This window comes from Canis lupus, chromosome 11 (assembly GCF_003254725.2).
Source record: "Canis lupus dingo isolate Sandy chromosome 11, ASM325472v2, whole genome shotgun sequence".
Classification (NCBI taxonomy): Eukaryota; Metazoa; Chordata; class Mammalia; order Carnivora; family Canidae; genus Canis; species Canis lupus.
Window position 1 is genome coordinate 13,738,399 of NC_064253.1, and position 72,089 is coordinate 13,810,487.

Below are 72,089 nucleotides of genomic sequence, written 5' to 3' on the forward strand. Positions count from 1 at the left end.
GGAAAAAGGAAACGGTTTTTTTTTGTGGGGAATGGGAAATAGATATTAAGAGGAAACTGATACAGATAGATACACTAATGTTGCTACCAAATATTTTTATTTACCCTGTGCAATTGTATGTACTTTTGTAAATGTGAAATTATTTTTAAAAGAATGTGGGATTCTGAATGAATAAATGAAGTCTCTTTAGAACATTTAAAGGAAGCACCTGTGTGGCTCAGTCACTTGAGTGTCTGCCTTCAGGTCGTGATCCTGGGGTCCTGGGATTGAGCCCCACACAGGGATCCCTGTTCAATAGGGAATCTGGTTCTCCCTCTCCCTCTACCCCTCCTTCTGCTTGTGCTGTCTCTCTCTCATAAATAAAATCTTTAAAAAAAAAAAAAGAATTTTTTAAGTTACTTTATTGGAAATAAAACAGGGATTCAGGAACTTTTGTAATATTCCCTAAAAGAAAAAATTTTTGGTAAATCAATTATATCAATATATTGGGATTCCTTTGCAGCTACCTCAGAATTTGCCAGTAAGGTAAGTGCACAATTTTGATTGGTGTATACACTAAAGAGATTTATTTTATATTTATTTCTGGGTGTTTTGTTTTGTTTTTTTGAGATAGGGTGAGTGTGTGTGTGTATGTGTGAGCAGGGTGGGGGGGTGGTGAGGGAGGGACAGAGGGGAGAAGGAGAGAGAGAATATCTCAAGCAGACTCCCCACTAAGCACAGAGCCCAATGTGGGGCTCCATCAAAGGATCCTGAGGTCATGACCTGAGCCAAAATCAAGTCAGACACTTAACCAACAGAACCTCCCAGGAGCCCCACATTAAAGAGGTTTAAATGTTAACATGCTTTCTTCCACAGACTTCTGTTCCCATACCTATGAAGACACCTTTCCATCTGCTTTACAATTAGTCATTCTTAGGTTGTTTTTTCCACCAGACTGAACTCCTGGTGGGATCACAATGTCCTCAGTGCCTGCAAGAGTCCCTAAAAGGGAAGACAGCCAGTAGACCCTATCTGGGATTAATATTAAATAATACAATATAACTAATGTGCAGGATAGTTACAAGGATTAAATAGAGTAACAGAAAAATCTAACATAGATCTGAATCGCAATGGAAACTCAACATGTTAGTTCTCCACTCCCTCCTTTGAATGAAAGGGAAAAAATCTTTAATTTTTAAAGTAGTATAGAATACAATATATCAGCTTTCATTTGATTAAAAAATATGTATTTTGTATAACTTGTTTTGCTCTTAAGAATTATCACATTTGGTGTATTTAGACATTCAAGGCCTAGGTGGATGGGTAAGAACAGAAAAAAATGAGAACCAGAAAATTTGGCTTCCTTCCTATCAACAATTCATGGCGAGAGTAGTCTTATGAAAATGTTGGTTTCCTTTCTTCTACCTTCTCTTATCAGTTCCTAGAACTAATCTGAATCTTTTGTCCGTTGTGGGTGTTCACCCAGGCCTGAGGTGCAGAGTAACTGTAATCAAAATTGGTGGGAAATGTGGCACCAACAGCTCAGATCCATGTTTCCCCAGACTGAGTCACTCACTGTACTGCACACATTTCGCGGTATATGGTATGCCTAGAGACTTGTCAGGCAATGTATATGCAGGTTAAAAAATATCCTGCATAAAGCAAAGGGGAAAAGGAATAATTGCTCCGTCCACAAATGGTCTGGCCTATTCTTGTGAAGATGACCATTTGGCTCTACTGAATTTGCTCTGTGGGGGATTTCTATCAGACCATAACTAGCGACAAAAGAGGAATAAAGCATGGTCCTTTCCAAAAACAATGTCTACCATTTTAATGACTTGTAAGTACATCTCCTCCACCAAACTTCTGATATCTTCAAATTGCCAGTGAGAAGGGCTTTAAAATATCCAGTTAGTGATCCCTGCTTCTTCAGGTTGTAATTCAAAGAGAAGCAGTGCCTCGGATCAATTTAGAAGAGACTCTGGGAAGAGCACTTACAGTGAGATCCTCTTACTCTGGTCTCTGTGTGTCATTGAGACAAACGTGTCCATGGGCCAGTGGGAACAGCACAGAGCTCATTCTACCTACAAGCGATTCCTCTGCTTTACCCTTTCAAAAGCAAGCTGGACAGGCTTCAGGGGAACTCCCCTATTCTGTGTCTGCCAACAAAAATCTCTGGCCATCTACATTTTTTCATTTCAAGAAATGGGCCGTATTTGACATTTTGTGGTCTATGCAGAAACCAGAAAAGAAATGAGTCCAAGAATTTGAGTCAGGTGTGAGGGCTGACCTAATAAGGCAATATGTTCCCCCTGTGACTCCGGGGGAGGAAAATGGGTTCTCAATACTTTTGGCTTCTAGAGTATCCAATGCAAAGCTTAATATTTGACCATATACATGAATAGTTATCAGCTCTGGGTACACGTTAGAAACCCTGGAAGCATTAAAAAAAAAAAAAAAAAAAGGTAAGAGAAGGATAGAGAGAGGAACACAATCATATATACATTTAAAAAAGTTCAAGCCATGTAAGACAAAATATACAGTGAAATGTACAGTCCTCATCTCATACCTACTGAATCAGTATCTCTGGCAGGTGATCCTAAGGGATCCTATTGCTTGGTTAGGTTAAGAACCCCTGATCTGGACGAGGGGACCAAACTCCCGGAACCCCTGACTACATGATACACAGGCTCATCAGTGGAGTAGAGAGGACTTTAGAATTGGAAATCCCTACTGTTTGCACTTGTGAGGGAGAGGGGGTTTTGCACTACATGTTTGAGAGACAGTGTAACATAGTTAAAACGAAACCACACAACAATAAAGCAAATGTACTGCCTAGGACTTAAGAAAAATGTCCAGATCTGACTTTGCCAGTAATTCCATGTGACACTGTCACCCTCCTCCCCAGCCCCAACTCCAAGAGGAAAGAAAAACTGTCAGAAATTTGTAAATTTTACTTCTCTAATCTTCTGCAGTATAAAAGGCTGGTGGCCCACCCTGGACCCCTTTATACTTTCTTCTTCCCAATACATTCCAGTGTTATTGAAGTATCTGAGCCACCTGACACAGCCCACATTCCTCAAGGGAAGCTGACCCCCCACGTGGCCAAGGGGATAGCCCCAGTGGAGGAGGGTGAGTCCCTATCTCTACAGAAATGAGTATGGGACCCAAATCCGGTTCATATATAGATTTTTTTTTAAAGATTTTATTTATTTATTCATGAGAGAGAGGCAGAGACACAGACAGAGGGAGAAACAGGTCCCATGCAGGGAGCCCAACGTGGGACTTGATCTGGGGACTCCAGGATCACACCCTGAGCCAAAGGCAGAGGCTTAACCGCTGAGCCATCCAGGCATCCCTAAAGTAGAGATAGATTTTTTGGGAGGTGAGTGAACTTCAAGAAGCCTGGTCCCCTCTTCTACCAAATGGGATCAAGCACAAGCCACAGCTGTGATGGGGGCTGTGGCCACCGGGTGCAGGGAGCCCTGGCATGGAGCAGACACTCATCTGGCACAGAAGAGACTAAAATAATCCATGTCAAAAAAAAAAAAAAAAAGAAAAAAAAAAAGAAAAAGAAAAACACGTCAATATGCTGAACCACAGCCTCCAACAGGTTGGAGCCCTAGCTGGATCTGGACTTCCTCATGCATGAGCCAGTAAACCCATTGTTTTCACAATTTTTTTAAAAAAAGATTTTATTATTTGAGAGAGAAAGAGAGAGAGAGAGAGAGAGAGAACAAGCAGGGGAGTGGCAGGCAGAGGGAGAGCAAATGCCCTGTGGGGCTCAATCCCAGGACCATCATCATGACCTGAGCTGAAGGCAGATGCTTAACCCACTGACCAACCCAGGAGCCCCTATTGCCACCATTTTAGGCTGAGTTTTTGGTTACCCAGAGCCAACGTCTTCCCAAGCCATCCAGCTTCTTGAAGTCTGAATCTTTCCCTGGAGGCCCCAAGTTTCTCCCTGCTCTCGGGTGGTGCACACTTCTTCGGGGCCCTGTGCCTTATCTTTCTATCTCTTTCAGCTCTATGACCCCCAGATAACTTAGTGACTCTTGCTTTGCCACTTTTATTGCTTCTTTTCTGTGGATACCTGGTCCATCACAAATTAGTGTTGAGAACAATCGAAGGGTACACATATATCTATATCCATATCTATCTCTGGCTCGTTCTCATTCACAGTAAGGGGATGGCTTACCCCATTACAAGTGCAGAGGGAGCTTACGTTCAGATGGTCCCCAACTTTGGAAATCTAGGGGTGCCTGCAAGAGATATCCCCTCTAGTTTTACTAAGAAATGGACTATCTGAATCTCAATGTTTAACAAGTAAGAGATTGTTTTATATGGAATGTGAAAGTTCTTTCTTTATCTTGGGAAAGTGACTTTATAGGAACTCGGGGAAGGAGAGGAAAGAAGGAAGCAAGGACGGAAATTTTTTTTTTTTTTTTTTTTTTTTACTAATCTTATGTCCCAGGGAGCTTTCATATATAACTTCAGTCACCTCTTACGACAAGCCTGCAAGGTAGGGTATTTTTATCTCCGGTTTACATTTGGGTCAAGTGAAGCTCAGAGAAGTAATTTTCAGGGCCACTTCAAGTGCATGCCAAAGCCAGATTCACACCAAGGGCTGTCTGACTCCAAAGGCATATATTTTCTATACCTGGAATATTTTATCACTTTATCCATCCCCCCGGCAAGGTTTTGGAACTTTTGCAATCCCCTCAGATGATCTCTTTGCTGAGCAAGTAGCTGGCATCACGCCGGCAGCCTTCTGGTGCCTGTCTTTGGGGACTTGTTGTGTTCCCCCTCGTGCCCTCAGAAGCTAGCAGTGCCCCCCACCCCCTCCGCTGCTGCTCCTGTGCCAGGTGATGGTGGGGAAACTCAAGGTTGCTGCATAAACGGCTGATAATGAGGTCACATATCTCCCTGACCTGATTCCTCTACAATACCTTCGTGGTCTGTTCTCGTCTTGTGGTCACCACGTGTGAAAATTATAGCCTGGCTACAGCCACCAACCTGGTCTTGAGGATCACTGCGGTTTATTGAATTATTCACAAATACCTACTACCTTGTTTCTAGGCTGCACATTTTCTGCCCTCTATGAGGCAGTCAGCCCCAGCTCTTACTGAATCGGCCACAGAAATGTTTCGTTCGCAGTACTCCCGGACAGATCGAGCTTAGAGTTTGGTGAATCATCCTGAGCAGGTGGGGGCTGCTCCCTTTCTAAGATCATCCCTCCTCGTGAAGTCGGAGCAGCATAAGGAGATGGAGAGAGACTGGTTGGGGGACCATCGGCACAGGCTAAATGGACAGAACTGCTGATACGATTGTTACCAATTCTGTCTACACAGAGGGTTGCTCTAGTTCAGTGATGTCAATATTAACTATAAAACCACTATGACAATGAAACTATACTGAGGCTCAGACAAATTTGAGTAATGTTGCCTACAATCACTAATAGTTGATACATAGAGACTTGAACCTGGTTGGTAGCAGACCCTCCACGTGTATTATCTCACGTAATCTATACCACACTTTCAGGAGGTGGGGGCTGTCCTCTCATAGTTCTTCTAGAGACCCGAAGCCCAAACTTAAGGTGTCAGCAGCGTCGTGCTCCCTTCAAGGGCTCTAAGGGAGAACCCTTCCCTGCCTTTGCCAGTTTCTGGTGGTTCCTGGTGTCCCTTGGCTTGTGACAGCATCGCTCCCATCTCCCCTTCAGTCTTCTTCCTTATGTGTCTATGTCCCTGTAAGGACACTCCCTTGGATTTAGGAGCCACCTTCGTCCAGTACCATCTTCTCTGGATCCTCACTTTAACCATATCTGCAAAAATCCCATTTCCAAATAAGACTGCATCCTGAGATTCTGGATGAACAGGGATTTCTGAGGGACACTGCTCAACCCACTATAGTAGGTCCAGGAATGGTATGTGTAAGGTCACACAACTATGTGGGCCGATGATCTAACTACCAACGGTATTTATTTCATAGTAAGTCTTGTTTATAAGAACTTCAGAGACAAGTCTCAGCGGTTCCCAGAGTTAAATGGTAGGCTTTGCATGGGGTCTTAGGATTTGTAATAGCGGGTAGAAAGGGAAATACTTCGTGACAATGTGGCTCTGTGTGAGGGCACCCACCTCATAGGCACGGTGGTGTAGAGAGGCGAAGACCTACAGGGGCATTTTTGGTGGAGCAGCTAGAGTAGAATCAGATCTTAAGAAGCTCTGTGAGAAAAAAAAAAAAAAAAAAAAAAAAAAAAGAAGCTCTGTGAGGAAGGGTTAATGTGTTAAGAGCACGTCGTCGCAAGGGACAACAAATAGTAAGAAGATGGAGTGAATGACAAAGATGACAATGATAAGACACTATGATGACAGCTTAATGATGGGACAATGAAGAGAGAGGCTCCCAAGGGTTTACAGGCTTAGCAAATATAGACAGAAACAGGAGACTTTAAGTGAATTAATGAAAACTACATTCTTGGATGTTTAGAGCGAGCAGGACATCAATAACAATCAGAAAGTTACTTTTTAGCCTGAGTTTCTTTAGTTGAGATACATCTCTAAAACTGGTCCAAGTTTCAGTCACAATTTGATCAGTATTATATCCGGATGACACAGACATTAGTGGAAAATTCAGGTCATTCTGTTGGAAGTTTTCTATCTTCTTTCCAAGTATTATCCAAATCTTGGGAAGAAGAGGCTTGGTTCAAATCTCAGGAGGTGAAGGGATCAAGGAAAGTTCAGGCGTGGGGGAAGAGGAGGGCATCCAACCAATCTAGCTAATGAGAAGCAAGCACCAGAAATCTGATAACATGAAAATCAGATTTACAATGGTGAATTAAGTCAAAAATTCAAAAGCAGTCTTTAGACTGTCTTGCGAAACGTTGTCTTTGACTTCCTTAGAAACTTCCTCCTGCCAAGCAGCCACAGCACTGGCATTACACACTGGGTAAACACGACATTTGAGGCGCCCATTTCTAAGTGAGTTAGGGAAATCTAACAAAAGGAATGTGTGGTGGTGCCGTTGCAATCAGAAAAAGAAGAGAATTCCTTGCCGAATGTTCGCAACCAATCAAGTTAGGTTAATGAACTTAGATTACCTAAGGAAGTCCCAGATTGTATTTATGAAGCCCTAAAGACGCTTTCCCCAAAAGTCCTCCCGAGAGACACCATAAGCATCCATCTCTTATTAATATGCTTCTTTCAAAGGAAGAGGAAGAGGGCGTTGGGTATGTGAGGCTAAGAGGGAAAGTGTGTTTTTCCTCAAGACTGCATGCCATTTCAGCCATGGAGACAGCAGAATATCACATAAAAGTCTGATTTCATCTAAGCAGCAATATGCATGAGAATTTATTTCGTCCCTTTTTGCATTTTGTATTACAGCCCAACAGTTTGCTGGAGGCTTTAGAGAAACTTGAAACATGCTTTGTGTTTTGAGAACGGTGCTGAATTGTTTCCTTTGCAACAGATTTAACAAGTGAAATATGGAGGGTTTTTTTTTTTTTCCCTCATTTTCAGACACAATCTTGGCAGAATGTTTAAAAGAAAGATAAACAAAGTGTCAGGGACACTTACCAAAGAACACTAATGTGGAGAGGCAAGGGGAGGTGGGGAACAGAGTGAAAGCATCGAGTCACAAGGATGGTGGCCACTGCTAGAGTGGCCAACGCCAAGATGTGACTTTTCTCCTTTGGGATGATGGACACTGTGCTCATTCCAAGTAGCCCTGACAAAGCAGAAGTGCAGAGGAAGCTGTCGTCCTTTTCTTCTCTGCCCCGTGGGGTAAGTCATAAAGTCCTTCTCGGTACCAGCGTCATCTATTTGCAGAGAGGTTAAGAGTCTGAGTGCGAGAATAAATGCTCAGCTTCCCAGATTACCTTGTTCCCTGGGAGGCTTTGTCAAAACCTAACAGAATTGGTATGGATGCTCCGAATCTGTCCGCTCTCAGCACCCACAGATGTTTTCCCTTGGCAGAGACAATAAGCATCGAGGATGAAACGTTACTATTTAATAATTAATACCATTCAAACTCTCCCTCCCTTCTGTTGAAAGTTGGTCCTTCGGCATAACTGCTGATGTGCTGACATTCTGGAACCCCCGACGTGCTGACTTCCATGCTATTGTAACATTATATTCAGGATAAAAGTGCTTTCATTTCCCAAGATGTACTAATTGTAGTTTTCACAAACCGGGCCATATGCTGGAATCTGTTCCTATACCTGTAGTTAGTTACATTTATGTAGAAAAATTGGGCAAATGATTTCTTTCAAAGAAATTACGAATGTGGATTCTCTCAACATTCCCCTGAACATTTTAATTGTGAAACCCCTATGTTTTTATCATCTGTATAGCATACTATCTGTAGCACACTGTCACAGAATTATATAAGACAAATGCCTGTTTCTGAATGTAGATACCTTCCATTTCCTTTAAATCGCACTACACGGGATGCCTGGGTGGCTCAGTGGTTGAGCATCTGCCTTTGGCTCAAGGCATGATCCCAGGGTCCTGGGATTGAGTCCTGCATTGGGCTCCCCATAGGGAGCCTGCTTCTCCCTCTGCCAATGTCTCTGCCTCTCTCTATGTCTCTCATGAATAAATAAGCAAAATCTTTTAAAAAAAATAATAAATAAATCACACCACACATCTATAAAATATAGCCTTTGGGGAATCTGAGTGAGAGGTTTCCAGGTAGCCTTTGTATTACCCTCCCAACTCTTCTGTGACTCTGAAATTATGGTAACATGAAACATTTAAAAAAAAAATCTGAACCGTACTTGAACTCACTTGATACACTCTCTTCAAATAAGCTGAATCTTCTGTTTTATCTCCAAAAGCAGTAACGGAAGTAAATCCAACATCTGTATGCAGAAAACATTTAGATTAAAGGTTCTACCAAACTACCTATAGAAACATAAAGTAGCAGATATGTTTGTTGTGTGACTAACAAGGTCACAGGCTGTTCAGCAGCTGGAGCAAACTCGATTAAGACCGTGATAATCTTTTGAAAGACTGTAATTTATCTCCATTTGAAGGGCATTATCTTAGTTCTTCAGCTATCTTGGGGAGCAAGGTTAACAAATATTCAGTGATGAATTTTTGAAAGCTGTAGTCAGATCTTGTTCTCCTGCACCCTGCTAAAGGGCCGTCAAAAGGCAGTGAAATAAAAATTGTCAAATTTGTACACAGACTTACTTAGTGGCTGTTATCTGAGAAAGCGGTTTATGATTCATACAGTCACTACCTTTACTTAAGCAATTTCTCGTTTGGTTTAGATGGGAAGACAATCTGTTCCCATTGCTCACGTGGGAGAGATTACCACAAAAGGCTCTTGTTTACTTGAAATAAGAAGCTATGAGACACAAAATCCACCCAGAGGGGATCTGTACTTTTAAAAGAGTCTCATACTTTTGCTAAGGGTCAGCATTCTTGACTGTCTTCTTACTAAGCAGATTTGATTTCAATGTGGGGTTATGGGTCTATAAATAGCCGTGACTATTTCAAGTGGGTTTTGATACTAATTTTTAAGGAGGAATGATGGGACTTCTTCCATGTGCTAGGAGTTCTGCTTAGTAAGCAAGTTATTCTCACTGAATTTTCCCAACAGCCACATAAGACGCGCATTAGTTATATCCTACAGATGAGCACCTCTAAGTGTGGAAAGATGAACTAAGTATGCACCACCAATTCACAGTGTGAGTCACTGGGAAGTGAACTGGAAGTAGATTCACCCAAAGATTGTATCTTTCCATTACTACCTGTGCTGGCAACTCTGTCCAATGTCTTTGCATAATTTTTCCTGGTCATTTGCCCAAGTGACTGATTTTTTTTTTTCCACTTTACACTGGGATCAGTTTTTTTTTTTGAGGTGCAGTATGTCTATGAGATAGATATAGAGAAGACCAGAAAAATCTCAATAATATGTGCTAACATGGCTTTACTTGTTTTCAAGGAGGGTAAGTGGGAATGGGCAAGTGAAGGGGAGGAGAAACTGTAAAGTCATTCCGTGTCTCATATATTAAGGTTCCCAGAAGCTCTAACTTTCTAATATTATTTTATGAAACTTAACCTCTTGCCACTGGTATACTGGCGGTGCTGACCAGAGCAGTGGGGTAAAGGAGAAAGAGCAAGAGAAATCCAATTCAGTGTTTTGCCAAAAAAAAGTCTTGTGTGCGTATGCTTTGCTTTTCCATTTTTTTAAAGCAGTTTTTCAGTATTTTTAGGTCCTTAGTAGCTCCCACCTGATTATGCCAAATCCTCTCAGCATAGGAAATACCGGGAATTCCTGGCTTTGTTGATACCCGGGGTATAATTAAAAGAATGAAGCACGGCCCCACTGGCTTAAAAAAATATATAGTATATTTAGAGACTTACATTGCACAAATTTAATGTTTCTACCTGCAAAATAGTAAATGCAGATCATATTTTTGCTACTCATAAGATAATTGCAAGATTAAAGATATTTTCATTCACTGTAACACTATGCAAGCTTAAAGAAGTGTGATGATAGGAGTCACACATACTTGAATGCATTTGTAAAAATTCATCAAATGTACACTTAAAAAGAATGATTTTTTAAAATATAAACATTTTATCTAAAAAAAAATAAAAATAAAAAAAAAAACAACAAAAAAAACATTTTATCTCAATAAACCTGACTGAAAAAAAGGTAATCATCCTGTCAGTACATTCTTTTGACTATATATGACCTTATTTGAAGATGTCATTAAAATCTTATGTTTGAGTCCTTTCAAGAATGTTACACCAGGCAGGGTCTGGCTACAGAAAAGTGGTACTCATCTGGCTTTTTCAGAATAGAAACCCAGCGCCTAGCAGAGTATCAGGCACAGGCCAGGGAACGTTTGTTCCTGTTGATGGACGACATGAAGATCCTCAATGATCCACTGGGTCACCCCCTACATGACCCTGTTAGCTCTGTGTCGTTCTTGAACCAAAGACACCCAGTAAGTGTCACCACTTTTTAAGGTCCTAAAGATCTTTGTAGATATTGGTGGCAGTGGCCATGTATTGATCTAGATGGAATCTTCTGGGTATTTTAGATCCTCTTTCATCTAGAGAGCAGTCACTGAGATGCTCTTAAAGCACATCTCCTTGGGGGTAAAGGATTGGGACATAACTTTCACCAAACACGAGAACTTTTACGTCTTGAACCTAGCATGGAAAAAATGAGGAGCAAAGTTGATCTACCTGGAAAAGTATATTTGTTCCATCATTATCCCTTCTGCTTAGATAGTGATGGATAATTACTTTTGGGATTCATTTTGCTTTACTTGCATAGACATAATTTAGAAGCTAATTATTTTTCCAATAAAGCTCAGATCTAGAAATAAGAAAATCTTACTATCCCTAAAGTCTTTGTTTTGACAAAGTGGTATATATATACATAAATCTCCGTTAGACTAGAGAAGTATTTATAGCAACTCCTTCCTAGTTATGAATTTTATTATATGAAATTCATTTGAGGAATAAGTTGAACAGAAGCAATAGAATATCACAAACATTGCGGATGTCTTTAGCTATTTATGTTTCGGTATGTAGATGTAACAATATTACAACAAAATCCTTGCATGGTAAACATAAATACATCTGGGTTAAGCTATATCATCACTTTTCTCCAGGAAATTGGCTGAATTCTGTTTTCACCAGTCAATTAAGAGGAAGATGTACAATTATGTGGAAATGCTGCTTTCTTCTATGAAATTTAGCCAATGTTAGAAATACTTTCATAAATGTTAACTACCCACCAAATTTCTAAAATCCTCCAAAATCTTACCTCAATGACTTTGGTGCTTCTTCATCTCTGAAAAGTATGCCCTGCCCTTTTTATATATCACAGAGATCTGCTCTGAGTTTGCTCCTTTTTTTTTTTTTTTTTTGTACTAGCCAGATGATGGGGTTGGCCCAAACCAGCTCATTCAACAGTAATTCCTCCAGTGGGAGAAATCTGCAGATCCACTACAGAGGCCGGGAGCTTTCCAACTGGTAGAACCGATGGTTTCTAAGAACTGATTGTTCAGTTTTCAGGATTTTGGTGAGCTGGCTATTAAACACAGCCATTCTTAAGAGTACATTAAAAAAGTATATTAAAAATCAAAGGTAACACACCACAACTTAGCACTTGCTAGTCATTTGCTACTACTTATCCTTTTCAGGCTATTTACGTTGATGATATCTGTAGGATGGAAATGGAAATAATGATTTGCTACTCCATGTCTTCCCAACTCCATGTTCAACAACATTGTATTGGTAGCCTGAAATTGGCTATTGTTGGAAATCAGCAAAGAACTCAGGGCTGCCTGCCCACTTACTCCCCCAAACACTCATCCTCTCTTGCCCCCAGGAGTTGTTAAGCATTCACCAGCACATTTAACAGCTTTCTATTTGAAGTTAATTGGACAACAAAACAAAACAAAACAAAAAAGATGGAAGCCTCGTGACTGTAACTGTTCCTATACATACCACAGATACTATCATTACACAACTATACTTACAGAAATTATCTACCCATCCCTTCATTCAATATTTACCCAGTGCTGTTATGCACAAAGCACTATGCTAAGCATCGTTGTAATTGGAGTAAATAGACACTACACAACTCAACAAAGAAATGTCGAGTAATGAAAAGGACATGTGCTTTGCATTCAAAAAGGATCTGGAGTCTGAACCCAGCTATGCAGGGTGACCCACCTTCCTGGTTCTCCTAGGATTGTACTAGTTTTAGCAATAAAACCCCTATATTTTAGGGAATCCTACTGCCCTGGACAAAGCCAAACAATTGGTCATGCTGCAACTGACACTTAATGATGCTGAAAACCTGGGCTGGTTACTTTGTTTATGAACCTCAGTTCATATATGAAAGGAGGGGAAGAAAACCAATTTTTCAGGGCTGATATAAAGATCAGTGTTATATGAAACCCTATATACGAGAGTGTACAGACACTTAGGACAAAGCTGCACATATGCAAAGTGCTTAGTGAATGAGGGTATTTATTATTCATAATAAAATACAGAATCAAATTGGTAAAGAACGCTTGTAGGAGTTGAGATGCAACTGTATATTCTAATAGGAAGTTTTAGAAAGATACCATAAAAGACGTAGCATTTGATTTTGACCCATTAGAATAGAAATGGCCTTTAACCCATTATCGAACTATATCTCACTTTCTGATGCCACTATATTGTTTTTCAGTTTTTGACACCCTGATTTTCAGACCCTTGCCAACCTTAGCGGGAAACCCAAGTTATGACTTTCACTTTCCCTCTGACTGGCACAGGCCTAGTCTTCTCGAATGGTTGCAGCTAGGCAAAATGAAGCAGGTATGTAAATTCTGGTCTCTGAAAACCTTCAATAAAATGATGTGTTCAGCTTGCATATTAGTGGGATAAAATTAACTGGGAAAAAGGAAACCAAGATGTGATTTTCAGTGAGACTTAAAAGCTATGAAACTTCCTAAACATTAGGTGCTCACAAAATGCTATTCATAGTTCAAGTTCCTATTTCCACTTTAGTTCAGTTGCTTTCCAAAGCCTACAGAGCTGATGAAATACTCACAGGGGTCATTTAAAACCATAAATGGAACCTAAAAGCAACACTGTTGTTTGGAAACCCTTTGCACAGGGAAAGCTAGAATTTTGAATAGATATTAAGGTCAGACACATATGCAAACATTGACCTCACTGTTGAGGAAGTGGCTTCAGAAAAAGCCTTATATTGTTCACCTTCCTCTTCTTCAGGGGAAATTACTCTTACTATTCTTATTTTGTGTTTTAGGACTATATAATTGTGAAAACAGATGCCAAAGGATCACTTTTTTGGGGGGAGAAATGTGAGAAAATGAGTGGATACTGGGAGAAGACATTTGCTGACAAGGTTGCTGGTCTGGTGTCTTAGCCAGGCTCAAAGAGAACCTCCACTGATCTTGACCTTGTGGTAGCATGTCCTAATGCAGTCCCCTCCTACACTGAACCAGAGCTGTTCTACGTGGCCAAAAAAAGTATCATACAAATGATAGCATATGATTTCTGAACCTAGCTCATAAAAGATAAAATACAGTATGCCCAGTTAATTTTGAGTTTCACATCATCAACCAAAACCTTTTTAGTGTAAATACATACCAAATATTACATGTGCCATATTAACACCAAAAAATTATTTATGGCCTATTTGAAATTTAAGTTAACTGGGTGTCCTATATTTTTATTTGCTAAATCTGACAACCAGATGAAGAGCGCTTTGGCTTTCGCCTTTGTGGCTTTCACCACGTTGTGTAGACAGATGCTCAAGTGGCCTTGTGGAGAGTCCCATGTGAAGAAATGAGGTCTTCAATCACTGGCCAGTAACAGAATTTACCCCATGCTTATCATTTGCTTGATTATGTCCTTAGTGGCTACTGTAGACAGTGGATTCCATTTGAAGAGTCATATATGTTTTTACTTATTATTGTGTCCAAGTGCCCAATACAGCCCAGTGCCAGGCACTTGAGCAGTTTTGGCTTTGTTAAATGGCATAAAACAGTGCTCTGAACATCACTTCTGACATCTATAAAATGGGATAAGAATGAAATCCACCGTATATCTATATAAAAATCCCATTTACAATTGCATCAAAAGGAATAAAATACTTAGGAATACATTTAATCAAGGAGGTGAAAGACAGCACTCTGAAAACCAAGACATTGGTGAAAGAAATTGAAAATGACACAAATAAATGTAAAGGTATAGTGCGATCATGGGAGGAAGAATTAGTATCGTTAAAATGTTCATATTACTCAAAACAATCTGCAGACTTAGTGCAATCCCTACCAAAATACCAACAGCATTCAGAACCACAAAAGACCTTGAAAAAAACATTGCAATCTTAAGAAAGAATAGTAAAACTGGAGATTTCAAGCTCCCAAATTTCACACTATACTACAAGGCTACAATAATCAAAACAATATGGTATTTGCACAAAAACAAACACATAGATCAATGGAACAGAAGAGAGAGCCAGAAGTAACCCACGATTATATGGTCAATAAATCTATGACAAAAGAGGCAAAAATATGCAACTGGAAAAAGTCTTTTCAATAAATGGTTTTGAGAAAAGTGGATAGCCAGACTCAAAAGAATAAAATTGGACCACTTTCTTAAACTATATACACAAATAAACACAAAATGAATTAAAGAGCTAAATACAGAATGTGAAACCATAAAACTTCTAAAGGAAAACACAGGTAGTAAACTCTTTCACATCAGTATCAGCAAGTTTTGTAGATCTGTCTCCTTGGGCAAGGGCAACAAAAGGAAAAATAAGCAATTGTGATGACATCAAACTAAAAAGCTTTCACACTGGGATCCCTGGGTGGCGAAGCGGTTTGGCGCCTGCCTTTGGCCCAGGGCGTGATCCTGGAGACCCGGGATCGAATCCCACATCGGGCTCCCGGTGCATGGAGCCTGCTTCTCCCTCTGCCTGTCTCTGCCTCTCTCTCCTTCTCTCTCTGTGACTATCATAAATAAATAAAAATTTAAAAAAAAAAAAAAAATTAAAAAGCTTTCACACTAAAGGAAACCATCAACAAAACACAAAGGCAACCTATTGAATGGCAGAGGTTATTTGCAAGTGATAAATCTAATAAGGGGTTAGTGTCCAAAATATAGAAGGAACTTACACAATTCCACACCAAAAAGCAAACAATCTGATTTAAAAATGGGCAGAGGACCTGAAAAGACATTTTTCCAGAGAAGGCATACTGATGACCAACAAACACATGAAAAGATGCTCAGCATCACTCATCGTCAGGGAAATGTAAATGGAAACAACAATGAGCTATCACTCATACCTGTCAGAATGTCTAGTAAAAAACAGATGAGAAACAACAAGCATTGGCAAGAATGTGGAGGAAAAGGAGCCCTCACACACTCTTGGTGGGAATACAAAGGGGGCAGCCACTATGGAAAACAGTATGGAGCTTCCTCAAAAAGTTAAAAATAGAAATATCATATGATCCAGCAATTCCACTTCTGGGCATTTATTCAAAGAAAACAAAAACACAAATATGAAAATATATATGCCCCCCTATGTTCATTGCAGCATTATTTACAATAGCCAAAATACAGCTGTGTATGCATACGGGCACGCACACACATGCTATACATACATACAGTGGAATATTACTTAGCTGTATAAAAAATGACATTTTGCCATTTGCAACAACACGGAAGGATTCAGACATATTATGCTATGTGAAATAAGTCAAAGACAAGTAACTGTATCATTTTACTTATGTGAGGAATTTGAAAAAAATAAACACAAAAACCAGAAACGGACTCATAAATAGGGAAAACAAACTGGTGGTTGCCAGAGTAGTGGGAGTTGGGGTGGGGGTGAAATTGAGAAGGTTTTTTTTTTTTTTTCTTTTTGAGAAGGGGGTTTTAAGAGGTACAGACTTCCAGCTATAAAATACCTAAGTCATGCGTGTGCAAGCACAGTACAGGGAATAGACTTAATATTATTATAATAAACTTGTATGGTGACAGATGAAAACTACACTTAACTGTGGCGATCATTCTATAATGTATATAAATGTCAAATCACTATGTTCTACACCTGAAACTAATATAATATCATGTGTCAACTATACTTAAAAATATAGATATTTAACACCCCCCTCCCCGATATCCTCCCTATAGCATTCCTGTGAAGATTAAACAAATTAATAGACTTAAAAATGTGTCAGGTGCACAAGAAGTGCTGAACACACACAGGAAGAGTGTTCCTTTATCTTAGTGATGAGCTTGCATTAGAATCACATGAAGGGCTGTTAAGATTCTGGTTATCGGCATACCTTGTTTTATTGCACTTTGCTTTACTGCTCTTTGCAGATAGGGCATTTTTTAGAAATTGAAGGTTTGTAGCAACCCTGCATTGACCAGGTCTTTCAGGGCCGTTTTTCTTTTCTTTTCTTTCTTTCTTCTTTCTTTCTTTCTTTCTTTCTTTCTTTCTTTCTTTCTTTCTTTCTTTCTTTCTTTCTTTCTTCTTTCTTTCTTTCTTTCTTTCTTTCTTTCTTTCTTTCTTTCTTTCTTTCTTTCTTTTCTTTCTTCTTTCTTCTTTTTTTTTTAAAGATTTTATTTATTTATTAATGAGAAACATAGAGAGAGAGGCAGAGACAGGCAGAGGGAGAAGCAGGCTCCTTGCAGGGAGGCCCGATGTGAGACTCGATCCCAGGTCTCCAGGATCACACCCCGGGCAGAAGGTGACACTAAACCACTGAGCCACCCGAGCTGCCCGAGGGCCATTTTTCTGATAGCGTTTGCTCACTTCATGTCTCTGTGTCACAGTAATTGGTCTGGCAATTCTCAAAATATACCAAACTTCCTCATTATAATTGTATTGTTAAGGCGAGCTGTGATCAATGAACTTCGATGTTACACTTGGATCTTGGGGTCCCATGAACCACACCTATATAAGGCCATGAACCTAATGGATAAATGTTGTGTGAGTTCTGACTGCTCCATAGACTGGCCATTCCCCCATCATGCTCCTTCTCCTTGGGCCCCCCTATTCTCTGAGATAAAACAGTATTGAAATTAGCCCAGTCACTAACCCTACAGTGGTCTCAAAATGTTCAAGTGAAAGCAAGAGTCACATATCTCTCACGTTAAACAAAATTAGAAATGATTAAGCTTAGTGATGAAGGCCTGTCAAAAACCAAGACAGGCTGAAAGCTGGACTTCTTGTGCCAAACAGCCAATTGTGAATGCAAAGGAAATGTTCTTGAAGGACATTAAAAGCGCTACTCGTGAGTGATAGGAAAGCAAAATAGCCTTATTGCTGATATAAAGAAGTTTTAGTGGTCTAGATAGATCAAACAAGCCACAACATTTCCTCAAGCCAAAGTCTAATCCTGAGGAAGGCCCTATCTCTCTTCAAATCTGTGATGGCTGAGAGAGGTGGGGGAGCTGCACAGGGAAGTCTGAAGCTGGCTGAAGTTGGCTCATGAGGTTCAAGGAAAGTAGTGATCTCTCTAACATAAAAATACAAGGTGAAGTAAATGCTGATGTAGAAGCTGCATCAAGTTACCCAGAAGATCTGGCTAAAATAATTCATGATAGTGGCTACACTACAACAGATTGTCAGTGTAGACAAAACAGCCTTCTAGTGGAAGAAGATGTCATCTAGGGCTTTCACAGCTGGAAAGGACAAATCAATGTCTGGCTTCAAAGCTTCAGAGAGTCAATGCCTGTTTTCAAACACTCTCTTGATAGGGGCTAATGCAGCTGGTGACTTTGAATTCATGTTAAGGCTCAATTACCATTCTGAAAATCCTAGGGCCCCTAAAAATTATGCAAAGTTAATGACCAGTGTATTTTGATTTAAAAAGTAAAAAGTTTAAAAATAAAAGTAAAGGTAAAAAAAAAATATATATGCAAAATCTGCTCTGCCTGTAAAGGAAACAACAAACCCCGGATGACAGTACTTTTTAAAAAAGATTTATTCATTTGAGAGAGAGTGGGGGGAAGGAGAATCTCAAGCAAACTGTCCACTGAGCACAGAGCCTGACACGGGGCTAGATCTCACAACCCTTGAGATCATGACCTGAGCTGAAATCAAAACTTGGATGCTCAACTAACAAAACCACTTAGGTCCCCACCATCCTTTTTAAAAAAGATTTGTTTAGCCAGCACATCTTTTTACAGCATGGTTACTGAATATTTTAAGCCCATTGTTGAGAACCAATGCTCAGAAAAGAAAGATTTCTTTAAAAATGTTACATCAATTAGAGAAAGGAAAAATATATATATAACCATTTCAATAGATGTAGAAAAAGCATTTGGCAAACTATAACATCCATTCATGATAAAAACTCCCCACAAAGTAGGTTTAGAGGGAATATACCACAACATAATAAAGGCCATGTATGAAAAACTCATTGCTAACTTCATGCTCAATAGTAAAAAACTGAGAGCTTTTCCTCTAAAAACAGGAATGAGACAGAAATGTCCACTCTCACCACTTTTATTCAACACAGTACTGGAAATCTTAGGAAATCTTAGCCACAGCAATCAGACAAAAAAAAAAAAAAAAAAAAAGGAATGAAAGGCATCCATCCAAACTGATAAGGAAGAAGTAAAGCTTTCACTATTTGCAGATGACACTACATATAGAAAAGCCTAAAGACGCCATAAAAAAACTACTATAACTGATAAATGAATTCAGTAAGGTCACATTATACCAAATCAATATTCAGAGATCGGTTGCATTTCTATACATTAATAATGAAGAACTGGAAAGAGAAATTAAGAAAAAAGTTCCATTCATAGTCACACCAAAAGTAACAAAATACCCAGGGATAGACTTAACTAAGGAGCTGAAAGACCTGTACTCCAAAAACTATAAAATAATGATGAAAAAATTGAAGATGACACAAATGGAAAGATATTCCATGCTCTTGGACTGGGAAAACAAATATTGCTAAAATGTCCATACTACCCAAAGAAATCTACATGTTAATGCAACTCATATTAAAATACCAACAGCATTTTCCACAGAACTAGAACAAATTATTCTAAAATTTGTAGGGAACCAGAAAAGACCTCAAATAGCCAAAGCAATCTTGAAAAAGAACATCACTAGAAGTATCATAATCCCAGATTTCAAGGTATATTATAAAGCTCTAGTAATCAAAACATTATAGTACTGGCACAAAAACACATAGATCAATGGGACAGAATGGAGAACCTAGAAATAAATCCATAATTCTTTAATCAATTAATGGTCAACAAAGAAGGCAAGAATGTGTAATGGAGAACGACAATCTCTTCAACAAATGGTGATGGGAAAACTGGACAGCTACATGCAGAAGGATGAAACTAGACCTTTCTCATACCACACACAAGAATAAACTCAAAATGGATTAAAGACCTAAATGTGAGACCTGAAATCATAAAAGTCCAAGAAGGGAGACAGGGCAGTAATTTGACATCAGCTATAGCAACATTTTTTTTTTTTACATATGACTCCTGAGGCAAGGGAAACAACAGCAAAAATAAACTATTGGGAGTACATTAAAATAAAAAGCTTTTGCACATTAAAAAAAAAATCAGTCACCAAAACTAAAAGACAACCTACGAAATGGGTGAAGATATTTCCAATGGCATATCCAATAAGGGGTTAGTATCCAAAATATATAAAGAACTCATACAACTCAAAACAAAAAAAACCCCAAATAATCCAATTAAGAAATGAGCAGAAGACATGACAGACATTTATCCAAAGAAGACATCCAGATGGAATGTGTAGAATTGTCAAATCACTATATTGTATACTTGAAACTATTTTAACACTGTTTGTTAATTATACTGGAATTAAAGATTTAAAACATGTTACTGCTCATTGACAATGCACCTGGTATCCAAGAGCTCTCATGGAGATGTACAGTGAGATTGATGTTGTTTTCATGCCTAATGACACCACATACATTCTGCCGCCCATGGTTCAAAGAGTCATTTCAACTTGCAAGTCTTATTATTGAAGAAAAACTTTTAATAAGGCTATACAGCTGCCATGGAGAGTGGTTCTTCTGATGGATCCAGGCAAGGTAAATGGAAATCTTCTGAAAAAGGATTCAGCATTCTAGAAGTCATTAAGAACCTTCACGATTGATGGGAAGAGGTGAAAATATCAACATTTACAGAAATTTGAAAGAAGGTGATTATAACCTTCATGGATGACTTTGAGAGGTCCTAGAGATCAGTGGAGAAGGTCACTGCAGATGTGGTACAAACAGCAAAAGAGCTAGAATTAGAAGTGGAGCCTAAAATGTGATTGAATTAGTCTAATCTCATGATAAAAGTTGAATGGATAAAAGTTGAATGCATTGCTTCTCATGGATGAACAGAGAAAGTGGTTTCTTGAAATGGAATCTACTCCTGGCAAAGTGCTTTGAAGACTGTTGAAATGACAACAAAGGCCTTGGAATATAACATAAATTGAGTTGATAAAGAATAGCAGAGTTTGAGAGGACTGACTGCAGTTTCCAAAGTTCTGTGTGGGTAAAATGCTATCAAACAACATTGCATGCTTCAGAGAAATTGTTCACGAAAGGAAGAGTCTATTGATTTTGCAAACCTCAGTGTTGTCTTAAGACAACAATACATTTTTGTTATTTTAAGAAATTGTCACAGCCACCCAGCCCTCAGGAACTACCACCCCTATCAGTTAGCAGCCATCATCAACAAGGCGAGATCCTCCACCAGCAAACATGATGACTTGCTGAAAGCTTAGGCGATAGCCATTTTTAGCAACAAAGTTTTTTTTTTTTTAAATTAAGGTATGCCTGCTGTTTTTTTTTAGACATAATGCTGTTATTATGCACTTAATATACTACACTACACTGTGAACACAACTTTTATAGGCATTGGGAAACCAAAAGATTCATTTGACTTGCTTTTTTAAAAGATTTTATTTATTCATGAGAGACACAGAGACACAGGCAGAGGGAGAAGCAGGCTCCATGCAGGGAGCTCAATGTGGGACTCCATCCTGGGACTCCAGGATCATGCTCTGAGCTGAAGGCAGAAGCTTAACGAGCCACCCAGGCATCCCAATTTGACTTGCTTTATTGTGATATTTGCTTTATTGGGTGGTCTGGCACCAAACTCACAGTATCTTTAAGATGTGCCTATAGTGAGCCCCACTTCCGTGAATTTCTAAATCAGTAGGTATGGGTGTGGCTAGATCATGCTTATGTTTCTAATTTTGCGGCTGAGCCACTGTTTGGGCTTAATGCTTTCAATGACTATGGCCATGCCGAGAAAGTGCCTTCTCACTTCTGTTTATAAATGACTTGTGTTAGCTGGGTATGGACCTCAGCCCAGGCAGAGCTGTCAAGAGTGTGAAGTCTGATTTCTCTTAACATAAGTAGGCACATAAGTCTCTGATTTATTTCTGGTTATAATCAATACCTCCAGACCAAGGGATGCTCTTAGCAGGCAGGAAGTCTGAAATAGCAGAAAGAAAGCAGCTTCTCTACTAAATGAGTTCTGCTCACCTACTACTCGTTTTGCTGGTTTCTGGACTCTGGTCTCACTGTGCTTGGAAGCTAAGTCTGTATATTCAGCTGAATTCCACACTGTGCTCCAATGTGGGTAGGAAATTCATAGTAAATAGTAAATGTTGCTGTAGTACATCAGAAGTAAATATTTTTTGTTCTAATTGGCAGAGGTTTTAAACATGAAACAGTTTCTAAAAGTGTTCCCTGTCATCAACTCCCTTCCAAGACACAGTCTCAACCCCAAAACAGTATAGAGGAGGAAAGATTTTTCCTCTACTTTCTCAGATTCTTTTTATGGGGCCTGCAAATTAAAATGGCAAAGACAGGGATACCTGGGTGGCTCAGTGATTGAGCTTCTGCCTTTGGCTCAGGGTATGATCCTGGGGTCCTGTCCTGGGATCGAGTCCCGTATCAGGCTCCCCACAGAGAGCCTGCTCCTTCCTCTGCCTATGTCTCTTCCTCTCTCTTTGTGTCTCTCATGAATAAATACATAAATATTAAAAGATAATAATAAAAATAAAATGACAAAGACAAATTAGGGGCACCTGAGTGGCTCAGTCAGTTAAGTGACTGACTCGTGGTTTTGGCTCAGGTCGTGATCTCACAGGTACTGAGATCAAGCTCCAAGTCGGGCTCTGCACTTAGCCAGGAGCCTGCTTGAAGAGTCTCTCCCTTTGCCCTTCACTCCGCTCACAAGCATTTGTGCACACATTCTCTCTCTCTAAAATAAGTAAATAAATCTTAAAAAAAAGAGAGACAGATTAATAGGAGAAAAGTCATATATAAACTTTATGAACATTTTTACACAAATGAGGGCTTCCCAGAAAAGAGGTAAAAACCCAAAGACTTAGTTGGATCTTGTGGCCTATATACCATTTTAACAAAAAAGAATACATTGTGGAGAAATGACTACACAAAGGAGAGTGGGGGATGGTCTGGACTGAGGGGCACAAAATGTGGAAAGTGACTGGCAAATGAGCAGTAGGTAGGGGTTGTTCAGTAAGGTTGGTTATGTAGACTTCAAGTTGTCTCCTCTGATAAGAGAAAGTTTTCATTTAAATGTATTTTGAATAGCCATCGTTCAGTTATTAATGTGTTAGAACCTTCTCTAACATATCTGACCAACACCTCAAAATCTTGCTAATTTCACCCTCGGTAATTGACACATCCATCAGTCAATCGTTGAAACAGCATTTATGGAGCAATATCTCTGCACCATTGAATATGGACATACTGATTCTCTAAATAGCACCCACTTAACTTCAATTACTGTGGGCTTTAGCAAACACTTGTTATGACCCCTAATGTTAACATTTTGTGCTTCTAGGTTTTAAAAAAGCAAACCTAGTTTTTATTGTACCAAATAATGTAAACTTCACTCCATTTCTATCATTTCTTCAAGAAATGAGCATTATAAATGAAAATCTTTGTTCTTAGAAATTACTGTTTGAACAATTACAATCTTATATGTGGGACACCAAAAATGTATCTGATGAAAGTCAAGAAAAATCTAAATTATGATTTACTGCTTATGAAAATGACTTTTTTTATGGAATGAAGTTTAGTGATCTCCCAATGAATACCGTAATTTAAGCAAATTTTGCATTAAGAATGAATCATAGTAAGAATTTTCTATTGTAACATTGTAAGATTTTAATGGCCATTTGTTTTAAAGCAAGTCTCTGAAAAGAATTGGTCAAGTGCCAGAAGCTGTTTGTGATGACAAATTGTTCACAATGAATTGCTTTGAAAGAAAACACTACTTTTTTGTTTTCGAAACAAATTTGTGTAAGTACTAGACATATTCCAGGATCTGTAAATCATCTTCTCTGACCATAAACTTAAAAGGCCCAATTTTATCTCTTCTTGCTTGTGTCTTTCAGATATTTCTAAACCTTCTACCTTTATTCTTTGTGGCCACAAAGAGTTGTCACATATTATCCTTGCTAGCAAAACATCACTCCACATGTCCTTATTATGCAAACATGCAATGCTTTGTTGATTGGCTTATGCTTTTTAGTTCTTCAAAATTGGTCATAAAAATGTGATTTTTACTTCTCTGAGATCCACAATGATTTACAAAGATAACCACTGTTAAAACTGTAATTGCCTGTATTTCAAGTACTGTTATTTATAGTATGATCACATAAAATCAATGAGAATACAAATTAATATTGTCCATTTTCACAAATGAATAAAATTGGATGCCGATTTTCAAATAACAAAATGTGTCTTCATTTGATTGAATAGTTCTACAGTTATATTTAGAGATTCAGAGCAAAGCAAAGAACTGTGGGAAGGAGAAATTATTTCCCTTCAAGGGCCTTAATTTTGCTCCTGATTTGCTTGCCTTAATCACGTTTGACCTATAAACTTGGACCACCTCCAAGGCCAGATCCAGGCTACATTGGATTTGATGATTATATAATTTGGAGGCCCCTCTTTAGGAAAAGAGTTTTAAAAAGTATTTTACCTATGCAAAATTTATAGAAATAGATGATCACATGAGCTCAATATTAGGGCTCCTTACCAAACTGCAGAAGGGGCCCATTCCGTGATGCAAGTTCTAAGCCTGAAGTTAAGGTCTGTTATCGTCACAGTAAATCTGTTTCTGCACTTATATGCACATCAAAACTGGAACATGAAGCGGCGATAACCCACCCATCAGAAGCACAGTGTGACTGATTCATCTATGGTTTACGGAAATCGATTTTATTAGTTAGTCATCTTATGTAGAAAAAGCACTGGAAAAAAAAAAGAATATATGCATATTGACATACTGGTAAAAGGTCTTTGCTTAACACGTGGCAGAGCACTTTGTGGGATCACCACATGGCCAATTTGCTTCTACCAGGAGGACTATTGATGCAATCTAAACCGCTTGATGATTGACCACTATCAGAGTTATTACCAAAAAAATTAAAAAGCAGTTAATGTTAGTTTTGTCATAAAAAACTAATCTAAGATCTTCAAACTTATTGGTTGTATTACAGAGCAAACTATTTTTTTTTTAAATATTTTATTTACTTATTCACGAGAGATACACAGAGAGAGAGGCAGAGAGAGGCAGAGGGAGAAGCAGGCTCCATGCAGGGAGCCCGACGTGGGACTCAACCCCGGGACCGTAGAATCATGCCCTGAGCCTAAGGCAGAAGCTCAACCACTGAGCCACCCAGGCGTCCCCACAGCAAACCATTTGAATACATATATGGACAGATAAGTAGTAACACAAGGTAGTCTATTCCAATGGCAAATACATAGCGGAGAAAAAACAATGGTACCATACCAGAGTTGGAAAAATCCTTAAATCCTATAGGACTTGGAGACTTTGCAGAAGTAGTGGAATCTTATTACAGCAAGAGTAAGGATATGTTTTAAGCAGCAGAAACTATTCTAATACAGATGGAAACCTCAATTTTGGGCATGATGAACAGAAAAAGCATTTTAGCAAAATAGGTTCCTATGAAGGGAACTCATGGATATCCATTTGAAGATCATACCACTCTAAGAAAAGGCCTTGAAAATCAAACTAAAAAAAAAAAAAAAAAAAAGAAAGAAAGAAAGAAGAAAGAAAGAAAGAAAGAAAGAAAGAAAAAAAAGAAAGTCAAACTAAAAATTCGAGTCTTAATGTTAATGGACTTCAAAGCTTAGTCTATGCCAACAGTTTCAGCCTTACCCCAGAACTGGTTATATAAATAAATTGTCAAAGCTCATCCCAGTCCAACCAGATCTGAAACTCTGGGTTGGGGCCCAGCGACATGTTGTAACAAGCCCTCTAGCTGTGTCTGATGCCTAATGAAGAACCAGTGCTCTGAATTGCAGTAAGCCACAGAAGATTTCCGAACAGAATGGAATGCTTAAAAAGTGATGTTTCTGGAAGATTAAGCTGGCAACTATGAGTTAGAGAGGTCGGATAGAGAACGAAGGCAGGAAAGTCTGTTTTATCGACCTAATGTCTCAATCAGCATATTATCTATCAATTATTATACCTGCTGCTGAATTCCAAAGCCGTTCTACGTTTAGGGTTCCAGCATCTTCATCACACAATGTATCACCATGTATTACAATGCACTGCAATGCAGTACATGGTACAACGTATTGGATTGTGGCTCTATACCTTAGTGAGCCTGCTTTAAGTTTTCTAACAATCAATTAAGTGCTTTCATTTTATTATAGTGACTGCTAATTTCATGACTTGTAGCTAGTAACTGGCAGGTGGAAACTTCATCTTTCGCACAAAGTACAATAAAAATTCGGCAACCTTATAAAGATGCATTGGAGAGATGGGGAACCATTTTTTATGGAATGAACTTGGGTGTTTTAAGGGAGCTTTAAAAGAGACACTCCCTCCTAGACGTAATGACTTCAAATAAGTATGCATGAACTTGTACGACTACAGGTTATTTAAGAGAGAGGAAGAAGGGGGGCAGGAGGGAAGGAAGAGGAGAGACAGGATGGTTATTCTGAGCGGTGAATGTGAGGGAGTAGAGGAGGTATACAAAGGGGAGTGCAAAAAGAAAAGAAAAGCAGCAGGAAACTATAAAACAATGGGCCTCAAAAGTCCATCAAATCTGTCAGCGGAGGAGTCTCCGTGAATGGGCAGGGCTGGGAACCAGTGGGGCTCTAAGCACATGGTAATGAGTACCACCTAGGACAGCCCTGCTGTAAAGAACTTAAGGCTCTAGTGCCTCAGGGCAAAAAGAAAAAAAAAAGAAAAAAAAAAAAAGACCGTAATACTGCTGGACAGCTGCCCTTTAAGTGTTTTCTTAAGTTTGAAATCTTGGCACTTTTTATATACCCATCCATAAAAAACCTGCTGTGTGAGAAACACGCAGAAAATATACTTATGGAACCCCATGTGCCAAGCGATATTGTTTACATAAGGCTTACACAATTTGAGAATAACGCAATTTGACAGAAGAGACAGGTTGATGAAGTGTCTGCGGTGTCTTTTTTTTTTTTTTTTTCCTCCGCGCATTAGACTTGAGTGGGTAGAGTAAGGCCATGGGAAAGCCAGGAGCTGGCCCTGATTTCTGGCTCCGGTGCTGACATCCTGTATGATTCGGGACAAGAGACACGGCTTCAACCCCGCGCTCGTTAGGAGCAGGACCTGCGGGCAGAGGGGTGTGCGGGTTGGTACAGGGCTCGGGGCTCCTCATTTTTCATCAGATTAGCAGGCGATCCAGCAGACGACGTCTCGGCCACATGTGCCACTGCCAATCTGCCGGCGGATCAGGCTGTAAAGAGAGAGCTTCTCATGGAGACCAAACCTCGAATATTGTTCGTGCTGGAAAGGCAGGGGCAGCCGGCCAGGGGCGCAGGGGAAAGGCCTGGGAGAGCACGGTAAGTAAGGTTTGGAAATTGGTCAGACCCTGGCACAGGTGCCCCGAGGCTTTATGCCAACTGCAAGGGCCTGGAGCCACAGAAGAGGCCCAGAATCTCAACACATGTGTGGGCTCCATGCAAGATCACGGCAGGGGACGCCCCGCGGAGGCAGTCAGGGGCCAGGGGCCCTGTCTGGCAAGGAATAAGGATACCACTAACGTGCACCCAGAGCTCACCCTGCGCCGGGTGCTGATCGCGGCCCCTGGACGGCATTAAGAGAGACCCTCACAAAGCCCGCAAGGGGGTAGTACTGTTGTAAGGCCCGTTTTACAGATGAAGGCACTGAGGCACACAGAGGTTGGGGTGACATGGCTAGGCAGCAGCTCAAAGGCTGGGCACGCACGCAGGCTCTCCGCATGCTCGAATTTCACAGAAATGGAAAAAAAGTGGAGGTGGCATGACGCCTGTAGCTCAGAAACAAAGTACCCTGCATCTAGATTAATTTTCTGGCCTAGTCTGAGGCTTCCCTCCTATAGGCTTCCTGGGAGGGAGGGTGCTGACCAATGGCAGAGTGGAAAGGCTTCCCGCAGAGCAAGCTGCCCCCAGCCCGCACCCCAAGGAGCAGCTGTGCGGTGCCTTAGCCTCTTCTGATGCCTGGATGCTCGGCCAGCCCCCAGGACCCCGGGGATCTGCGGCCCCTGGGCCAGGACGGGAGACGGCTCGGTAGTATCACAAAACCACAGCTTTAACACAGACTCTTGTGTTTGCTTAACACAAAACAGAGTGGAACGACTGCAATTATGTAACTCAGACGGACCAAACAGTCATCCCAACTGGGTAATTCAAGTCTTAGCCATGAACCACTAACCGTGGGGAAGAGGGAAGATGTTCAGGGCACGATTCAGAGGAAGACATTCGCTCTGGCACGCACGCAACCCTCAGTGAAATGTAATGGGAAAATCTCACTCAGATAACATACTTGTCGAGATTCTTTTGGTTCAACTGTATTTATGAAGAGCACATCAGTGGACGATTTTGAAAAATAACACCACAGTACCCTGCCAATTCTCACAACACTTAACAGCGATATTACAAGAAAATACATCTCTCTTTTCAGAAAGAATATGCCCTGGGAAAATTATGCCTTGGGCACTCATTTTTCTGTTGGAGTGTTTCTTTTGAAAAACGTCAGTTGCTTTTCAAATGAATGTCTTGTTAGTTTCCCCTTCCTCCAAGTGGGAAAAGAGATTTCAGAGCTTAAGAAGTAAACTTAAAAAAAAAAAAAAAAAGATTCCTCAAACTTTGGATCAGGCCCTGGAGCCTCATGAGTAATCAAGGACGCTTTGGAGAGCAGAAGTCCTGTGATGGTTAGAGCCATTAAATCATGGAATTATAAGTGGAATCACATAATTGGAGGTTTTTGTTTTACAGAGGAGGAAACTAGACCTCAGATGACTCTCAAAAGCTCACAGAGCTGGGAAGCCACCAAGATGAGCCCATTCTTTCTACCATCTTCTGTTCTTGCTCTGCTACCCGGTAGATTGAAAATTTTTTGCAAATAGTTCTGGTGGATTTTTTCCCTCTTGCACATGAAATAAACACTGGTATTCCAACTTACTGTTTAAAAATGCATGGGGAACAAAACAATTGAAAGTAAAGACTTGAAGAGATATTTGTAGAGCCTTGTTCAAACACCCAGAGCTGAAAGCAACCCCAGTGCCCATTGATGGGTAAAGGATAAAAGTATATATAGTATATTCATTCAATGGAATATTATACAGCCTTAAAAGGGAGAAAATCCTAACACATGCTATGACAGGAATGAACACTGAGGACGTTATGTTAGGTGAAATAAGCCAGTCACAAAAGGACAAATGCCGTATGATTCCACTTACGTGAGGTTCTTAGAGTGCTCAGGTTCATAGAGAGTAGCATGGTGCTTCTGAGGGCTGGGGAGGAAGGGAGGATGTGGAGTTACTGATCACTGGGTAGAGTGGCCACTGAGGAAGATGGAAAAGTTCTGGAGATGGATGGGGTGCTGGTTGCAAAGCAATATGTATGTATTAATGCCACTGAATTTTATACTTAGACCTGGTAAAGATGGTAAATTTTGCCTTATGCGTGTTTCACCACAATCCAATTCAAAATAATTTAAATAAAAACAAAAAACGTACATGAAAAAAAAAGTTATCTTTGTGTGAAAGGATCGAAGAGTCCCTTACAACTGTGTCATTGTTTCATTGTTTAAAAAACTATGCTCTTTTCAACATAATGTCTTCTTGAAAGAGATGGGTTTTGCATATCAAACTTCCCTACAAATAAAATGGGGATACGTGTTCGATTCACTGAAGTAGTTTACATGGTAGATTTATCAAATCTATTTGGTAAAAGGGAAACAATTAGGAGTGCCTTTATTTTCGGTGGACAGACAGCAGAGAAGTTCAAGAATGGAAGGCACTGGTACCTTCTTCCCAGAGGAGCATGCGAGTGCTCTAATGGCATGTGTGCATTTTGGACAGATATGTTCAGTACCCTTTTGAACGAAGATTCCACGAATAACTTAGTATGTCCTGAGTTGTTCCACTGGCAAATACGTAATTAGAAATTCTACTAAGAAAGCTGGAGGCATAGTTCTAATTTTCGGATCTATGCTCCCCTGACAAGAAAACAATGCATTATTATACGCTGCTTTAATCTGGCAAAGTACAGCATGAAACCCACAGACTTAAGGATTTGACTGGTTTTTCTACCAAAACACGAAGGCAGTATATAACTGATTCTGAACACTTCAACCATTATGTCAATTTATTTAAAAAAACTGTATAATCTCTGTCCAGGCTTACTTCAGGGGTTGTTGTAAATATTAGCGAATTAGCATTTTCATTTTGAACAGGGACACGTTATACGAGAACAAAAGCATTGCCGTTGTTCTGTTGAGTGGAGATTTTCTGATGATTAATAATAATTAAAAAGAAAACCATTTTACTATGCCACCTTTTAAATTCCCCTTTTCACAATATGCTAACACAGGGTTAAGCTTCTCTGGGTCCTTTTTTTTCAGATGTTGAAAACTTACGACATATCTGAAAGGTGAATTTGGCATTAAACCAACATTTTCCTATTGTCAGCTCTGCAGAGTCAATATATCACAGTCCCAGAAGAGTAGGTAGTGTTCCTCTTTGCCTCTACCATCATTAACAAAACTGACAGCGAAGCGCTAATTCCAGAACTGTTCCCGTGTTATTGATGTATAAAGCAGAAAGGACTGAGCCTGATTGTCAGATGTCAAGCCGCGTTTCCATTACTGACAAATAAACACCTGCACAGTTTGACTTGTAAAGAAGGGCCCAACTAACTGATTAGACCACTGGAGGTCAGAAAAAATATATAAGAAAAACATAATGATGGCAACTTTTCAGTCTTTTTTTAATTTTTTTTTAAACCTTAACATAAAAAGGAGAAACAGCAGTTTAAATAAAAATGGAAAGGGTGCTTTAGGGACAAACAAAAAATGAAGCAAAGTTAAATATAGCAAGAATTCCATTTTAGTCTTTTGTCATCGTTTAAGAAAGAAACACAACGTTCCTCACAATTGGTACAATTACTAAAGGCCACTTGGCCATTTTGGGGTTTTGTCTTTTCTGGGTCTGTGGGTACTTCCATGCAGATCTAGCTGCCAATTCGTTGTTCTAGTTTCACAGTGAGACCAGCAAGTACCCCAATGGTATGGGATACTCCCAAACGGGGTCTGATGGCTACTATTGGTGGACTCAGAGATTTTTCCTTAAAAGGCTTTTAGAATTTCTCCATTATGGTCATCCTTTACCCTTCAGAGTGCTAGCAGGTAAGTGGTAATGCTGGTTGCTCATCCGATTTCAGTTTCCCCTGCTGCCTTCCTGATGGAACTCTGATTCTGTCTGGGGGAAAAATGTGCCCTGCTAAAACAACTTTCTCATTCCCCTCTCTTCCTCTTCCTCCCCTACCTGTTCGCCATCAATTTCTCCACCCACACCCCCTCACCCCACCCCTCCTCCTCCCCATGCCCTGCAGTGAGTCTAGGTGGCCATGGCATAGTTTGGGTCACTGACGTTTAAGTGGAAATTGCTGGGTAGAGCTTCCAGCAAACTCTTTAGAAAGGACAGTGACGTAGCTGGTGGCTGCCCTTTGCCTTCCCCTCCTGCTTGAAATAGGGCATGTGGTTGGAGTGTAGTAGCCATCCTGGCACCCCCATGAGATGAGCTGACCCTGAGCACATGCTGAGCATAATAGAAAAAAAAGCCTGAATCCCAATTAGCTGCCTGGAGTAGCAGCTCTGAACAGCTCTCTTCCAGACTTTGGTTACATTAAAATCACAAAAATCATGATAATCATACCCCAAATTTATTTGAGCTTTCTCTTTTCAGCTTCCTGTTACTTACAGACAAGTTTACTTCCTATTCACAGGAATATTTTAGAGCAGAAAATTCAAAAGCAAAATACACTAGAGTCTTTAATGAATGGCATTTCCCTAGGCTAACTTGCTTAATTATAAGGATGTTTAGTTAATATACAAATTATGAAGCTTGAAATAATTGGCTCTGATCAGCATCCTCATTATTATCATTAAAGAGATTTTTTATTCAGAACTCATTTGCATGGGGAAGCTTGCTCAGCTATTTACCTGGTGAATGGTTTTCTATATTGGAAGCCTCTCTCAGGCTTGGAAATCATTGAGGAGAGTCTGCAGGCTTCGGGATGATTATAGGAAGGGTAGAGTTTTAAAGATGAGTGACTTTCTCGGAGATGTCACAGCATGTTGAAGCTGTTTTCATGAAAGTTGTTACAAATGATCTCTAACGAAGACTAGTTATTTGTGAGATTTGATAAGATTGAATATCTTTATATATTAAGGCAAATTCAAGCTTGTCACATCATTATATGGTTTGTAATAATGTCATTTTCATCCCGATTCCCATACGCTTTCTGAGGGGGACAGAAAATGATGGAGTTCCACTGATCAAGCCAAGAATTTCTTCTCACTCTGGGCATGCCCACGGGTGTTTCACATTGTGAACATTGTCTGTTCTGTTTCTTGAAAGAGGGGGAAAGAAGTTGAGGGCTGCTTTATACACAAAGAACAAGACTCCCTAATGAATACCTTCAGGAGTGGTACCCGGGCAGCTGACAGAAGCTCTGTTCTTGGGATTTTCAGTGGGCCTGGTTGGGGGTGGCTTGTAACCCTTCAGGGACATATCTTTATCTCAAGGACGAAGGCTTGGAGCTTTCTATGTTTACCAGAAGTGGCGTGAAATAAAAAGTTGAGAAACACAGCCGAAGAGCCTTCATACAATATGTCTCTCTTGGCTTATGTCCAGTCCAAAGAGTTGGCAGCGGTGGCCTGAATCTTCGCTGAATTGAGAAATTTCGTGAGGCTGTATTCGGGCCCAGTGGGGAGTGAGTACAATGATTGTCTTCCTGGCCTTTGGGCATGGCACCCCTTGTCCCAGTGCCACCTCCTTACCTTCAGCTGACTAGGGCACTTATGTTGGAGTCATTTCCATTAGCTTGTGTAAACAACCTTGACCGATCCCTCTGCAATGTCAGTATATCTTAGGCGCCATATAAATCTGTGTTTCCTTCCCATCTGAATTAGCTGGGATTAGTTTCTACTACAAATACTGGTGAGCCCTCAAACAAGCAGTGGCTTCAATAATATTCCATTCTCTTTTAAGTAAACCAGATCTGGAGGTATTGAGTCAAAGGCCCTCATAGTTCCTTCTAGTTTTCTGCCCCTTTTCCTGGGGGTGGGGGGGGTGTCTACATTTTCATACTTTGTACCATAGGATGAAGAAAGACAGGAAAGAAGCTTACTCTCTATCTTGCAAGGAAACTTTTTGTACATACCACATAACATTTTGGTTTTATGTCACTGGCCAGAAGGTCCTCACATGGTCATCTCGAACCATAAGAGAGGCTGAAAAACAGAGACCTACCTCTGAGCTCTTGGGTGCACTCCTAGTGAGTCAGGATTCTGTCAATATATAAAGGGGTAAGGGGATCCCTGGGTGGCTCAGCAGTTTAGTGCCTGCCTTTGGCCCAGGGCACGATCCTGGAGTCCCGGGATCGAGTCCCACGTCGGGCTCCCGGCACGGAGCCTGCCTCTCCCTCTCCCTCTGCCGATGTCTCTGCCTCTATGTCTATCATATATAAATAAAATCTTAAAAAAAAAAAAAATATATATATATATAAAGGGATAAACTACTGGGAAGTGCTAGCTGTTGCTGCTGCCATTTGCAAATCATTTTAATTGTGGCCACAGTTATCTATAAATGCACTGATTTCAACATAATGGGCTGTAACCCTTGTCCCACTTAGCACCTGAAATGCTTTGTCCGCTTCCAGGGGATTTATGGAAGCCAGATGGCGGCCAGTTACCAGCCATAGGGGTGGAAGTTTTCTCTACTGCTTTTGTTGATCTTGATTCTATAGATGACAGGGCTCTCATTTATCTTTTTTTTTTTTTTTTTTTCTCCCAGCCCCTTTCCATTTAGTGGAATTGCTTTGCAGATAGGATACATGCCTCCTCCTGTCATGGAGGATGCTTGATTGTTTCTGAAGACTATCAGAGTGTTCTTCAAGCATAGATCCCTTTGTAGGGCACATTCCAGTAGCTCAATCATGACAAGGACTATAAAGCTTTGGTTTCTATCTGAAGAAGCAAAAGGCCATACCAGTGAAAAGTAGTATAAAGTTTCTAAAATCTGGTTGGATAAAGAAGGCCATCCTAGGGATTATTCGTGGCAATTATTAGGCAGAAGAGATGCTTTCATTTCAGGGAGAGTGATGACATCCTCTTGCTGCTGCCCCAAAGTGCCAGAATTCAAGAGCTTCTTCTTCTTCTTCTTCTTCTTTTTTTTTTTTTAAGGTTTGTTTGTTCGAGAGAGAGAGAGAGAGAGGGAGAGAGCGCGTGTGAGCGAGCACAAGCAGGGGGCGGAGAGAGAGAGAAGCAGACTCCCTGCTGAGCAGGGAGCCCGATATGGGTCTTGATCTCAAGACCCTGGGGATCATGACCTGAGCCAAAGGCAGATGCTTAACCAACTGAGCCACCCAGGTGCCCCTCAAGAGCATCTCCTTATGTGACCCCATGGAGGCCCATCAGTGAGAAGTTATAATTCTCTAAACAACTGGACTATTTCATTCCAGATTTCCTGAGTTCTCCTAAGAGTAGATTTTGGTATTTAAAATATTTATTAGATACAGTTCTACTCCTAGACGGGATAGAATTTCAAGAATAGGTCAAGGTATGAAGAAGTGCTAATTCTGAGAATAATGGTACTATATGTACCCATCAAGAAAACAAAGAAAAAAATATTCTCTGATTCATTCAACTCTTGAGAGAATCCTAGTGGTGTAACTTACTTGTTTTGGACGTTTTGGATGGAAGAATATATGATTCAGTGGGATGGGACTTTAGGAGATCCTGCTATCTTAAGGGATTATGAGTCTTTTTATTTTATTGTTAAGTCCATGAGACTGAAGGGACTACATTGTCACAAGAGTAGAGATATGCTTTAACAACTGCTCGACGATTCCCATATGGCTCTCTTTAATTCACCTCAATTCAGTTCACTGCAATAAATCAATGGAATTCAATTTAATTAAACACTTATCAGTTCTATGGAGGGGGTACAAAAAGAGACCATTTTATTTAGGAAGCACACATATATGCACGTAAGAGAAAAATATAAGACAGGCTATGTCTTAAAGCCAAGATGTTTGCAATAGGATATCATTTATTTGGATCACAGTATTGACTTCCAGTTGAATTTATCCCTAAGAGGAAGGAGAGTACTGAAAGACCATCAGGAAATGCCGCCTGATGGTAGATCTGGAAATATCACACTCCTTTGCAAAGGTGAAAATCTGAGTAAATAGTTATTTAGAAAGAAAAAAGTTAATACTCCATCAAAACTTTATGCACGCAGAATTTCATATACAAATTAATGTTGATGGTGGTTGTCGATAGGTTGGGGGATTTTAGTGCTTGTATCTTTTATATTTTCTGCATTGTTGGAATTATTTATAATAATGAACGTGTATTACTTATCTATTATAAAACTGTAAATGTAGCAGATGATATTTTTCATCATTGTTAAAGAAATCTGAGTATTAGTATTAGTATTAGCGGTAGGTCACAACCACCGCTTAATATTTTGTTGTTCATTCTTTTTAAAATTCTACCCAGAGCTCTAAAATAATTGAGAAAAGAAGTCCTATTAAAATAAATATAATGCAGGGTGCTTGGGTGGCTCAGTCGGTTGATCCTTCAACTCTTGATTTTAGCTCAGGTCATGATCTTGGAGTCATGGGGATGAGCCCTGCATTGGGCTCCACACTTGGTGCACAGTCTGCTTGAGATTCTCTCTCTCCCTCTGCCTCTGCCACCCTCTCTCTCTCAAATAAATAAACACATCTTTTTAAAATAAGTATAAGCAAGTAATAAAATTTAATTTCCATTATTAGGTGGGGAAGAGGTATATGTATTCACTGTGGCTTCTGGGCAGAATGTCCATGGGTTGCACCATGGCCTCGTTGCTTGGTTATCACCACTGAAATTGTGCAGCCTGGGTCTGGCTCAGTGTTTGGGGTTCTAGCAAAGTGCTGGACACTTTGTGTCCAGTGTTGGTGAATTTTTTTGACAGACTTGATAAGTTTGTAGGTCTTATTCATTTTAGTGGTAACTTCCAGCAGAGAGCATGACTTAAACAAACAAACAAACAAACAAACAAACAAAAAAAACCTCTCTATGCTAAAGTAAAACAGTAAGGAGAAAGGTTTATCAAAGCCCTACAGCAGAAAGACTCATCTAGGGCTTCCGAAGGCTCTTACTAAGGTTGATGAAGTAAAGTAACCCCAACTCTCACTCAAACCCAAATCATGGCTTTGCCACTTGCTAAGTGGTTCTCTTAGCTTCAGTGATCTGAAAAACAGGGTTGAAGATAGGTGTATCTACTTCAAGGAGGTGTTGTGGGAATTAATTGAGATAATGCATACAAAGAATCTTACATAATGCCTACCACAATGGATGTCAGCTAATAACAATGGTGGTGGTAATTATTTATACAATAATTTTGGAGGCCTTTTAAGGTCTCATTTATTTTTAATCCCTCTTGCTGAATCTACTGTAAATCTTCGCACAAAGTAGACCCCAAATTGAATGGGGTGAATTGATTGAAAAGTAAGAGAGGTGTTAATTAGATGGATGGATGTTTTCTTGATGAGTGCTAGCCGATACCTGGTTCTTGGGTGCTAAATGTCAAGGAGAGGCTCTCACAGAGAACAGAGCTAACTTAGGGCCGGATGCTAGTTACAATATGGCCTGCACCCTTCTCCCTCCAGTTAGGATGTGTGCTTCATGAAGCTGGTTGTATTTGTTTCTGAACCTGTTTAAGCAAGCTGTAATTGCTACTGTAATTATAAAATCTAATTAAAATTTATGTGAACCAATAAAATATGAAGTTGGAAAGAAACTTGTTATTCCAATGAAAACTAAGTTGAAAGCATTGAGAATATTTAGTAAAGATAAGGTGGTTGAGCAGGTGTAGTGGGGACAACTGTGAGTGTTGTAGGGAGGAGACCCTAGAAATCTAGAAATGGTTTGCATTTAGATTACTTCCTGGATGTGTTTAAGTTTCTCCTACACAAAAATAGATGAAGCATTCCAGGTGTGATTAAATAAGAAAGCCAGTGTTGGGGCACCTGGGTGGTTCAGTGATTGAGTGATTGAGCTGCTGCCTTTGGCTCAGGGTCCTGGGATCAAGTCCCACATCGGGCTCCCTGGAGGGAGCCTGCTTCTCCCACTGCCTATGTCTCTGCCTCTCTCTCTCTCTCTCTCTCTGTCTCCATGAATAAATAAAATCTTTTAAAAAAATAAAGCAAGAAAGCCAGTGATGAGGTCCCTGATCTCAGTTCTCTCTATTTTTTAAATGGCAAATAATGGGGCAGTTGGTGGTTCAGACATGTCCAACTCTTGATTTTGGCTCAGGTCATGGTCTCAAGGTCGTGAGATCCAGCTCTGGGTCAGGCTCTGCACTGAGTGTGGAGCCTGTTTGGGATTTTCTCTCTCTCCCACTTTCTCTGTCTCTCCCTACCTGCACTCTCTCTCTAAAAAAAAGGCACATGACTATTAAAGTATTTGAAATAGGGGCTGCCTGGATGGCTTAGCCAGTTAAGCATTAGCCTTCGGCTCAGTTCATGATCCCAGGGTCCTGGGATCGAACCCCACATCGGGTTCTCTGCTTAGTGCAGAGCCCGTTTCTCCCTCCTCCTCTGTCTGCAGTTTCCCCTGCCTGTGCTATCAAATAAGTAAATAAAATCTTAAAAATAAATATTTTCATGACCAAAAAATGTGTGTCTGTGCTAAACAATGACATTTTAAGCTTCACACCTGCCTGAGAATAGACAAGAATGATGGCATTAGGAGTGTAGACTTTGCTGATTTGTGCTAAAACAACTTTACTTCTCTCCTAACCACCTCTCTCTAGCTGAATTTTGTAAGGGCAGATGTTTTCCATTGGATCTCATTGAGAAAATGCAGGACAATAGTCATGAGATTTCACAAGACTACGTTCCCCAGAGCATGACTGTTTGTGTGCCTCGCAGAGCTGTGGAGGCCGACTTCTCCCCCCTTTCTCTCTTCTTCTGTAGACCTGGGCTCTTTTGCATGCTGAGAACTCTTGTTCTGATGATGTTTTCATTCTTTTGTCCAAACCCTCATTCCACTCATCTGAGTTGGAGGCATCTGTGGTTCAAGAAAACATCCTAGAGCCACACTGTTGTCAATGGCTCAGCCCAATCAAGTTCTCTGCTGTGTCAGGATTTCCCACATGCTGTTCCCTTTCCTCGGCTTTTCCTCATGGTGTTAGCTAGTGAGCTCCCTGTTTTCATGAATTTGCACATTAGTGGGGAAAAATTTAATAAATAAACCACAGACCTCCAGGCAGGGCCGAGGGGCTGGAGACCGGCCTCAATCACCAGCGGCCAATGATTTAATCAACCATGACTTTGGAATAAAGCCTCCATAAAACCCCCAAAATGACAGGGTTCCGAGAGCTTCTGGCTTGGTGAATACATGGGGATTCAGGGCAAGTGGTGCGCTCAGAGAACAGAGAAGCTCCCCACACCTTGCTCTGTGTATCTCTTGCATTGGCTCTTCCTGACTTACAGCTTTTTATAATAAGCCTGTCATCCAGGGAGCAGTGGATTTCTCTGAGGTGTTGGAGCTGGTCTAACAAATAAATTGAATCCAAGGAGGGGATGGTTGGAAGCTCTGATCCACAGCTGACAGATCAGAAACACAGGTGACAACCGAAACTTGTCACTGGCATCCTGTAGGACCGAGCCCTTAACATTCCAGGCTCTGCCGCTCTCTGCACGCAGATGGCGTCAAAATTGGAGTGAATTACAGGACACCCACCTGGGGTGGGGGAAAACCCATGCTCTAGAATTGGTGACCAGCATCATTAGCTGTTAATACAGATACTATGAAAGCTTTCATTTGTGGCGATTTTCTTTTCTTTTCTTTTCTTTTCTTTTCTTTTCTTTTCTTTTCTTTTCTTTTCTTTTCTTTTCTTTTCTTTTTTCTTTTCTTTTCTTTTTTCTTCTCTTTTTCTTTTTTTACCTGGGGAGAACAAAACAAAATGTCACTCACAGTGCCATTTCCCATCATCGCCCGGCATGTCCCAAGTTTCTCTTATAAATTTTTTATGTGGGCAAGCTATAAAATTTGAGAAATGAAAGCAAGGACCCCTGCAACTGTTTGTTGATTGGTCTCACATGGTGTGTATTGCTGGGTCTCTGTGTGTCGCTAACCTCCATCAGCTATGTTTTCCTGAGGGTGGTTCAAGGCACAGTGCTGGTGATGTCACTCCTGCCACCTCTGCTGAGATCGGTGTGGTTCCAGTAAGTGATGCGTATGGTAGCAATTTGCATCATGCTGTGCGATCTGAAACTTCTCCAATGTGCACTTTTTACAGTAACTTAGATCCGAAGTCCTGCAGCCCCCATCCTTGTCTTAAGCCTCTCTCTTGCTGAAGTCTGATTACCTGGAGAAGAGGATGAACTTACTAATCAAAAATTCCCGAGTGGTGCTGGCACCAGGTCTTTATTTGGAAAGGGGTTCCAAATTTTGCTGGCTAATAAAGAGCACAGACGTAAAAACAAAAACTGTCACCGTTCACATCCACTATGTACACAAAGGTCTGATCGCCCGACACCCTGAATATTTATCAGAATTATAAGCAAAGGACAATGGCAACCAACTGGGGGCTCAGGCTTCTCTCTGTCAGTCTCAGTTCTGAAAAATTTCCAATGGCTTTCAAAAATTATGCCTTGATGAGTTTCAGGAATATGAGTTTGCGTGGTTTTCCCTTTTGAGACAGTCATCCCAGCATCGACATTTATAGACTGGAAGGCTTAACAAAGCGCTTGTTAGCAAACTTCTCAGTAATGATATCAACTGTGTGCTTTGACTAAAAATGGATGAAGCTGTGCTTTTGCTTTTAAAGGTCCGTGTGAAACCGGCCACACCAACTCATCTACTGTATGGAGTAGGATGTTTCTCAGTAGGAGCGTGAGAAACATTCCATGATAATTATGGTGGTGAAGATGACAAAGACTTCAGGGATACTGGTCAGGATTCAAATCATTAACTGGAGTTGGATGAAATTTCAGAATGTCGAAGACAAAAATTACTGAAATGGAATAAATGGAAGGCTCCCGGGTAATATTTGCCAAAACCAGAATATGCTGCCTTCTAGTTAATGATTTGAGTCCTGCCCAGCACCCCTGAGGTCATCAGCATTATCTTCATCATTGTGATTATTACTGAATTTCTCTCAAACTCACACAGAGAGTGGCGGTCTAGTAGTAGGTGCTTTGGTGCATTCTATGGCTCTATATCCTGGCTTATTTAGAGCTTGTTAACGGTGTCATCTGGTTTTTAATTGGTCAGCTGTCAAACGCATGGAAAATACTGAATCATCTCCCTGAGCAAAATTGGTGCTTCTGAGCTTCAGACCTGAGTCTGCCGTGGGAATAAGACAGAGGCACGTGAAGCAGTGGGACTGGGACAAGTCAAAGGCCTCCCTCAATCCACTTAAAGTTCTTCATGTCATCAGGGTGACTCGCCTGTCACTGTCCATATGCTGCCCGAGGCAAAGGGTTAGAGCCGCTGATGGTGACATAGCCTACAGCAGCGGCTGCACCAATTACCTAGGAGTCACATTATATTTACAGTTTGGATGGATGGATGGACGGATGGATGGATGGATGGAAGAAGTTGCAGGTCAAACATCAGGTGTTTTGGTCAGACTTGGCAAATACAGAAATAAAAATATGACTATAACGGTTATTTAAATCTAAGCTACTATAATAATCTTCTGTCTATGCGCCCTTGAATATGTCCTTCTGTTTCTCAAGCTTTCTCCATAGAACAACTTCATGGGATTATATTCCACACAAGCCTTACCTTCCTCTAGATGCAGCAGGCTTCTGTGAGCCCTATCAGAGGTAGGGACAGAGGAGGAAGGAATGATAAAGGGAATTCAGGAAAGCGACTTAAGGACAATCTTAAAAAATGAATCCAAATAATGCGTAAGGGTAAAAGAGAGAAGAAAAAGAATGGAAAGTGTACTGAAAGCATCAACATGAAGAAAATGTAAAGAACAGAGAATGATAGCAGCAAAGGCTAGAGGAGGTCTTCAAGTATGTAGAAAGGAAAAGGGAGAAATAGTACATCAAAATGTAAGGCATTCTACCAAATGCCCGAGCTCTTCCATTCCCAGCTATTGTCCCAAGAGAACCAAATACATGTCCACACAAATGTTCACAGCAACATTATTCATAATAATGCAAACCTGGAAATAGCCCAAATAATCATCAACTGATGAATGGGTAAACAAAATGTGGTATATCCATACAATGGAATATTACTCAGTGGTAAGATGGAATAAGTATTAATATATACAACATGGATGAATCTTAAAAACATTGCACTAGGGACGCCTGGGTGGCTCAGTGGTTGAGCGTCTGCCTTTGGCTCAGGGCATGATCCTGGAGTCCTGGGATCGAGTTCCGCATCGGGCTCCCTGCATGAAGCCTCCCTCTGCCGGTGTCTCTGCCTTCCTCTCTGGGTCTCTCATGAATAAATAAGTTTTAAAAATCTTAAAACAAACAAACAAAAAAACCATTGCACTAAGTGAAAGAAGTTATTCGTATGTTTTATTTGTTGTATTTTGTACATATTATATTCATATGGAATGTCCAGAATAGCCAAGTCCAACACACAGAAAGGAGGTTGGTATTTAGAGCTGGGACAGAGAAGGTATAGGGAATGACTGTTTATGGGCATGGGATTTCTTTTTGGGGTGATGAAAATGTTCTAAAAGTAGACAGTGGGGGTGATTATACAACTCTCAAAATAATAGAAACCACTGAAACTTACACTTGAAAATATTGAACTTCATGGTAGGGGAATTATATCTCAATAAAGCTATTTAATAAAACCCCAGTGTACTATCTCTCTTCAATTTTCCCAGGTCTTCTGTAGGGATTGACCCTAATAGTAGACGAGTGGGAAGGAAAAGGGGAGCAAAAGAGGGGGTTGGGGGCTTAGAAGGATGAAGAAGAAACAGTGGAAGGAGGTAGAGAAGAAAAAGCAACAGAAGAAAGAAATTCTGTTAGGCTTGTTAAACTGCAAGGAGACAGACTCCAGTTAACTCAGCAACAGTCTCCACTGGGAAGGGAACACCTGCTGAGACCTTGAAAGGGCAGAGCCTTAGGCACAAAGCCAGCTCTTGCAAGCAGCCCTGCCGTCATGATGTTTCATGATGTTTCTACTTCTTCCTGTGTATCTAATCCATTTTTTTCTCTAATATCTGCCTTTCTCTACCTTCTCATACCTTCAGCCTGTGTGTGACTTTGACGTACAATGGTTCTTCCCAACATGACTCTACCTCACCAAATCCTTAGTACAATCTTCGCCCTCTGCTTCTGTGGGTATATGATTTGGTCTCTGTTTCCTGATTCTCACGTTCCAAGAGAAGAACCCAATTTGTTCACCGCAAGTTTGCAAGCCAAAACCTGGAACATGGGATTACGGTCAACTAGCCAGTCTACCCTGACACCCCTTGGATCATGGGCCTATTTCTAAAAAAATTAGCATTAGCTAGGAACAGAGCAGTGCACTTATCTGGTTCATAAAGGGCACAGTAGGTTGGAGGGAAGAGAGGGGGGGAAAGATGGGGCAATTTGGCAAAGGATATGGTGGATGGACAGTGGAAAACACTTCTAGCGCTGCAGGGAGAGAAGGAGTCCACGGGAGGCTGGAGATGGAAGCCTGTCAGTGTCCCCGCCAAATGATAACCATTCTTAAGAAATGTAAAGTTTTTGCTCCATCCACGACTCAGAGGAACAGTTATTAACTATGTTGGTGTATTGGTTTGGCCCTAACGTCTGTATTTTTGCCAGAAGAAAATTAGAAAGAGGATGCATTCAGTTCCTTTCCTCATTTTCTGAAGTTTCAAAATCTTCCTATAAACCCTCAAATAATTGAAAGACAATAACTAAAAAGACTTTAGAATGGACTCCAAGTAACTAATATTGAATATTTGCTAAATAATTTTTTTTTCTATTCTACTTCTTACCTCACGTGTCGTGGCCCAACACAATTATTGCATATAAAAACTACCACTTTGCAATTCTACTTCTACTTTGAGGTGTACACCCAGAGGAATTGAAAGTAGAGGCTCGAAGAGGTACACATATCATATTCAGACAGAGACTCAATGTTCATAAGAGCATTACTCACAATACCCAAAAGGTGGAAACAATCCAAATGTCCACCAACAGATGAATGGATAAAGAAATGTGGTATATACAGATGATTATTATATTAATAATAATATTTTGAGGCCTATTATTCAGCCTCAAAAAAGGAATGAAATTCTGATATATGCTGTAATATGGACAAATCTTGAAAATATTACACTAAGTAAAAGAAGGCAAACACAAAAGAACAAATATTGTATGATTCTACTTATATGAAGATCTGGAAAGGCAAATTCATAGAGTAGAATAGAGACTACCAGGGGCTGGGGTATACCATAGATGGAGTGGCTTATAAACCGCAGAAACTTACTTTTTACAGTTCTGGAGGCTAGAAATCCAAGAGCAAGGTGCTAGCGTGCTCAAGGGAGGGCGCTCTTCTCTTCTAGGGCACAAATTTCTCCTAGTAACCTCACATGGCAGAAGGGGGCTATGGAGCTCTCTGGGGACACTTTTCTAAGGGTATAATCTCGTTCCTGAGGGTTCCACCCTCATGATCTCAGCATCTCCCACAGGCCTCACCTCCTAATACCATCACACTGGGAATTAGGATTTCAACATATGAATTTTTTTTTCAACATATGAATTTTTAAGGAACACAACATTCAGATCATAGCACGGGGGTGGTGGAGGAGAGAATGGGGGATCTTCTAATGGATAGAAACTTTCTGTTTAGGACGATGACAAAGTGCTGGATATGGAGAGTAGTGGTGGTCACACAATATTATGAATATCCTAGAGGCCCTGAATTGTACATTTGAAAATGGTAATTTTATGTTATGTGTATTGTGCCATTAAAAAAGAAAGAACAGGAAGGGCAACAAAAACTGTATTTTGCATGAGTGCTTCTTGGTGAAAATAATTTCCTTTTTTTCGTGAAATCATTCAAAAGTTCTAATTCTCACCAGATCTTCTTACAGAGACGTTGAGGTAGAAATAAGGGACAAGGTGCCCCCATCCCCACCAGTAATGACTCTGTTGCCTCATGAACATGGGGTGTAGCGACACAGAGACCTTTTTTTATCCACACACAATAATCCCCTTCAGTCTGGTCAAAAGATCAAGCCCTGCATGAAATCTTAGTCATTACGTTACTGTTAAAACATCAAAACCGCTGTGCATAGTAACATCTTTCTTTTGGAAAAAAAAAAAAAAGAAGACTTGTTTCATAGCCCCTCACCCCCATTTTTGTTTTTATATACCATGATGCTGGGGAGGCTTATATGAAGTTGTTCAACACACGTTTTAAGTTATGAAAACAAGGAGCCACACGAATCAGGCGGAGGGTAGGGGTTTCGGGTCATCCCCCCATCCCTGGTTCTATGCCACCACTTTCCCTTGAAAGATGTGGTTTTCTTGTAATAGAAATGAAATATCACTCTCTTAGATCTGGTTTCGGGCTCCTAACTAAAGAGGCCCTTTGTGGACAAGGAATAGTAGTAGCTTGAAAACTTAAAGGTGGGGAGGATGTGATGTGGATGTGATGGCGGGGAGGTGGTGATGCGATTCCGTGCAAGGTGTCTCCCCTGCCCTCCGCTGGGCTGATGCACCTGTGCTTTTAAAAACTTTTTTAAATTTTTTATTTATTTATGATAGTCACAGAGAGAGAGAGAGAGAGAGAGAGAGAGAGGCAGAGACACAGGCAGAGGGAGAAGCAGGCTCCATGCACCGGGAGCCCAACGTGGGATTCGATCCCGGGTCTCCAGGATCACACCCTGGGCCAAAGGCAGGCGCCAAACCGCTGCGCCACCCAGGGATCCCCGCACCTGTGCTCTTACAGCGGAGCCGGCGCATCTGGACCTTCCCTGCGCCCGGCCCGCCAGCACCACCTCATGCATCTGGGAGTGGTAGAGCTGAAGCACTTTATATTTGCTACGAATTTTCAGGATGGTTATTTTTATGATCTTTTTTGCACACGTTCCTGTGCTGTTGTTCACGTTCTTGTGGAAGCGTCTACGGGGCAACGAGCCTCTGGGAGCTCTTCCCCGTTCCCAATCTCTCTCTCTCTCTCTCTCTCCCTTCCTTTCCACCCTGCCCAGGGCCAGATAGCACTTTCCTGCGGGGACCTTCTTAAAGTCCCCGCACAGCTCTAGCAAACGAGGGCTGCCGCAGCGTTTGGATGAGAACGTCTAGCGCGGGCTCCCACGGACCCAGGCGTTGCTGCCGGTTAATTGGCAGCCGGAAGGACGTGGTCTCCTGGCGGAGTGAGAGGGAGGGCGAGCCCTGTGGGTTGCATTTGGGCCGAGATAAAACAGGTTTTTATTCAGTACTCATGGAGAGAGCGTAATTAACCTTTTAGAAGTTTAAGGATGATCAAATTGTTATTCATTTTGCAAATGAGAAGAGAGAGCTTCCCTTCCTGCCAGCAAAATGCCAGTGCAGATTTCAAGGTCACTGGATGATCTCTTTGAGGGAAAAGAAAGCAATAAACACACACACACACACACACACACCCAAACCCACAGATTGAGAAATGTCACCATGAAAACAGGCAGGAATGAAAAGGAACAAATGTTCTTTTCTATCAAGCTCCACAGTAAAAATCAGAGCTAATGTGTGCGGCACATTCACATGGGCCTATTGGATCCTAATGGTGCTGCCCTTGTCGGAGAAAACAGAATATACGACTCCAGCTGGTGACTCCTATGCTCTGGTAGGGCCTCATGATTTCTTAGAAGGTGGGGGAAGGGTTTTCTGAGGCCCAGGCATGCTTTAAAGAGGGCGTGCAGAACACTGCTACCACATGAGAACTCTGTGGGGTGAATAATGAACTCGAGTGCTTCAGGATTTTTTTAAGAAAGGATTTAGCCAAGTCTATGCATGAAAGGAAGTGGTTTTCACTAGGCATCATGCTTTAAAGATGACTGTGCTAGTTATGTGGATGACCTTATTTTGCAACTATGCGCTTTGCCACATCACAAACACCACTTTATCCACTTTGCTTAGGAAAAGGACACTGCGGCGATGCTCTTTTCTTAAAGACAAGACAAAACAACGACTCTGGAAATTGTGTGATGATTTCAAACATACAGAAAAATTGCAGATCACAAATAACAGTACGAAGTAGACCCTTGAAGCAGATTCACTAGTATTTAACATTTTTTGCCTCATTGGCTTTAATATTCTCTCCCCCTCATATGTTATATAGATATTTTTCTCTTTCTATTTATATATACATTATATATCTATTATATATACTATTTATATACTTACTCTGTTGCTTAATGAGCACATGGGATAAAGTCACGCATAATACATATATAGGCATATAATTATTATATGATTGATTTTCCTGAACCATTTGAGAGTAAGATGTAGACAGAGTGTCTCCTTACCCCTAAATATTTCATTGTGTATTTTCTAAGAAGAGGGATATTTACTCACATAACAATGGCACAATGATCAAAATGAGGAAGTTGAACATTGATACACCATTATCTAATCTACCGATCTTTATTCAAGTTTTTCTAATGGCCCCAAGGATGCCTTTACAGTCATTCCCACCCACTTTCCCCCTTCAGAATCCAATATTAGGATCTTGCATTTCACTTAGTTGTTTTTTTTAATTTAATTTTTTTTCACTTTGTTGTTATGACTCTTACTATCCTTTCATCTGGAATGTGTCCTTAACCTTTCATTGTCCTTCATGATATTGTTTTGAAGGGCATAGATCATTTATTTTGCTCCATATCTCTCAGTTTGGATTTATCTGATATTTCATTATCATTAGATTCAGGATATTCATTCAACCCTTTGAATTCATAATAAATTTATATATATATATTTTTTTTTTTTCAAGAGCACAAGGTAAGTGGTAAGGGGTATTGTGTCCTTTTCACATGATGCATTCATCCTGCCATTGGTGATACTAAAAGGGGTAAGTTGTGCTTGCCAGAGTTCTCCATTGTTAAGCTGTTCTTTTCCCCTTTATAATTAATTAGGAAATTGTGGGGAGAGTCTCTTTTTCCTTTGTTGGCTTTGCTCTAAGAAAAACAAGCTGCTGGAAGCTGTTCTCAGGTATTTTAAGAGGAGGCCAGATAAGATTTCTTAAATAGTTTAGAAAATACGTTGACTACATGTAATTGGATTTTATTTTTTCTTACTCTGTGGTGTACAGCCCTGCACAGAATCAATCAGGACTCTTTCCCTTCTACCACCGTATCTGAAACTCCAAGCTTATTATCCGTTGACAAAATAATCAAGAAACTACCCTCCTCTCCACACCACTTTTGTGAGGGGAATGTGACAGTTATGCAGAGGAAATCTTCAAGTGGAATAGGAATGAGGAAAGAGGGGGAAGCACATAAATGTTAAGTGCGTAATAATGTCTATTTACAAGGTCTTCCCAACATAAATTAGACGTGCACAAATTCTACTTGGCCCTTTCAACCTATAGGGGTCCTAAGTCATTCATTTCTCACTGTCAAAGTTACTCCTACTTCCTTCTATTGTTTTCCATTTCACTGGGAACAGTGGTATCTTCCTGCAGGAAACATGCTCCATTAGGCTGACACAAAGTTTATTATCAGTTTCCTCAAATTGTCTTAGTCATATTCATTGTCCGAGAACATTTCGAAAAGTAAATAGTCTCATGGAGATGCTGGAGGATGGAAAAAATAAAGTAAAGCCAGTTTCTACACATTTGCTAAAGGAGGACATGCCTGGGTGTGTGATTTATGTTGTCTGTAGATCAAACTCAGTGCTGAGGAGAAACAGAATTCCTGGCCCTGAGGCCTTGAAGTTCTCCAGCAGGTCCTCATGAAAAAACACACTTAAAAAAAAAAAAAAAAAAAAGATTTTATTTATTTATTTATTTATTTATTTATTTATTTATTTATTAACTTAAGAGAGAGATGGGGGTGGTGTGGGGGGTGAGGGAGGAAAGGGGAGGAGTGGAGAGGGGAGAGGGAGCATCTCCAGCAGATTCTGTGCTGAGCTCAGGCGCCCATCACAAGGTTGGAACCTACAACCCTGAGATCATGACCTGAGCCGAGACCAAGGGTTGGACATCCAACCGACTGAGCTATCCAGGTGCCCCAAAGCACATTTTATAATGAAGTAAAGAATGCCCCTGACAACACTATTTACAGGAAACCAGAAAATAAGTTATAGGGCTGTTTCTTACGAGGACTCCCCATGTGGCTGGTTGCCTAATACCAAAGCACAGTGGGTAAAAAGAAATCACAGGGCTCGTGACTATGCTCTCTGTCATCTGGTTTATTTCAAGGTTAACTTGCAGAGTATCTAAAGCAGTATTTTCAAATGTCCTTTTTTATCTCCCTCAGCCATGTCCTCGGATCTGTCAGATGGGAATGATAAAGCTTTCTCATTGATGCCATTGAGGGTTGTATGAGGTAAGCCAATGGGAGCCACAAAATACAAAGCCAGTCAGTAAATGCTGGAGGGAGAAATTAACAAATGGAACTTGCTGCTATTATTTTTGTTTTTCAGGGGGGAAAAAGGAGGGTGGTGGTGGGACTGAATGAATAATCAAGGCTCCAAACAGAACAACATGTGCACAATAATTTAGCCGGAAAAATCTGTAAGCAGTTTTACCACTCCATGACCTGTGTCTTTGGAAATGACAAACTAGCAAATGTCTAGTTTTGTGTAATTTATCTTTCTAGTAAACCAGGAAAAGCAGGATATAAAACACACCCCTAGGTGACTTAGTAAGTTTGCTATTTAGGGTTCTTGGCTATAACCCAGTCATGTTCCAGCTCTGGTGCTGGAAAAGCACACTCTTTGAGTGCAGAACTGGAACAGCCCACATCAGCACCATCTGGGAACTTCTTAGATATGCAAACTCTCAGCCTTATCTTAGATCTACTGAATCAGAAACTAGGGGTGGGGCCCAGGAATTTGTTTTAACAGGGCCTGCAGATGATTCTGGTACTGGCTAAAGTTTCATCATTAAAAAACAAGGCTAATCACCTACCGAGGCCTCTCCCAGAATATGACCAACAAATAAATAAATAAAATCCTGTTTTTGTATGGAAGAATGCTTATTTTTCCTCCACTATGGAGAAGTAGGAGGCAAAGCATCCAGTTTATGGTTAGAGTGACATTAAGATATATTATCAGGTCAAAAAAATTATGATGAAGAGGGATCAGACTATATCTATCCCTTATTTATCCCAATGGAAAGTACTATACCTTTTGACTCTGCCTTAATATTGGCTTAGCCTAAAATTTAGGTTCAATCCTAGGACTCTTAAGATCATGACAGGAACTCAAGGCAGATGCTTAACTGACAGCCACCCAGGAGCTCCCCAACCCCACTTTTTAGGACTACACTAGTGCATATAGGCAAGATAAGCTCTGAGCAGACCTTATTCTGGTTATTTATTTATTTATTTGTTTGTTTATTTATGATGCTCAGTCTTGCCCTGAATCCTCAGGCTGCTAAGTACTATACATACTTCAGATTCCCACATTGAGTTAAGGGCTCTTGTGGAGTAGATATTAGAATGCAAACCAGAGAGAAGAAAAGAAAGAAAAAGTTGTGGTGAGGGTGAGTAAGGAAAGGGTAGTACTTTCAAATTTCATAATAGACAAACCATTCAGTCAACTTGAGGAAGAAGGACCTGGCTCTACCATTGCCCCCAGAACCCACATCCCCCTTGAGTCAGACTGCCAGGGTCAAGGATAAAAACGCAGATGGTGATGACCCTGTATACATAGGGGCCTCATCAGGTGCAGGCTTTAGAGACAAGATCTTTAATCATAGTCTCCTGCAACGTGGGAAAAAGTGGGGAACTCTCTAAATCTAATTGCCTTTCCATTTAGGCTAAATGTTCGATAGTAAATTTTAGAAAAAAACAGATTACTTTTAGCTCTAAATTTGGCTCATTTAGCTAAATGTCATATCCATTTCAAAAAAGAAGAATGAATGAGTTGATATCTTCAAACTTGCAGTAGGCTTTTAGGTTTTCCATTTTTAAAAACTTATTTAGTTTTTACAATATGAAAATTATAGACAGAGTGACATTTAAACCTTTGCTTTTCATAGCATTTCACACTTACACCATTTTAAAAGACAGCTATTAACATTTACAAAAATCTTTCAGAAACCAAATGTTCTAACATGCAGAATTCCAATTATACTGTGTAAGAGGGTTATCAACCATTCTTCTACAAGAATACTTTGAAGTGTCTGGTATTAAACCAAGAGCTAAAATGTCAGTTGCACATAGACAATAAATTAGGGTTTATAAAATCTTGTAAGATTTATTTAATATTACAATTTTGACCTTTAGGCTGTCCTCACCATAGCTTACTTAACTTTCTCTCTCTCTCTCTCTCTCTCTCTCTCTCTCTCTCTCTCACTCCCTCTCTCTCCCTCTTTCCCTCTCATCCCAGGAATTTTACTTGAATGTTAAACAAAGGTTGTGTTGCAAGTTATGTGAAGTTATGTGACTCATTCATGCTCTGGATGAATGCTTCCCACGCCTCCCCAGCTCCTCCTGTTTGGGGTTTGGAATCCTGAGAGGCAATGCCCACTTCTTTACACAGCACACAAGTGGGGCTACTGCTGGAATGCTCATCCTCTGTGTGGAATGCTAATGGGGGGCAGCCTGTTCCAGGAGCAGGAAGGCTGTCTAGCTCTTGTAGGACTGACATTTGAAGACAAGCCTGAGGATATAGGACCTCTCTCAGAATTCTCAACTGCTTAGCCAGAGAGATAAAAGACAGTGGTATTTACATTTATTGTGCTAACGATTTTGGGATGAGATGCACCAGAATTTGCAAAAAAGAGCGATCAAAAGAAATTCTGATCATTACCATTGAGTTGAGGAAGAGTCAGGAAATTTCCAATCAAGGATGGACTCCAGCCCAGGGTCCATGCCTTTCACATCTTACAGAAAGCTCCTACAAGCAAATCATGCTCATTATTGGGCACTGTTCCCAGAACCATGGCCAATGTGGAAGGGAGAGAGGAGATGTCAGAACACAGAAGTGACTAGTTCACCATCTTGGTCTGGCCTCGCTCTTGGCAGAACTGAGAATTTTCTTTTCCCCCTGCATGTCTGAAAGGAGCTAGAGAGAACCACAGTTTTTCGGAAGGCTGTTTTTCACCCACTAAATAGGTCTTAAGAATATCAGCAAACACGTTGAGAGCATTTCTACAGACCAGACTTCATCCTAACCTCTTTACATATTCACGCCTCATAAGGACTCCAGGATTTACTGATGAGGAACCAAGACACAGGAGGTTGAAGCAATTTGCTCAGGGTCGAACAGCGCGGGGCCGGTGGAGTCGTAATTTGCACACAGGCAGTCTGCCTCAAGCCTTGCTTTATGGACGGCCAGGTTCCTTCTGAGAAACCCCCTATTCAAGGTGGGTTAAAAAAAAACGACACCAGCCTATTAATGCTCTCACATTTTTTACCAACAATCTGCGAAGTTACAAATGACCCGAGGTAAGGTCATATACTTGAGCCTTTATAGAATTCATTCTGTCACCTGCTTTTGAAAGCAGCTTTGTGCTGAAGCCAAGAGCAACAAGCTCAATCTAATAGCGAGGAATTGCTTAAGTAAGTGGTTCTCTGCAGCCAACTGCCAAGTCAGAAGCCTGTGAGCAACCTGCAGCTGATGCATTAATGACACTCCTCATTTGCAGCAGATAGGACTTTTTTTTCCTATATTTTTGTTAAACAACATATGTGACATATTGTGTGAGCACATTTCTGGATGTTAGCTTCCGAGATCTATCTGTGTAAAAAATAGATCAGTATTCGTGAACCCAGAGAAGGGTATCACCCACTGCTAGCCTACATTTTATGATTGTAGGACAAATCAAATTCCATTTCAGTGAAAGAGATTCAAAGACTTCTCACTTGCAGCTGATGGGCCACTTATTTTAAGCAATATTCCATCTAGCAAAATTCTAATGTAGCCATGGAATTGGGTCATTTCCTTGGAGTCCACTGAAAGGTTGGCACTATACACATAATCACCTACCATCCATTCATATTGATTCTGATCTACTTAGGATTCTATTAACTATGCAGTGATTTTAACCCCTTACATATTTCTCTCAGATCATCTATGTACTTAGGACACTGGGTGACAAATACTCTATGTATGAATGAATTAACTTTGTATGAAATAATTATTTTCCTGTTTCCATGCCTTAAAAACAAACACCTAGGTTTGCCTGGCTGGCTCAGTCATCAGAGCATGTGATTCTTGGTTTCAAGGTCACGAGTTCAAGCCCCACATTGGGGGTAAAGCTTACTTAATAAAAACCAAAAAAACCCACAACAGGGGCACCTGGATGGCTCAGTGGGTTGAGCGTCTGCCTTTGGCTCAGGTCATGATCTGTGTCCTGGGATTGAGCCCCATATCTGGCTTCCTGCTCGGCGACAGGTCTTCTCTCTCTCTCTCTCAAACAAATAAAATCTAAAATAACAATGAAAACCAAATACCTACTTCTTTTTGATAACTGCTAATAAAATGGCAGTAATTGTGGTTCTTTTTCTGTCACTTGATATTATGTTGCTTTTTCTGAAATAAGCAAAAGTGCTATTTTCAGGAATAGGCCAAAAATAACGGGAAAAGAGAAGTGAGCTCACAGTGGGAACTCTTAGGGTCCTTTGGAAGGCAGTGATCACACCAGGCCTTTGTTATTTAATTTGGACTTCACTTTCAAAACACTGGCCTTTGCACTTGGCAAGAGGCCCTCTTTCAGGTAAATTCTATCATTTTCTAGACTTTTACCTCTAGCGCTAAATACAAATGTAGGATGACAGGAATAAATGTCATTTATCTATAGGCAGAGTTTATTTCATGAAGCCATTGACAAAGAAAGAAATGAAAGCTGCTAGTATTTTTCTTTTCTTTTTTTTTTTTAAAGATTGAAATCTGAGTCTTGGGCATAAATACTAACACAAGTTAATGATTTCATTTACTTATTTATTTCACATTTATTTAGGCAATCATGGAGGAAACCAGGGAGCCGTTTCAACAAGTTCGAGGGAGAATTTTTTGCTAAGGTTACATTTCTAGATCAGAAATGTGCAAATGGTGGCCAGACTGGCCTCTTTCATGGTGATGAAGGAAGAAAGCCAGCTGAAACTCCATTCTAGGCAGAATTTATGGGTCTGTTCACAAGAATTCTTTTGCATCACCATCACTTGTCTACAAGGTACAGAGATGCAACAGTGCTCCGAGACAAAGACTAGAATCAGAATCTGGGAAGGTGGGATCGAATCAATGCATTTCCCCTGGAAGCACAGTGTTCCCCTCACTTAGCCTTATGTCCCTATGGAAAACCAGAAAGGGAATCAGAAACGGACCTCTCTGTTTGCCGGCCATCTGAGCAATTGCAAAACTCTAGTTCAGTTCCTCATTACCTCATTACTTGTCACCTGTGTAGGTGCAGAAGCTTCCTTGCCTGCTCTCTCTTCCTCCAGACTCCTCTTCCTCCAGTTCCTGCGACATGCTGCTGACAGTTTGATCTTCTTTGGGCACTTCTGTGATCGTCACAGTCCCCTGAAAAACTGTAAGTGGTTCCCTGCTGCCTGCAGATAATATTGGAAAGTTCTAACCTGGTCCCCCAGGATTTAACCCTGTATCTGTAAAGGGTTCCACGTGGCAAGTTACAGAAACCGACTCTGGTTGATTTAAGCAAAAAAGGGAATTTCGAAAAAAGGATATTGGGCAGCTCACAAAATTGCTGGGAGGGCTGGAGAACCAGGCTCAGAAGCTTCTGCTGCCAGAACACATTTTCAAAATCCTGCCGAAGAACTGGTTGGATGAGGACACCACAGCTGCTGCCACCAAACACTAGAAGAGGTAGTTCCCATCCCTGACACTCCTACCTTCTCCTGCAGCCACCATTCCAATGTGTCCAAAACACAAAATTCTGTGTCATCAGTGATAGTCTGAATTTTTTTTTTTTGTCCTGTCCCTGCTTCTTACAAGTTCCCTATTCAAAAATCCAGTGGGTGAGTGCCTCTGTCTGGTGGACCTTAGGTCATTTGCCCATGCCCTGGCCGCACGATAGCATGGGAAAGAGCAGCTGGAAGATGGGTCATCTTTAACGGTAGGTGGCATCTGCCTCCTTCCATGACTCAAAAATGGTGAATTCCAGCAAAGAAACAGGGAATTCCTCCAAGGAAAATCTGGGTGGTTCAGATGCTGGGTAAATGGTTAATATTCACTACACACGTTCACTCTTGTCTTGCTGATCTTGCAACTCACACTCCTAGATCCTACACTCCAAAAACCCCAACAAATTGTCCAATTACTGTTTCATTTAGCAACATCTAATGATACCTATATGCTCAACACTGTGCTGGGTAATGCAAATAAAGAAATGACGGATACATCCAGGAGATTAATCCATGCAGGGGCACATACAGGTAAGAAGGCAATTAGGATCTGGTGCTGCGAGACAGGTAAACTCAAGATGCTTTGGGACCGCCCATGAAGGGCACTCATTCTGGATGGAAGAAATCATCACCTGGTTGGAGTGGCCATTTCTTCCCATCTGTCCAGACGAGTGGGAACAGGTCGTGCTGCTTGTGCCTTTCTACCTTTTCCCATCATCCATGAAACCATGCTGCTGACTCTTCTCTCCCCCCAGCACTACCCAGGTGCTGCTACTGGCAAGTTTACTGGAATCCCCAGCTGGTCCATCTTAGCTTAAACTACCTTCCGAATTTGCCACTAGCATGCTCCTGCAGGATGGAAGGGACTCAGCTCTACTGCTTTCTTGTGACTCTGGAGAGGTGATGGTTTTCCTACTCATCATCTCCTCCACTATCTATCCCTCTACTCTTCTACTGCTCAGTTGTAGTTCAGCTTGTTTCCAGAGAAGCTGCCCTCCTCAGCAGCCTGATCACGGAAACTTTGCTTAGGCAGCCTGGAGAGGAGCATTGACCTGCCCCCAGCCTTTAAAATGACTTGTGACGTTCCATCTTTCTGCTTGCTTGCTGACACGTCGGTATTTTTGCCTACCTTTGGATAAGTGGATGACTTTCGGCAATCCCAGTTAAGATAGTCTTAATGCTCCCTTCATCCAGGAGCTGCTGTGATTTTAACGAATTTTTTCTAGACACCATAAAAAGTGGGGCGTGATATTTCAGTTCTCAGAGCATGGTTTCAGAACACCTAAACTATATATAGTGTCATGGGCCAGCTTGACAGTTGGATGCTGGCCTGGAAATACTAGCTTCCTGCTGACAGCACTGTCTTCCTGCATTTTTTTTTCACCACTCCTAACTTTGCTATTAGTGAGAGATCCAAAAATACATTGATGGGCTGTTTAAACTGTGTTATCATGAAATTCGTGTTACATGGCCTGTAAACAGTGCCATCCCACACTATCCTTCTGTGGCCACGTCCCTTCTAGACTGTGGGTCTCCAGAGGGCAGGGGTTCAGATTCATTTTGGTGAGACTCTGAATCTCCATCACACTGCCCTGAACTCCAGAAACAGATGTCAAATACGTGAATAATTGAATAAATGGTCTTCTTACTAATGAAGAAGTTGGCAGCCTACGTTTCACAGGATGATCTGACCTACTTAATGTTTTCAAACAACCTGCAGTGTCTCCACAACCTGTAATTGGTCTGACTTACATCCAAGAGCCAGAGTGGATGCCAGTTCTGGGCCGTGGCCCAGGGCTTTGCTGGCTGATTGGCTTTCTGAGCAGGTGAGGAGTGATACGCGCTGGTGATGGGCAAAGGGACTGGAGAGAGCACATTGTATTCTATTCTTTCCCTTTTCTTGCTTTCATGAAACTAGATGACTTGTGAAGATTAAGTTTAAAAAAAAAGGAAGTGACTTCACAGCCACTTGTCCTTGAAACTCTGTTCTTTTTGAATAGATCTTTACAAAGATGTCCTTTCTCTATTTGCCAACCACCTAAATATTAAATATTTAAAGTCTTTCCCATACTCACATGCATAGAGCAAGTTCATTAGACATCATAAGACCTCTGCTTGAACTATTCTGGAGATAGATACTAAGATCTGTTGAGTCAGCCTTTGCACCATTGACCCAGGCATCTGGCCCTTCTTTCCCATCCCACTGTTTCCATCCCCGCTGGGGTTTATGAGATCTTATCCAGACCTGCAGTATCCTGTTATCCCTTTGTTCTACCCTTTATCCAATGCATGAGTTTGGATGTCACTAAGTATATTTGGGAAGGTGTCAAGTTCCGTTTATCTCTTCTGAGGCTCCGCGGCTCAAAAATTCTTCTGTAGCCCCTGAGAGATGTGCAGGGCCGCATCTGCACAACTGTAATGAGAGTTGCACCTGTTAGACTTGAAAATGGCCTCGAATGATCCATACCTCCTGATGTCCACAGCCACTTGCATTGTAGGAGGGTTGGGCTCTGGGACCCCGAGTAAGCAGAAGTGAGGGCGGTCATTTCCAAGATCAGGAAATGCAGTGTAGCTTCTGTTCTGGTCTTTCTGTCTCTCATATCCCCTGGGGGGCGGGGGAGGAAGGGGAAGCCAGCTGCCATGGAGAGGCCCATGTGGAAGTGAACTGAAGCCTCTGGCTGACAGCCACATGAGTTTAGAAATGGAACTTCCAGCCCGAGACTGGAAGCCTCAGGAGACTACAACCCAGGCTCACAGATACCCTGAATGCAGCCTCCTGGGGCCTCCGATGAGGCCTGAGTTGTCCAGCCAAACTACACCAGGATGTCCAATTCACAGACACTCTGAAATAATAATTAGTTTTGCCTGAGGCTGCTAAATTTGGGGGATAATCTGTCATGCAACAAAAGATGAATTCAATACTCCTGATGTTCTCTCCCATAACCCTTTTGTCGTCTCCCTTATGTCCTTATGCATATTTTAAGTTCCAGCCAGTGTGAACTGGTCTTCTTTCCCTAGACAGGACCAGAGGTCAGGGACTTTTATGTCCACACATTTTCTTCAAGATGCTCTTTCATCCAAAACATCCTTTTCCTGACATCTCCATGGGCCAATGTCCGCTTCTTTTTAAGACCCAGCTCATGATTAGCTCCTCCTTGATGTCTGATGGCTTCTACTGAACGGACAGAAGTCCCTCCTTCAGAAAACCCAGAAATCACTTTTGCTCCTCTTATGTCATTCAGCTTTTGGTATCTGGTATGCATCCATCTGAATGTTTCTCTGGCTGTGTGAGCTGATTTGTCCAGAGTAGGGAAAGAATAAATACTGTCGGGGCCCCCGGGTGGCTCAGTGGCTGAGTGTCTACCTTTATCTCAGGTCCCAGGATCGAGTCCTGCATTGGGGTCCCTGTGGGGAGCCTGCTTCTCCCTCTACCTGTGTCTCTGCCTCTCTGTGGGTCTCTCATGAATAAATAAAATCTTAAAAAAAAAAAAAGAATAAATATCTGTCAAATGAGGAAATTACCCTTCAAAACCTGAGAAAACAAACTTGGTTGGCAGGCTGGCTGGCTTTAGTCACTGTCACTTAAACAGTGTCTTCCTGCCTTGCAGGATACCTGAGACACATGAGTTCTGCCATAATGACCAGGTTGACTTTTTCACCTATTCCAGAAAGACATGAGGCTTTCAAAGAGATGAGGCTTTCAAGGCAACACTGTTTCCTGGACAGGAATGGTTTCCACCCTTCTCTCATTTCCATGGACACCCTATATGAACAAGAGTTCTTGGACTTCCATATGTCTAAACATTTCTGCAGACATGCCTGGAAAACCCAGAGCTTTGATACTAAGCTTTTGACTTACTATACCTGGGTTTTTTCTTTTCTTTTCTTTTTTAAGATTTTATTTATTCCTTCATGAGAGACTCACAGAGAGAGAGGCAGAGACACAGGCAGAGGGAGAAGCAGGGTCCTCGCAGGGAGCCTGATGTGGGACTCGATCCCGGGACTCCAGAATCACGCTCTGAGCCAAAGGCAGACACTCAACCGCTGAGTCACCCAGGTGTCCCATGAGCCACCCAGGCGTCCCCACTTTGTTTTTTTCAAACAATTTGAAAATCTAAATTAATGTCCTCATGGGGACGCCTGGGTAGCTCAGCAGTTGAGCGTGTGTCTTTGGCTCAGATGGATCCTGGGATCAGGGTATCGAGTCCCACATCAGACTCCCTGCGAGGAGCCTGCTTCTCCCTCTGCCTGCATCCCTGTGTCTTCTTTCTCTTCTTTCTCTGTGTCTCTCATGAATAAATAACATCTTAAAAAAAAAAAAAAGTCCTCATGAACTAACCATCATTCCACCAACTTCCTTAAATCATTTGTTAATAAGGAGGCAGCTGATGCTTGAAAATGATGATACAAATGAGCAGATGAATTTGCTTTACTGCTGGCTCTGGTACCATATTCTATGTGGAAACAATCACACCCAAATCTTTGTCTCCTTGGCGATGAAATTAAGCTACATTTTTAATTTTGTGGCTCTGAGGGGGCTAGGGAAACTATGAAAGCAAATGGGAAACTAGTTCTGGAAAAGGAAATGTAAAAAAGAATACAGGTGGACGAAAGTGAAGAGATTTCCACTATGTTTATATCTGACAGCCAAGGCTCAAAGGGCAACCTGCTCTTGTGTGGGAAATCTTGGGACTCAGACTTTTTGAGAAGTGTATGAAAAACAACTCCAGGGAACTTGAGGAATTAAGTTTGGGAAAATGGATGGAGAATGGCATGCACAATCCTCCAATTAATATGTAAGGGAGAGAATGGGATTTTCTGGTAGAAATTAAAAAATTTTCCAATTGGTATGTCACTTCACTAAATCAAGAATCTTAAGCTTAAAAAAACGAGGCTTCAGAGAATGAGAAGATAAGCTAGAGACTGGGAGAAATTATTTGCCAAAGACATATTCAATAAAGCACTGTTGATGCAGAACATACAAAGAACTCTTAAAACTCAAAAACAAGAAAATGAAAAACCCAATTAAAAATGAGCAAAAAAGCTGAAGAAACATTTCATCAAAGAAGATATACAGATGGCAAATAAGCATATGAAAGGATGCTCGAAATTAGGAAATTGCAAATTATAACAATAATGGGATATGACAACACACCTACGAGAATGGCCAAAATCCAAAATGCTGACAACATGAAACACTGAGGGGAATATGGAGCAGCAGGAACTCTCTTTCATTACTAGTGAAAAAGCAAAACGGCACAGCCACTGTGGAAGGCAGTGTCCTGGTCAGTTCAGGCTACTAGAACATAGTACCATAGACTAGGTGGTTATATACACCAGATATACACCAGTTTTGGAGACTATAGGAGTCCAAGATCAGGGTACCAGTGTAGTCAAGTTCTGGTGAGAACTCTTTTCTGGGGTTCAGACTGTCAACTTCTCATTGTATCATCACATGGCAAGAGAAGAGAGGGGAAACAAGCTTTCTCTCACAAGGTTCTTATAAGGCCACTAATCCTATCCTGGAGAGTTCCACTCACATGCCTTCATCTTATCCCCATTACCTCCCAAAGCTCTCCCAACACCATCACACTGGGGAAGGGGGTGGGGGTAGAATATCCATATATGAATTTTGGGAGGGCACCAACATTCAGTCCATAACAGAGAATTTAGTATTTCCTTACAACATTAAACAGATTGTTACCACACAATACATTAATAATGCTGATGGGATTCAGAACATACTACCTCAAAATACGGCACTTTGGCCTAGTGAATATTTCAGGCTAAAGGAATTTGAAAAATGACATGTGCAGGAAGGACCTTATGACCTTCCCCTGAAATAGATCATAAAACCCTCATGTAAGAGATGCCACACAGATAGGAATCTAAATGAACAGGCCTTGGCTTACTACAAGCCCTAGTTCACTACACTCACCTCATAGTCTTTGCCCTATCCTATCTTTCTACAACTTCACACTCTTCATCAAAACTAGCATAAAAAACTCAGATTGAACTATTTTTTTTGGGGGGGGGGGTGTCTTCAATTCCTTAGGAAGTCTCCTGTGCCCCACAAAATCTTTTATTAAAGACATTTGTATACTTTTCACTTGTTAATCTTAGTATATTTAATTTTCAGGCCCAGCCAGGGACTCTAAGAGGGTTAAGGAAAATTCTTCCTCCCCTACAGCACTCTTTAGTATTTATTTTTATTTATCTTTTTTAAAGCACTCTTTAGTATTTACTCAAATTAAGTGAAAATTTATGTCCACACACAAACCTGTACATAGATGTTCACAACAGCTTTACTTGAAATTGTTAAAGCTTGGAAACAACCAAGATATCCTTCAGTAGGAGAATGGATTAACAAACTTTGGTATATCCAGACTTTGCTGGAATATTACTCAGTGCTTAAAAGCAAATGAGCTGGGATACCACTGAGCTCGGGGCTCAGTCAGTTAAGTATCTGCCTTTGGCTCAGGTCATGGTTCCAGGGTCCTGGGATCGAGCCCCACATTGGGCTCCCTGCCCAGCAGGGAGTCTACTTCTCTCTCTCTACTCCTTACTTCACTCTCGTGCTCCCTCTTACTCTGTCTCTTCAAATAAATAAATCCTTATAAAAAAGAAAAAAAAAAAAAGGAAATGAGCTATCAAGCCAAGAAAAGACAAGAAATAAACCTATCTGAAAAGGCTACACACTGAATGATTCGAACCATATGACATTCTGGAAAAGGTAAAACCATGCAGACAGGAAAAGATCAGTGATTGTCAGAGATTGGGGTGGGGAGGGAGACATGAATAGGCAGGGCACAGAGGACTTTGAAGGCAGTGAAACTATTATGATATTGATGGTGGATATATGTCAATACATTTGTCAAAACCCATGGAATGTACAAAACCAAAAAGGAAATATTAAGTAAACTATGGACTTCCAGGGCTAATGATGTGTCAATGTAGGTTAATTGAATGTAACAAATGTACCACTGTGGTTAAGGATATCAACAGTGGAGGAAGTTGTATATTTGGGGAGACAGGCAGTAGATGGAACTCTCTATACATTCCACTCACTTTTGCTATAAACCTAAAAGTGCTTCAAAAAATAGTCCATTAAAAAAAAAAAAGGGACCAGAGGTACATGGGTTGGTTAAGCATTGGCCTTGGGCTCAGGTGGTGATCCTAAGACCCTGGGATCAAGCCCTGAGTTGGGCTCTCTGTTCAGCGGGGAGCCTGCTTCTTCCTCTCTGTCTCTCCCCTATGCTCATGCTGTCTCTCTCTTAAATAAATAAATAAATAAATAAATAAATAAATAAATAAATAAATAAAATCTTTAAAAAAAGAGAGAGAGGCCAATAACTCAGCAGAAAATGGCATAAAGAACTTGACTTATCATGAAGTTGAAAGATAGCTGAATTTTAAAAAGTAAGCTAACTTAATCTCTAAAATTTGTTATTTAAATTTATAATGTAACCTGGAACACTGAAATATATTCTTATGTGTTTTATTTTTTTTACATGGCCTGATTTCTATTACATAGTCATTTTCTATCAAGTTGTATGACAACTGAATTTTTGTAAATATTCACTTTATAGTACATTTGTAAAATACCACAATATTTCCAAAGCATTTTTTATTTGCATTATTAAACATCCTTTAATATCTCATGTAACACTTGAATATATGCCCATAAAAGGTCAACAAGAACAACATACTAACTTATTAAAGGTGGTGATCTTTGTTGACGGGAGAGGGAGGCTTTGTTATTTCGTTTTATACTTTCCATATTGTTTTAGTTTAAAAAATTACATCATGTTTGGAATTTGTAAGACACGAATTGCTTATTTTAAATAATTTAAATGCTCTAATATGACATATTATTTTTGAGTCTGATTGTAACAGAATCTCTTTGGGACAGAATTTTAAGTGTGGTGTACCTATGTTGGTTTAATTTGATTAGTCACTTTGATTATGACATAATTTGTGTTTTGGCTGTAATTTTTCATTTCAGTTTGATCTTTTCCTCCATCCTTCTACCCCTCTCCAACCAAGCATCTCAGTTAATGACTTGACATTTTGGAGAGTTCAGGTCAAAAAACCCAGGAGTCATCCTTGATTTTCTTTCCTCCTATGTCCCAAATCACATCTGCCCAACCTCTAAAATCTATCTTTCTATTAAAATGTATCTAAGGTCTTTTTACCATCTCTGCTACTACCACTTTGGTCCGAGTCACCATTATTTTTGCCTAAATTACTGAAATAGCTTCTAAATTGGCCTCCTTGTTTCTTCTCTTGCCCGCCAATAACCTATTCTTAACACAGCAGATGGCATGATCCTTTTAAACAGAAATCCTACCCTGTCAGTTCCTTGTTCTGACCCCTCTAATGGTTTTCCATCTCACCTAAAATAAAATACAAGTACCTTACAATGTTCTATGTACCATACAGAGCCCTTCAGTTCAGCTCGTTAGAAAGGCCTCAAGTGGCCTTCCTCTGTAAGTTAGTAGCTCACTATGGCCTTCCCCCATTACTCTTTAACCTCCTATTTTGCTTTATAGCTCATATTTGCTGACATATTCTTACCCCTACTAGATGGTAAGCACCATGAAGGCATGGATTTTTATCTGTATAGCTCACTATTTTCAAAATTAGCTTTGCTGAGATATAAGTCCTATATTACATAATTCACCCATTTAAAGGACACCATTCAATGGGTTTTAGCATTGTCATAGGCTTGTGCAACCATCACCACAATCAGTTTTAGAACACTGTCAATGCCCCCAAAAGAAATCCGACCTCTCCTAGCCATCACTCCCCATTCTCCCTTTCTTCTCTGGCCCTATGCAACCACTATTCTACTTTATGTCTCTATAGATTTGCCTATTCTGGACATATCATATAAATAGAATCATGTAAGATGTGGTGCTTTGTTGGGGCCCCTGGGAGACTCGGCTGGTTAAACATCCAACTCTTGGTTTTGGCTCAGGTCATGATCGCATGAACCCCATGTCAGGCTCTGCACTAGGCAAGAAGCCTGCTTAAGATCCTATCTTCTCCCCCTACCTTTCCCCTGCTCAAGCTCTCTCTCTCTTTAAAAATTCTTGTCACTCTAATCAGTGAAAATGATAAATCATGTGGTTTTGATTTGCGTTTTCCTAATGATTCATCACATCAAGCATCTTTTCATGTGCTTATTGACCACTTGTATTTCTTCTTTGGAGAAATGTCTATTCTGATCCTGTGCTCCTTTTAACTGGTTGTCTTTTTATTAATGAATTGTAACAGTTCTTTATGTATTCTAGATATAAGCCCCTTATCAGAGCAGCCCCAGTGGCTCAGGGGTTAAGCACCGCCTTTAGCCCAGGACGTGATCCTGGAGACCCAGGATTGAGTCCCATGTCTGGCTCCCTGCATGGAGCCTGCTTCTCCCTCTGCCTATGTCTCTGCCTCTCTCTCTCTTTCTCTCTCTGTGTCTCTCATGAATAAATAAAAAAATATTTTTAAAGAGTTCCTTATCAGTCATACAATTTGCAAATATATTCTCCTATCCTGTGAATTGCCTTTACACGTTTTTGATGTCATTTGAAGCACGAAATTTTTATTTTTATTTTTTATTTTTTTATTTTTTAATTTTTTTTTTTATATTTATTTATGATAGTTACAGAGAGAGAGAGAGGCAGAGACACAGGCAGAGGGAGAAGCAGGCTCCATGCACCGGGTGCCTGATGTGGGATTCGATCCTGGGTCTCCAGGATCGCGCCCTGGGCCAAAGGCAGGCGCCAAACCGCTGCGCCACCCAGGGATCCCCGAAATTTTTATTTTTGATGATGCCTGGATTATCTATTTTTTCTTCTGTTGCTTGTGCTTTTGACGTCATAGCTAAGAAATCATTGACTAATTCAAGGTCGTGAAGATTTGCATCTGTGTTTTCTATTCAGAGTTTCATAGTTTAGCCTTTACATTGGATCTTTAATCTATTTTGAGTTAATTTTTATATATGGTGTGAAATATGAGGTATGGGTTCAAATTCATTCTTTTGTATGTGGATATCTAGTTGTCCTGGCACCATTTTTTTGAAAAGACTATTATTTTCCATTGAATTATTTTGGCACCTTGTTGAAAATCAATTGACTGTAATTTTGAGGATTTATTTCTATATTTCAGTTCTGTTTCATTGCTCTATATGCCTATCCTTGTGCTAGTATCACACTGTCTTGATAGATGCACATTTGTAGTTAGATTTTGATGTTAAGAAATGTGAGTCCTCCAATAGTTTTCTTTTTCAAGATTTTTTTACTATTCTAAGTCCCTTGAGGATCCATATGAATGTTATGATCAATTTGTCAATTTCTGCAAAAAGCCAGCTAGGATTTTGATAGGATGTATAATTTTATAATCACCGTTTTTTACAGGTGCTCAATAAATAGTTGTTGAATGAATGAATTTTACTTTGTAGTGATGGAATAACTGTTTTCCATCTACAATTACTCAGATTTGAGAATTTTTAAAAAAAGATTTATTCATTTATTTTATGGAGAGAGAGAGCACACACGGATTGTGAAGGGGTAGAAGAAGAGGGAGAGAGTCCCAAGCAGACTGCATGCTGCATGGAGCCCAATGCTGGGCTTGATCTCACGACCTGAGGTGATGACCAAGCTGAAACAAAGTGTCAAACACTCAACCAGCTGTACCACCCAGGCACCCCATCAGATCTGAGAACTTTATTATGGTTCTAGCTCCACAGATAATGCACAAAAATTTAGATTCCTAAAACAGCAGCACTGGAATATATTACTAAAACTTAACCCTACCGCCAACCTGTGTTTAGAGACCACTGAAGAACTGATATTGAAATACCCTCTTGGCTTTGGTTAAGACCCAACAATTGGAAAGTTTTTCTTTGACTTAGGATAAAGAGCAAAGGAAAAGCAATGAGTGTTATAGAAAAATCAGTAACAATACCAGTATGATCTCTCAGATTGACACTTGGTTTAAAAATGAATGAATCTGCAATTATGTGCTCCAGAATGCAGAGGCTGTTAGACTGACGTCTTATCGACAGATTGTCTTCAAGGAGATGGCAGAAATGGGTGGTGTGAATGCCTTCGCTGCTAGACACTGGTCAATCCATTTTAAATTCCTTAGGAATTCTCATTAGCATCCCTTAAGAAAGAGGCAAAAGGTAGTACGGTGTACTGGTGAAGAGGGTAAACTCAGAGCTAATTTTCCTGGGTTTAAGTCCTACCTCTCTGGCTTATTGGCTGTGTACATTTTGTGACCCGGTTTATCACCTTTAGTAGGAGGATAAGGATAACACTCATCTCATAGAATTGTTTATATATTATGTTTAAAAAGTTCCTAGAATAGTGCTTGGTATCATATTTTTGCATGAAGTGAAGTAAAATAAATAAAATCCAATAAAAACTGTAAGTAAAGGAAAGTCGTACCATCACAAACTACCCAGTTTATCCAGCTTCCTTTACCTCTTCCGTGATCTCCCCTTGATCTCAAGTTGCCAGTTAATAATCATGATCCTACCACTCCGACCCAGAGAAGCCCTAATTAGATTGTTATTGAAAGACGGCCAGCTTCAGGACATGCATTTATTCTGTAGAATACCCACTACGCACAAGAAAAGATCTGTAAACAACCAGACTTAAGTGTGTTTCACTTTGGTGCCAGTTACTTTGGGGAAAAAAAAGAGCTTTCTGCTTTTGTTTCAATTTATAGACTCAGTGGTGGATCAGCTCATTTAATGAGCTATAGCTGAGAGCAAATACTCAAGGAACATCAAGTGCTAAAAGTTTGGAGGATTTGATTTTTTTCAGTCCAGTAACCAAAAGCATTTGATCTTTTATTGACTGAATATGGTTGCTGTAAAAAGAAATGAAATGTCCTAAGTATTCAGGGTTGAATAACTACGAATGCTTTCTATTTTCACTGTTCAAACACCCTTAACTTTATGCTGTGTATAATAATATCCTGGCATGTTCAGACTTTATAAAGAAAATACACTTTTTTTTTTCCCTGACAGTATTAAAATGGCCTAAGGGACAAAATTCTCTCAGTGTTGTAGATCTCTGTATTAACAATTATTTTCCCAGATTAGAATTCTGTTTTACCTAGGTCAGACAAGTAAAACATACAGGGATGTTTCTCATTTCAGAGTAGAGAATGTGGTCTTCATCCAAATTGTGATTTCCTTTGATAAATGCGCTGTAACAAGATTCTGGAAGCTATGCAAAGTGCATCGGGAGCAGCACACAGCCCAGCCTGGCAAATCTTCCCAGGAGGCCCTGGAGACAGTCCCACTGGGATAGAATAACAGTTCCATTATTCAGCGCGGCAAGTCTATCACCCTACTTATTAGCATAGTTTGGAGGTTAAACAATGGTGTTCCCTCCTAGTTATTCATTATCAAATTACTTCACAATGTTTATTTAGACTACTATCACTGAGTCAATGGCACCGAGTTATAAAAACACGACTTTCTGAGACTTCATTAAAGGGAAGACTTCAAGAGGAAAGTTCTCCGGATAGGAACACAAGAAATGTATTCCTTTGGAAGTCTGGGCGGCTCAGTGGTTGAGCGGCTGCCTTTGGCCCAGGTGGTGATCCCGGGGTCCTGGGATCGAGTCTGGCATTGGGCTCCCCATGGGGAGCCTGCTTCTCCCTCTACCTGTGTCCCCGCATCTCTGTGTATGTCTCTCATGAATAAATAAATGAAATCTAAAGAACAAAACAAACAAAAAATATATTCCTTTGCATTCAAAAAGTCAATTCCGCTGTTTCAAACTCCTTGAAAGTACTATGTGGGACCTATAGTAATCTGCTTTAATAATAAGATTAATGAGTCTTCAAATAGTATTATTTAAATATTAATGTCATTAACATCACATCATAATCAATTGAAAATATCACTGATACTTCTAAATAACAGTAATAAATGGGAAAAGCATGTTTTATTGCTAGTGCCTGCAAGTAAAATGCACATTTTGTGTATGGGAGTTTAGAAATCTATATGCACACCAAGATGTGCTTGTCAGTTTTTAGTGGGTAAGGCTGACCTGGTCTCATTTAAGTTGACAGTGGGAAACAATTTCTATTTAATTTTTCCAAAGTCTCTATGAATGACTCAAGGGACAAATGACCTTTGGGGTAAGTCTGGGCATTTAGAACAGGGAATTTACTTTCTATTTTTAGTTCCTGAAAAAAAAACGGATCAGCGTGGTTAATCTTTTACTAGGAAAATGTCCAGTGATTAGGTAACTCGGAAACGTGCTTGTATTTCTTAGCTAGGCTGGTAGATCTGCCCTGTTAAGTCTGTTTCCATGTGACATCTGGGAGGTGGATACTGTTAATCCTGCAAATGGGTCTACCCAAAGGGGCCCTCCTTTCTGGCCCCCAGAGAGCATCTCCACCAGAGGAAGCAGAGATTATGGATGGGTGTGTTGAGAGAGGGCCCTGCTCCCGGGTACACATGGAGTGAGCTGTGACAGCCCTCTTGAATAATGAAGTGAGCACCCAGGCAACCCCAGATTCGGAGCAAATTCTGTTTGAAAGGCAAGCAGCTGTGTAATCATTTATCTAGTCTTGGTAGGAAATGGCTTATTTTACATGATTTTTTTCAAAAGCAAATTTGAAGTTCTGGTTGTAATGTGACACCTTCCCCCTCCTGAAAGCAGAGTGAGGAAAAGAAAATTTAATGTAAGACTCAGCTCCCACCCCCACCCCCCAACAGCATGCTGAAATTTTGGAAGAGCTGAAGTTACCTTTTTTGGGTATTTGTATTTTGCAGTTGGCTGTTAGTCCTCACAGGGATTACATGAGGCTCCACGACTTTAAGGAAGATCCAAACTTGTGTTAACTGCAGAATAAACTAACCAACCATTAGAGCTGCCAGTTGTTTACAGTAAAATAGACCCTGGGTTTTTTTTTTTAGAGCCTTCCAACCACCCACCTTCTCCAATTATGTATGTTAAGGCAATTTTTAATCAGAAGGACGGCAGTCGGTCTGTGACTTTAGGAAGAGCATAATTTCCTTATATGCTTACTTTGCATTTCAAGTCATCCAGAAAGGACGCTCTGGTGCATTTGAAAATATCTTGGGAATTACGCAAACGTATGCAATGCGTCTCAGATTTATCTTTGGCATCTCTGCCATCTATTTAGAAACCTGCAGGCACACAGAATCCACCCTGCCCCATGCAGCCCTTCCATCCCATCAGGCAGGGAATACAGCTATTGTGCTTCTGTGTAATGTGCAGTCTTAGTGGAGGCACAAATTTGATACAGCTATACTTTTATAACCTCCAGTTGACAGTTGAGCAGTGTGCCTTTTTGGGGCTGCTTAGGAAACGAGATTGGTTGAAGCTGGGAATACAGCCTTACAATGTGCGTAATCCTGGCTCTGCCAGGAGAAAAATCAATGAGGGGAAGCATTGATCTCCTTGCAGAGGGCAAATGCAGTTAGCGCAGGAATGGTCTGTCTCGGATTTTGTTATTCGAGTCCTTCCATTGCCCATGTTTTCAAAGCAAGCTCTTATCGTGCAGCAGCTCTCTAGATTCAGCTGAGCTCTAGTTACACAGGCACAAAAACCATGTCTTCTGGAAGGAAAAGAACTGCACAGCCTCAGTTCAGCTTCTGTGTTTGCTCAAGGCTAAATGAAATAGCCTTCACTTCAGTGACACTTCACTATGTCACCATGTCACTGGGTGGAGAAAACTCCTGCAGGAAGGTGAGCGTATGAATCATTTCAGGAAAATATTATCTGCAGCTATGATGAATTTGATGTTCCTCCAGGCTGCCTGGCCAATTTGTTTCCCTTTATTTATTTATTTTATTAAAGAAGTAAATGTGACCAAGAAATTACCCGGAGGGCCGCCTACAGATATGCACGTGTGTGCAGATACACACAAAAATGAAACATATTATCTAGCCACATGCAGTACATATAAATATATATACTGCAATATTTCATACTTGTTAGCGAAAATATTTTTACAACATAGTGCCTCCCAAGAGCAGGAAATAAATCAAGCCTTTTAAAAAGTGATTGCAGATGATTCATTTAGTGCTGTCATAATATAGTGTTTTCTTTAATGAAAATTTATACAGTTTTTCCTGGACTCAGTGAAATAAATTTATCCTGAAAGATGGAAGGCACCAATATATTCAATATTAGACACACCCAGTACTTGACAATACACAGGAGCTTGGCCAAGTGAGGTACAGATTGATGTCGCTTGAATGCACCTTCTGTGATTTAAGATTTTGCAAGTTAAAATCATCATATAAATGTACCAGAAACCTTTGGAAACAAGACAGAGCACTTCTGGGTCAACCTTGTGCTATCACAGTAAACTACCAACAGAATAATTCAGATTTAGGTAATGGATGTGTGTCCTAAACAACTTGCTTGCAACTGTCAACACCTGCAATGAGAAATAAAGCTAGCAACAGCAGCCTCTTAGAGCATTTAAAACTGCAGACAGGGATCCCTGGGTGGCGCAGCGGTTTAGCGCCTGCCTTTGGCCCAGGGCGCGATCCTGGAGACCCGGGATCGAATCCCACGTCGGGCTTCCAGTGCATGGAGCCTGCTTCTCCCTCTGCCTGTGTCTCTGCCTCTCTCTCTCTCTGTGTGACTATCATAAATAAATAAACAAAAATTAAAAAAAAAAAATTTAAAACTGCAGACAGATGTAAAAATACTACTAGAAAAGGATGACCAGTAAACGCAACTGAGGAAGCAGAGCAACTGAAAGAATTATATATACGTATTTTTAAGTATATGCATGAACATATAGGTATACGTTATTTGTGCTTTGTTTTATTATGCTTTGTGGAACTGTGGCTTTTACAATCAAAGGTGTGTGGCAACCTAGCATCGTGCAAGCCATTTTTGCAACAGCACTCACTCATTTTGTGTCTATGTCACATTTTGATAATTCTCCCAACATTTCCAACTTTCTCATTATTGGTATATTTGTAATGGTGATCCATGATCAGTGATTACAACTTGCCAAAAGCTCAGAAGACTGTTAGCATTTTTCAGCAATAAAGTTGTTTTTTTTTTTTTTTTTTTTTAAGAAAATACTTCTCGGGCAGCCCTGGTGGCTCAGTGGTTTAACGCTGCCTTGAGCCCAGGGTATGATCCTGGAGACCTAGGATCGAGTCCCATGTCAGGTTCCCTGTATGGAGCCTGCTTCTCTCTCTGCCTGTGTCTCTGCCTCTCTCTCTCTCCCTGAATCGGTCATGAATAAATAAAGAAAATCTTAAAAAAAAAAAAAAAGAAAGAAAAGAAAAGAAAATACTTCTTCCTCTGCCTATATCTCTGCCTCTTTGTGTCTCTCAGGAATAAATAAAATCTTTTTTTTTTTTTTTAGGAATAAATAAAATCTTAAAAAAAATACTTTAATATAAGGAACTTGCCATATAAGAGGGGATTGGAATCATGAGGTAGTAGTTAGTAGGAAATTAAGGAACTCTGAAGAAAGTAGGAAGAACAAGTATACTAGCGCGTAATACTCTAATACTATATACTACACTATGTCACTATCACTATAGCTGAGAAAGAGAGAGAGAGAAACCAAGGAAGAGCTCCCCAGGGCTGAGATCTATATATTGTTGGAGGGGGCATGGCCACAGCTTACTAAGTGGATGAAAAGTTGCTAGTGGAACTTTGTGGCAATCTACACCCTAGATGTTCATGGGAAGGAGTGTCCTGGAAGGTACTCCAGGGGAGAACCACCTGAGTCAAGTGTCAGGGGAGGTTTCATGGATTGTGTCCTGGAGAAGCAGTGAGCAGATCAGACCTCTGGTGTTAGAAAAGCCACCCATGCTGCAGGAGCTGGTACTGGGGGAAGAGCGTGCACCACGGGGACTGGACCATGAGAAGTTAATCCATGTTGTAGTTGCCAGATGTGGGAAAACATCTGGAGGAAAACAGTCATGCTTGGGAGTTGGAGGAGGAAGGACACCGGAACAAGAAGGCAGACCTGTTTCCTCCTGCAGTGCCTCGCCGGGCCCTCTACCGATGAAGCTCAATACCACATCTAACAGTAAAGGCAAATTAGTTAAAGGGCCCAGACCCATCTCAAAGAGCAGGCAAAAAGGTTTAATTTGACTCTGAAAAGCAATAATTCAATAACTGGTCCAAGCATATATTTAGAATCTTCATAATCATTTAAGTTGAAAATCTGAATTCCTTGAGGGTCATTGTGCAGGGAGATGATTCTTATACTATGAGTTGGCTTTTGTGTCCTGTACTATTTTCACAAGATAACTACTCAGAGGAGCAGAGCAAATGGCAGTTGAGTAGGCAGGACAAATCAGCAGACTTACAAAAATGTAGATTAGTCCTCTTGCATCATTTACACCATGTTGTGACCGCAGACAAGGAAGCAATAGAGCAATAACAATGCTTCCTTTTTAACTTCTTATAAATGGCAAAGTTAAACATGCCCATAAATGACCGAGGCTTAAACCAATTTCCGTCCTTTTCATGAAATTGCTGTTAAACAAATGTTCTTCATTTACCTTCTGTTAACCTAGCAGGATGGTGTATTAGTTTTCTAGTGCTGCCATAACAAAGCACCACGGATTTCTTTTCTCAGAATTCTGAAGGCTGTAAGTCCAAAGCAAGATGTCAGCAGGGTTGGTTTCTTCCAAGGCTTTACTTCTTGACTTATACATGGCTGTCAAAGTTTCCCTGTGTCTTCCCCTGGTCTTCCCTCTATGTCTGTTTCTGTGTCCAAAGTTCCTCTTCTTAGGAGGACACAAGTCATACTGGCTTAGGGCCCACCCAAATGACCTCAATTTAACTAATCCCTTCTTTAAAGATGCTGCCTCCAAATACAGTTACAGTTTGAAGTACTGGGGGTTAGGGCTTCAACTTAGGAATTTGGGGTGGAGCACAGTTTGCTCCATAACAGGTGGTTACTGTGTGGGTGATTAACTTCAGAATTCCAGATCAGCCGGTTTGATATATCAGCCATGTAAGACTGGGCAATTCACTTCCACCCTTGAATCTCAGTTT

At 40.6% G+C, this 72,089-nt stretch overlaps 1 long non-coding RNA gene across 2 annotated transcripts; it reads left to right on the plus strand.

The window, feature by feature from the left end:
• The first annotated feature begins 7,560 nt into the window (after positions 1 to 7,560).
• On the plus strand, positions 7,561 to 54,391 carry LOC118350158 (uncharacterized). Of its 2 annotated transcripts, none has more exons than XR_004803458.2 (4): positions 7,561 to 7,757; positions 48,505 to 48,573; positions 50,582 to 51,642; positions 53,157 to 54,391. It is a non-coding gene; the product is annotated as an uncharacterized LOC118350158 (long non-coding RNA). The 2 variants fall into 2 exon arrangements; XR_007413934.1 differs by having other exon boundaries at positions 50,582 to 51,560.
• The last annotated feature ends 17,698 nt before the right edge of the window (positions 54,392 to 72,089 follow it).